The sequence below is a fragment of the Ranitomeya variabilis genome, chromosome 5 (assembly GCF_051348905.1).
Source record: "Ranitomeya variabilis isolate aRanVar5 chromosome 5, aRanVar5.hap1, whole genome shotgun sequence".
NCBI lineage: Eukaryota > Metazoa > Chordata > Amphibia > Anura > Dendrobatidae > Ranitomeya > Ranitomeya variabilis.
This window is the reverse complement of record NC_135236.1, coordinates 628,705,993-628,778,081: the sequence shown is the minus strand read 5'-3', so window position 1 is coordinate 628,778,081 and position 72,089 is coordinate 628,705,993. Positions and strand designations below refer to the sequence as shown.

Below are 72,089 nucleotides of genomic sequence, written 5' to 3'. Positions count from 1 at the left end.
GACTATACAATCAAAAGTGTCAGAGGCAATGGACAACCCCTATATGACACGAAGAAAAGCCATGTCCTTACTGGGATCATTATCCTCATGTATCCCAGCTGTACCGTGGGCACAATTTCATACCCGTCAGTTACAGTATGAAGTATTGTCGGCTCAGGGAAAAGAAGGACATCTGGAAAGTAAATTAACTCTTTCCAAGGATATCTTAGAATCTCTATCCTGGTGGCTCGATATGGAACACCTTTCAAAGGGCGTACCATGGATAATAGACCTTTCTAAAATAATTACCACCGACGCCAGCCCTATTGGGTGGGGTGCACATATGGAAGATAATCTGGCCCAAGATACTTGGGGGCTGGCAGAATTGACATATTCTTCCAATTGGAAGGAGTTAAAAGCGGTAGAATATGCCTTAAATCATTTTCTTCCGCAGATTCAAGGAGCACATGTAAGAGTTTACTCGGACAATTCCACCGCAGTGGCATATATGAACCGTCAAGGTGGTACACGATCAGGAAGTCTGATGACCATAGCAGCAGACATCTTCCAGCTAGCAGAGACTCATCTCGCATCCCTAACAGCCCTACACATCAGAGGGGCAGAGAACATCAGGGCAGACTACCTCAGTCGAAACGAGTTACGTTAAGGAGAATGGACCTTAAACAAATCCATATTCAAAATAACAGAATCATGGGGTACACCACAAATAGACCTGTTTGCCACAAGAGACAACCGGCAGGTAAAAAGGTTCGCTTCCCTGAACTTCATGGATCACCCAGATATGTTGGACTCTCTCCACCATCCTTGGAAGTTCAAACTGGCATACGCCTTTCCTCCGATGTCTCTGATTCCACTAGTGATCAGAAAAATCAGGAGGGAGCAAGCAAGAGTGATCCTCATTGCACCGTTCTGGCCGAAAAGACCATGGTTCTCCTGTCTCCAGACCATGTGTCTATGCGACCCATGGATTCTCCCATCAGACAAGGAGCTGCTGTTCCAAGGCCCCTTTTTCCACCCGCAAGTGAAAGGTCTTCACTTGACGGCGTGGAATTTGAGAGGCAACTATAAGTTCAAGAGGGTTCTCAGTAGAACTAGTAAACACCCTCTTATTGAGCAGAAAAAGATCTACCACCCTAATATATAGTAGGGTATGGAATAAATTTTTAGATTTTTACACAGTACCGTTCACTAAGCAAGTTCCAGTCACACCTATTCTAAAGTTCTTGCAAAAAGGCCGAGATTTAGGGTTATCTGTAAATACCTTAAGAGTTCAGGTCTCGGCATTAGGAGCCCTATATGGATGCAATATAGCAGCTAATAGGTGGATCTCCAGATTTATAAAATCTTGTGAACGTAGTAAACCGGTCCATATTCCCCGTCTACCTCCGTGGGATTTAAATCTAGTACTAGAGGCCTTAACCAGCTCCCCATTTGAGCCACTAGATTCCATACCTTTAAATGTCCTAACATATAAAGTAGCCCTAACCTCAGCTAGAAGGGTTAGTGACATCCAGGCCCTATCAGTAGACCCACCCTTCTTACTGATATTTCATGATCGGATAGTCCTAAAACCAGACCCCTCATAACTCCCTAAGGTAGCATCCACCTACCACAGATCACAAGAGATATTTCTCCCTTCCTTTTTTGATTCACCTGTAACTCCAGAACAACATAAGTTCCACACCTTAGATGTCAGAAGAGCCATCCTGACTTATATAGAAAGGTCTCAGACATGGAGGGAGAGTAGGGCTCTGTTTATCTCCTTTCAGGGCCGCAAGAAAGGACATGGGGTCACAAGAGCTACCATATCTCGATGGATCAGAGATGCTATCTTCTTGGCCTATACGTCAAAAGGCGAGATTCCTCCAGTGGGTATAAAAGCGCACTCAACACGAGCCATGGCTTCCTCCTGGGCGGAACAAGCAGATGTACCGATCCATTTAATATGTAAGGCCGCAACTTGGTCTACACCTTCTACCTTCTACAACCATTATAGACTTGATCTATCCACATCTTCTGATCTAACCTTTGGTAGAGCTGTTCTTAATACAGTAATCCCACCCAAATAATGACTCTCTGAAAATCTCTCATGTGGGGTGCTGTCGTGGCGAAGGGTAAAAAGCCGGATTACTTACCGGTAATGCTCTTTTAATGAGTCCACGACAGCACCCATTTACTACCCTCCCTAAAATTATGCACAGCTCTTTTATTTTAAGTTCACAAATAATGGTTGTATAGAGTTTAAGATATTTATATGGCTGAATAAGAATTAATACTAAAGCTTTTGCGGTTCCCTTTTTATACTCTGTAAACTAAACTGAGGAGGAGAGGGGACCGCCTCCTTTTATTCTGTAGGTTTCCTGTTCCTATGGGGCGGATCCCTCTCTCATGTGGGGTGCTGTCGTGGACTCATTAAAAGAGCATTACCGGTAAGTAATCCGGCTTTTTTTTTTTCCCTCCACTTTGGGGATGCACAACTTTATTTTGGTTTTCAGAGCTTATGTTATCCCCTTCACAACACTTGAAGTATATTTACGTCATGGAAGGGAAGGACATCCCGACCAACGAAGTGTGTGTATGTAGATCTATAATCAGTCATGTGATCACCATGAATAAATGCACGGTGATCACATGAAGGTGCAGATTCTGACATCAGGGCACCTGGACTCGGAGGGTGGCGGCATCCCCCACAACTATGATCACTGTGATTGGCTGTTCAATTCTGATTTGGACATTGGAATCGCCTGAAACCCTGATGTCCAGCCTACAGCGACGATGATCAGTTTACAGAGATGCTGTCTGACATCACAGTGACCGCCCTGCACTTTCAGACTCCAGCTTGGAGACAAGACCAGGCCAGTAACCACCAGTGCAGCAGCAACAGTGGGACACACACGGGAACAACCTCCATGTAAAGATATATACAGCAGTAACATGAAGATAGTATAAAAATGATATCTAGCTTAATATTACATAAGTATAGATAAGGTGCAAAGAAATGCATGTGGAGCATATAACAAAACGAAGTAAATATTAGAGTAGATCATAACATAAATATCTATACAAATCTCCACAGCGCACCCATAAAAAAGAGTGACGTAAGCTAAACAAACTAGCACAAGATATATAAATACTGCATAAGTATTAAATATAGGTATAGTTTATGAGGAAGAACCCGGGGACCCACCACACCCGACGCGCGTTTCGAAATGCTTCGCCCCCCTCTCTATGGCATCCGAGCAGCCCCCACTGTCCCACCACTGTGAAAGCGGATGGCACAAGGAGGCGGACGGTTCCTCTCCACCTCCTTAACAAAGGGATGATGGATTGAGGTTTATCCCTGCACCGTCCACACTGCAATACCTGACCTGCAGCAGCACAGTAGAGTGCGCACGCTACCTCGGTGCTGAAACCCAGTCATGGCGGCGGCTCCATGCCGGGATGCGCACCGATGGTGAGTGGATCCAGTCAGCGATGGGCCTCTGCAGCAGGATATTCATATGAAGACACGCAGCCTCAGCTTCCCTGTGGCCCACCTCTCTGAGGTAACACTCCAGCCGCCTGCAAAAATTTAGCCCCCGGCTTCGGCTGATGTGTAGGCCGCATTCCGGAAGCTGCGCCCGCGCTAAGGTGGCTCTGCCCACCTTTTCTGGCGCTTCTTCCCTGGCACGGGAGCGATCGCTTCCCTCAGAAATGCTGGTATTGCTCACGCCGGCTGCAGAAATTTAGGCCCCAGCTTGGGTCTATTCATGGAAGTCACGAGGCTCCGCCCACATCACGCCTGTGGCCCCGCCCCCAAATTGCCGCCTCTCACTCTCTGCAAGACTTTACCACCTCTGCAACTCCCGGTGGCCATCTTGGTCCACCCGGCCAGCAAACGGGCGATGGTTTTGTATTAAAGGGGCACAACGACTCTGCATCCGGGTAAGGAAGTACTGCTCTCTTCACCTGCATCTTCCCCCTGTACTTAACATGACCAGTATTTCCTGCCACATGACCAGCATTCCCTGGTCTTAAGGGCACATGACCAGCATTCCCTGGCCTTGAGGGCACATGACCAGCATTCCCTGGCCTTGAGGGCACATGACCAGCATTCCCTGGCCTTGAGGGCACATGACCAGCATTCCCTGGCCTTGAGGGCACATGACCAGCATTCCCTGGCCTTGAGGGCACATGACCAGCATTCCCTGGCCTTAAGGGCACATGACCAGCATTCCCTGGCCTTAAAGGCGCATGACCAGTATTCCCCGGTCTTAAAGGCGCATGACCTGTATTCCCCGGTCTTAAAGGTGCATGACCAGTATTCCCCGGTCTTAAAGGCGCATGACCAGTATTCCCTGGTCTTAAAGGCGCATGACCAGTATTCCCTGGTCTTAAAGGTGCATGACCAGTATTCCCCGGTCTTATAGGCGCATGACCAGTATTCCCCGGTCTTAAAGGCGTATGACTAGTATTCCTGGTCTTAAAGGTGCATGACCAGTATTCCCTGGTCTTAAAGGCGCATGACCAGTATTCCCTGGTCTTAAAGGCGCATGACCAGTATTCCCTGGTCTTAAAGGCACATGACCAGCATTCCCTGGTCTTAAGGGCACATGACCAGCATTCCCTGGCCTTAAGGGCGCATGACCAGTATTCCCCGGTCTTAAAGGTGCATGACCTGTATTCCCCGGTCTTAAAGGTGCATGACCAGTATTCCCCGGTCTTAAAGGTGCATGACCAGTATTACCCGGTCTTAAAGGTGCATGACCAGTATTCCCCGGTCTTAAAGGTGCATGACCAGTATTCCCCGGTCTTAAAGGCGCATGACCAGTATTCCCCGGTCTTATAGGCGCATGACCAGTATTCCCCGGTCTTAAAGGTGTATGACTAGTATTCCTGGTCTTAAAGGTGCATGACCAGTATTCCCCGGTCTTAAAGGTGCATGACCAGTATTCCCTGGTCTTAAAGGCACATGACCAGTATTCCCCGGTCTTAAAGGCGCATGACCAGTATTCCCCGGTCTTATAGGCGCATGACCAGTATTCCCCGGTCTTAAAGGTGCATGACCTGTATTCCCCGGTCTTAAAGGTGCATGACCAGTATTCCCCGGTCTTAAAGGTGCATGACCAGTATTACCCGGTCTTAAAGGTGCATGACCAGTATTCCCCGGTCTTAAAGGTGCATGACCAGTATTCCCCGGTCTTAAAGGCGCATGACCAGTATTCCCCGGTCTTATAGGCGCATGACCAGTATTCCCCGGTCTTAAAGGTGTATGACTAGTATTCCTGGTCTTAAAGGTGCATGACCAGTATTCCCCGGTCTTAAAGGTGCATGACCAGTATTCCCTGGTCTTAAAGGCACATGACCAGCATTCCCTGGTCTTAAGGGCACATGACCAGCATTCCCTGGCCTTAAGGGCGCATGACCAGTATTCCCCGGTCTTAAAGGTGCATGACCTGTATTCCCCGGTCTTAAAGGTGCATGACCAGTATTCCCCGGTCTTAAAGGTGCATGACCAGTATTACCCGGTCTTAAAGGCGCATGACCAGTATTCCCCGGTCTTAAAGGTGTATGACTAGTATTCCTGGTCTTAAAGGCGCATGACCAGTATTCCCCGGTCTTATAGGCGCATGACCAGTATTCCCCGGTCTTAAAGGCGTATGACTAGTATTCCTGGTCTTAAAGGTGCATGACCAGTATTCCCTGGTCTTAAAGGCGCATGACCAGTATTCCCTGGTCTTAAAGGCGCATGACCAGTATTCCCTGGTCTTAAAGGCACATGACCAGCATTCCCTGGTCTTAAGGGCACATGACCAGCATTCCCTGGCCTTAAGGGCGCATGACCAGTATTCCCCGGTCTTAAAGGTGCATGACCTGTATTCCCCGGTCTTAAAGGTGCATGACCAGTATTCCCCGGTCTTAAAGGTGCATGACCAGTATTACCCGGTCTTAAAGGTGCATGACCAGTATTCCCCGGTCTTAAAGGTGCATGACCAGTATTCCCCGGTCTTAAAGGCGCATGACCAGTATTCCCCGGTCTTATAGGCGCATGACCAGTATTCCCCGGTCTTAAAGGTGTATGACTAGTATTCCTGGTCTTAAAGGTGCATGACCAGTATTCCCTGGTCTTAAAGGTGCATGACCAGTATTCCCTGGTCTTAAAGGCACATGACCAGCATTCCCTGGTCTTAAGGGCACATGACCAGCATTCCCTGGCCTTAAGGGCGCATGACCAGTATTCCCCGGTCTTAAAGGTGCATGACCTGTATTCCCCGGTCTTAAAGGTGCATGACCTGTATTCCCCAGTCTTAAAGGTGCATGACCAGTATTACCCGGTCTTAAAGGTGCATGACCAGTATTCCCCGGTCTTAAAGGTGCATGACCAGTATTCCCCGGTCTTAAAGGCGCATGACCAGTATTCCCTGGTCTTAAAGGCGCATGACCAGTATTCCCCGGTCTTATAGGCGCATGACCAGTATTCCCCGGTCTTAAAGGTGTATGACTAGTATTCCTGGTCTTAAAGGTGCATGACCAGTATTCCCCGGTCTTAAAGGTGCATGACCAGTATTCCCTGGTCTTAAAGGTGCATGACCAGTATTCCCTGGTCTTAAAGGCGCATGACCAGTATTCCCTGGTCTTAAAGGCACATGACCAGCATTCCCTGGTCTTAAGGGCACATGACCAGCATTCCCTGGCCTTAAGGGCACATGACCAGCATTCCCTGGTCTTAAGGGCACATGACCAGTCCGAAGCCGGTCACCCTAAATGAGCTCAGGAGCCCTCCGCCGCCAATCCCAGCTTATCCCAGAGTACCTAGCTCCCTGAGTGGGTTTTTCTTCACTGCCGCAACCCATGGATTCTCTGACAAGAGATTGAATCCCTCTGTGAACCTTCTGTGTCTCGGAGTGCTCGCAGGACCAATATAGATGGTCTCTTTCCTTCAGGCTAGCAGGGGCCGCAAGTATTCTAGAAACGTACATGTTCCTAGAAAATGGAAGTTTCATTTCCTGATCCCTCACCAATGATTTGCTGAGAATGAGTCTCTGAATATGGATCGGATATTGCCTTGGTTCTGGACTCACCAGAAAAGGATGGATTTGCGTATTTATATCATTAACCAATCTCTGTAGATTGACGAGGACTTCTACTCTAGATCACGCAGTGTCCCTCATGAGGAAACTAAACTCCCTCGCAGAGTACCTGCCATTCCCCCTCACAGGGAGCGTCCGGATAAGCGATCCACTGGACAGAAACCTCTGCAAGCGCGGTATTCTTTTTCAGCCAATATGCAAACACGCGGGGTGTTCCTTCCACGTATTCCCACCTAAGACGTGAGATGCCATGCCTGGTCTGATTCTTAAGGGTGACGGGTCCTTTTAAAGGACACCGATCTCCCCACACCAGCAATAGACGAGCACATGGAGTGTCGCCTCCATGTATCCTCTTCTACAGCCAGGCCTAACGCCGGACAACCAGCCCTGTCCACCCAGGGACCTTAACTCTGCGGATGTACAGAAGCTTCTTTTTTTTTTTTTTTTTTTTTTGCATCCGAACACCCCCCTCTGCATCTTCACTGTTTAGCAGATGATGCAAGAAGGCGGACGATCCCTCTCCACTTCCCTGTTAAAAGGATGGTGGATGGTGGGCGGCGATAGTAAGAGACGGTTTTCCCTCCTGCATGCAGCCGTGCATTCTGCCACTTGGCATATTAACCGGGTAGAATCTACTGTGGTATACCTATCAGTATCCCTACCCAATGGGTCATCAATTAAAAATACAACCGACTTGTCAGATAGCAAATCTAGTTTGTTCCGTCTTGCGGCCTCCAGTTCAGCGCTCTACCCTCCCTTAGCCACAGCATGTGTTGCTAGAGCAATGGTCTCTTGGTCAGAGACCTTAACTATTTAGATTTCCTATAGACCCAACCAGCAGTGGATCTGTTGTCCAGGACAGTCTAGATCTAAAGGATCTTGGTTCCAAAATGGGGACCGAAAAGTAAGGCCGACCCTGAACCTCAAACTTCTACCAAGCTTGACAAGGTCCCCCTTTTTCGGATGGAGTTCCCCCGCTCAGCCATTACTTCAACGGAAAAAGGGGGAGTTTCTGGCATCCACCGACATTCGGGATGCTTACCTTCACATTCCTATGTTTTTCCCTCTTCAAAATTCTTTCGCTTTCCCTTTCGCGAACAGCATTTTCAAATCACGACCTTGTCCTTCGGCCTTGCTACCGCACCCAGAGTGTTCGCAAGGGTTATGGGGCTGTCATGTTCCTCTTGCACCCTAGAGGCGTGGTCGTCCTGCCCTATCTGGTCGATTTTCTAGCCGCTCCTTCAGCCCGGCGCTGAGTCGTCTATATCTCTTGCGATACCCTCTCTCTCCTGGGCTGGCAGCTAAACTTACACAAGTTTTTTACTCATTTCCAGCCCAGCAGATATCCTTTTTTGAGGATGATCCTGGAATCTTCCAGAAGTTTGGTGATTCTCCCTTGAGACAAGGCCGTGGCCCTTCAACAGGGAGCTCGCGCACTTGTTCACTCATCCCCTCATTCCATTCGATTTGCTAGGAGTGTTCTGAGGAAAATCGGTGACGACAATGGAAGTGGTTTCCTTCGCTCCTCTCGTTTTCTGCAGGTCAATCAGGCTTTCAGAGGGTAGTCTCTGAGCTCCTTCCTCATCCAGGGAAGATCCTTTCTCCCTGTTATTAGTGACTACCGATGCCAGTCCTCTCCACCTGATCATTGTTCTGGGGATCCGAACGGTACAGCTAGTTCTACAGCAGGTCCACTGCCTTCTGGCGGGTCACCCCATCCGATTCAATCGGACAATCCCACCTCTGTGCCATACGTCAATCATCTAGCAGGTACCCACGGTCAGGCGTCATGGCCGAGGTACCTCACATTCTCTGTTGGGCCACGACCTATCATTTGGTGATCTCGGCACTACACATCTCAGGTGTAGAACTCTGGGCGGCGTACGCCATCAGGGTCCCACCTCATGTGAGTGGGAACTTCACCCGGAAGTCTTCCATCAGATCCGTCTTCTCTGAAGCACTCCAGATGTAGGTCGGATGGCATCCAGACTGAACGCCAATGTACTCTAAGTTCATGGTTTGGCCTCCAGGTCCAAAAGCCATCGCAGTGCATGCTCTGGTTCTTCCATGGTACCAGTTTCCTTCACCCCTCTTCCACTACTTCCGAGATCTTTTCAGAAGCAGGAAGGGCCCCAGTGATCCTGGGAGATCCGCACTGACCATGTCAGGTTTTTTCTCATTTGCTGAACTAGTATTTTTCCGTCTTATTGCAACAAAACTGCAAATATGGACTTCCTCGCAGGGAGTCTTCACATGTGGTTCTTCCCTATCGCATACCGTTAGATCTTTGGGACCTTAATGATCCTGGGAGTCTTACAGTAGACTCCTTTTGATCCGGACAGACTTTACTATCAGGGAACATCGCCCTTTTTTCTCTGCGATCTCCTTATCCTGACAAGTCTTCGGAGCTAGCCGCTCTGTTCTTTCAGACCTTTTTCCCTTATTACCATCAAGGCAAGGTTGTCTACAGGCAATCCCCATCCCTTGTTACCAAGGTGGATTGTATTCCCACAGTTATGAGGGCATCGTTCTTCCTCATCTCTTTCGGCACCAGTCCACATAACGGAATGGGTTCCCCATATTCTGGATGTGGTGAGTGCTCTGAGTAGGTACGTCTCGAGGATGGCGTCCTTCTGAAGGTTGGACACTTTATTTGGGCTACCTTACTGTAAGAGGACTGCTTCCTGATGATTACAGGAAGGGTTTAGCCGTTTCATCGGCCATGTTAGCTTGGTGGATTTGTTACACCATCCAGGAATCCTTCTGTGTTAGATGTCAGCCTATCTCCCTGTCTATTGAGGTTTCTTGGATTCTAGGCGTCGGCACAGCACGACTGCAGGCTTGCGGGTTCGTCCAGTCTGCATACATTCTTGAAGCATTATAATTCCCAGACTTTCACAGATGTTAGTCTGGGCAGGCGGACTCTGCAGGCCACGGTGCCGCACTTGTAAGTAGCGGTTACACAGGGCCTGATCTGATGTTGCCCCCACCCAGGGACTGCTTTGGGACGTCCCACGGTCTGTGTCCTCCAATGAGGCGTTGGAGAAATAGGGATTTTTGTGTACTCACCGTAAAATCCTTTTCTCCGAGCCAATCATTGGGGGACACAGCTCCCACCCTATTATTAGCTTGTGCTTATTTTATAATTTGACATGCTATACTCTCATATATAATGTGACATGCTATATGCTCATATGTTGTTATTGATCTCCTACTGCTTGGGAATTTTTCCCACGCTCGAGTTCATGTGAGGACATCCAGCAGAGGGCGCATCACCGCGACTCAAGGTAACTACAGGACATTCCCCTGCACTCCATTCATTCTCCATATTTTTACAACCACGAGCACAGCTGCTTTAGCAGAGCTCCTGGGTGTAAAATGAATTAACCCCTGGGGTGGCTGGGGGCAGATGTTTTTAGCCAGGGGGGGGGCAATAACCATGGACCCTCTCTAGGCTATTAATATCTGCCCTCAGTCACTGGCTTTACCACTCTGGCGGAGAAAATTGCGCGGGAGCCCATGCCAATTTTTTCCGCGATTTAACCCTTTAATAGCTAGAGAGCACAAATTTTGCACATACACACTACTAACATTAGTAGTGTGGAATATGCAAAAAAAAGGGATATGAGATGGTTTACTGTATGTAAACCATGTCTCATATCATGTCGGGTTTGGGAAGGAGATAGCAAAAGCCGGCAATTGAATTACCGGCTTTTATGATATCTAGCGCTGTATGAAATATAAATATATATATATATGTGTCTCACTGATAGATAGATAGATATATATATATATATATATATATATATATATATATATATATATATATATATATATATACACACACACACACACACACACACACACACACACACACACACACACACACACACACACACATATATATATATATATAATTTGTTATATATATATACTGTATATACCTACTCTATGTGTGCACATTTATTCTACCCATTCTATTCTGTCAGTGATTTTACTGTACACCGCACTGAATTGCCGGCTTTTCTCTATAACACCGCTGCGTATTTCTCGCAAGTCACACGCATGGTCCATGTGTAATCCATATTCTTCTCGCCCCCATAGACTTTCATTGGCAATTTTTTTTTTGCGCAATACGGTGACAAACGCAGCATGCTGCGATTTTCTACGGCCGTACAAGACCTTATAATACGGATCAGTAAAATACGGCAGATAGGAGCAGGGCCATAGAGAATCATGGTACCGTATGCAATCCGTATTTTCTGCACCTCTCATACGTCCGTAAAACTCGCTAGTGTGACAACGGCCTTAGCCATCCCTGATATAACTGATGTCCCACTCCTCTTTTCTCCACCATGAACGGTACATGTGAGCAGCCACCAGACACAGAAATGCATATCTGTGACCAGATAGTTGTGGGACATAGGTTCTGCTCCACAGCATTTCTAGATCTGGACAAGTATATGTGATTATTGAATTCTTTTTAGGTGTTTTATGAAGCCATTAAGCTGTTAAACGCTTAATTGAATCATATATTAGGTTGTGAAGGAGGGACTTTTCATTAGAGGATATGACATCTCATGCAGGTAGCCTGCCCTTTGTCAGGATGAATATCTTTGCGGAAACATTCTCAGACATGCTAAAAGTGGTGATCAGTAGCATCACACTTAATGAAAGGGAAAAATGGAGCACTGAGAGCTGGAAAAAAGCTGTCATGTTGTCCTAAGAAAATATTCCTATTTCCACAGGGAGTATAAATAAAATATTACACAGCTTTCAACAGATTTTTGATGCACAAAGCACTGTACTATTTTCAAGTCACGTTAGCCCAAGTGTTGCATAGTAGTTTCTGAGCTAGATTTAGATTGCACTGTCTGATTGAGCATTAACTCTTCCATCCATTAGTTACTGCATTTTTAATCCAGAAGGTATGTAAGTGTCATATCCACTTTTTACATTAAAGAATTTGTCCACTACTCCTTCTCATATCCAATGCATGGCCACGATAAAATAATAAAGCCTATACTCACCTCCCATGCTAGCGCTGTCTCTCCAGGGGCTCCTGTGCTGGTGATGCGACACGTGACCTTGGCGCCCAATCAGCGTTGGTGTCACTGTCCGCGCCTCCTGTCGAATTGAACATAAAGAGGAAGTCAGAGTCCAGCTGCAGCCTGGACTTCCTCTTCATGTTCGATGTGTCCGAAGGTGGAGACAGTGACACCAGTGCTGATTGGGGGCCGGGCTCACATGTTACAACTAGCACACGTGAGTCCTGTGACCGCGAGTGCTGACACCGCTGGAACGACACAAATATTTAGATCAAGAAGTGGTTGTCCCCCTTTAATATTTTTTTCTTCAACAGAAAGTAATTTTGCAAATAGATTTTATGGAAAAGGTTCAACCATGTACAGTATACAGCTCTAATGCAGAACTGTGTGCACCAGAGTTGTGGAGCTGTTGTTGCACCGTTAAAAATGAGAACCAATGTAATCTAATCTTGCAGTCATGTGCATAAATGTAACCAATGCATCTTCCTGACTGTTTTACACATTTGTAGAGGCATCTGTAGAGGCCTCACCAACCACCCGAGCTGCTGCCACGTCACCAACCACCCGAGCTGCCGCCACGTCACCAACAACCCGAGCTGCCGCCCCACCAACAAGTCTCTCCCCTCTGTACCAGTCTGTCATTGTAAATTTGTTTACTGTTAACGATATCTATAACCCTGTATGTAACCCCTTTTCACATGTACAGCACCATGGAACTAATGGTGCTATATAAATAAATAATAATAATCTGTGGTCAGAGCACATTGCATGTGTGTTGCACTAAGTGGCCAGTTTAGTATGAGCACGTAATACATTTTTTTGCCCAGTGACGGATATACCATTGGTACAACCTGGGCAAGTGTAAAGAGGCCTAAGGCTGGGTTCACATTGCGTTAACAGCAGCCCGTTCAACACATACGTTAATGGGCTGCTGTTAACACAAGTGCCGGTATGGCTGCCCGCTAGCGCAGATAGAGCATCTGCTAGCTCTATCTGCGCTAGCAGTGACGGACCCGGAAACGCTGCAGCCCGCGTCTCGGGGTCCGTCACGCAATGACGGCACATCCCTAGCGCACGCCCATTGTGGGCATGTGCTAGCGATGCGTCCGACATTGCATTCAATGGCGGCGTTAACGGACTACGTTACACCGCGTTATGCCGCGGTGTAACGTAGTTCGTTTAACGGACGCGCAGAACGCAGTGTGAACCTAGCCTAAGAGGTAAGGGGGACACTTACCTCCAAAGCAGATGGAATTGTGTTTTATGATGAGCTATTGGACTTCAAAGGGCCCGCATTTTGTTCTTGCACAAGGGCCCAATTCTGTATGTGTCTGCTCCTGCTTGGGTCATGTTACTGATATGTTCTAATCTCCTGTGGCCATTTAATGCTACGTTCACATTAGCGGCGGGCGCCGCAGCGGCGCCGCATGTGTCATGCGCCCCTATATTTAACATGGGGGCGCATGGACATGCGTCGCACTTGCGTTTTGCGCCGCATGCGTCGCTGCGGCGCCCGCGTCCGGGCACACAGGACGCAGCAAGTTGCATTTTTGCTGCTTCCAAAATCAATTAAAAAAAGGACGCATGCGGCGCAAAACGCAGCGTTGTGCATGCGTTTTGCTGCGTTTTTGTTTGCGTTGTGCGCTGCGGCGCCCAACGCAAATGTGAACGTAGGGTCTGAGAGTTACAATATATAGTAAGGTTTCTCTCCCAAAATATAAAAATATTCATATTCATATATGCAATATTGTGCAAAAGTTTCAAGTAGGTGAGAAAAAATACTGCAAAGTAAGAAAAAATAAATTAAATTAAAAAATAGAATTAAATTAAATAAAAAAATAGAAGTGTTAATTTATATCAATTATTAAAATACAAAAGAAGAATTTATTTCAAATCAATATTTGGTGTGTTTGCCTTTTGCCTCCAAAACAGCATTGTTCCAAATATCTTAGAGAAGTAACCCCAGATCTTCTGTGGATGTCGCTTGTGCAAGTTCTTCTGTCTCTTCATGTACTCTCAGACAGACTCTGTAATGGTGAGATCAGGGCTTTGTGGGGGCTGTATCATCACTGGTGTACCGCCCATAGAGGCGGACCCCGGAGTTACTCGGGGGGGGGGGGGGACGACCCAGTGTCAGGGTTTTCCACTCAATGCGAACTTCAACCAGCAGTCATGTGTGGAGAGAGCAGTAGGAGGAGCATAATTGTGACAGACAGCTGAGAGAGGCAGCTAGTGCTGAGCTACAGGAAGGTGGGACTCCACCATCCAATCCCTGAGCCTGCGCTCCTGCAGTATTATCCCCAAGTGGGTGTTGGGCTTACAGCCCAACACTGTGCAGGGTAATTGGCATTTGCCAGAGACCACAAAGGTTGGCATATTCGACATTGGAACCCTGTGCTCTTCACGAATGAGAGCAGGTTCACACTGAGCACATGTAACAGACATGACAGAGTCTGGAGATGCTATGGAGAACGTTCTGCTGCCTGCAACATTCTCCAGCATGACCGGTTTGGCAGTGGGTCAGTAATGGTATGGGGAGGCATTTCTTTGGAGATCCACACACACCTCCATTTTCTAGCCAGAAGGTACCTTGACTGCCATTCGGTACCAGGATGAGATCTTCAGACCCATTGTGAGACCATATGCAGGTACACTGGGCCCTGGGTTCCTTCTGATGCATGACAGTGCTCGGCCTCATGTAGCTGAAATGTGTCAGCAGTTCCTGCATGATGACGGAATTAATGCTATGTACTGGCCTGCTCATTCCCTAGACCTGAATCCAATTGAGCCCATCTGGGACATCATGTAAAATTCCATACACCAATGCCACGTTGCAAAAAAGACTGTCCGGGTCGACCCGCCGAACGCAAGAAAATGCAACATGTTGCGTTTGGCGGGCATGTCAAAATGATAGACGCATTTGCATAAAACGCATGTTCCTGCGTACCCAATGTTAAAGATAGGTACGTCAGGACACATGCGGAAGTAGGCGGAGCTAAGGAAAGAAGTCTGCAGCACCACCCTGCGAACTCAAACGCTAATGTGAACTCGGCCTTAGTGAAACATGCCTCCCCTTCAGTACTTTGCCAGTGACTTTGTCACATACATGCAACCTCATTACCTGCTTATTCTATAAAGGCATTCCTCACTAACACCAGGTCACATATGTGCTACTGTTGGAACAGAGAAACTCGCAAAAATAATGACAAAGCATGTTGGTCTGGAAAGGAAAGGCGCCATGTATGGACACTATTTGCATATCTTCAGTTATTCTTTTTAGAAATAGAATATTATATGAATGCACAGTTATATGAAAAAGTTTGGGCACCCCTATTAATCTTAAGCTTAATGTTTTATAAAAATTGGTTTTTTTTGCAACAGCTAGTTCAGTTTCATATATCTAATAACTGTTGGACACAGAAATGTTTCTGCCTTGAAATGAGGTTTATTGTACTAACAGAAAATGTGCAATCTGCATTCAAACAAAATTTGACAGGTGCATAAGTATGGGCACCCTTATCATTCATTTTCTTGTTTTAAATACACCTACCTACTTTTTACTGACTTACTAAAGCACTTTTTTTTTGTTTTGTAACCTCATTGAGCTTTGAACTTCATAGCCAGGTGTATGCAATCATGAGAAAAGCTACTTAAAGTGGCCACTTGCAAGTTGTTCTCCTCTTTGAATCTCCTCTGAAGAGTGGCATCATGGGCTCCTCAAAACAACTGTCAAATGATCTGAAAACAAAGATTATTCAACATAGTTGTTCAGGGGAAGGATACAAAAAGCTGTCTCAGAGATTTAACCTGTCAATTTCCACTGTGAGGAACATAGTAAGGAAATGGAAGAACACAGGTACAGTTCTTGTTAAGGCCAGAAGTGGCAGGCCAAGAAAAACATCAGAAAGGCAGAGAAGAAGAATGGTGAGATCAGTCACGGACAATCCTCAGACCACCTCCAGAGAGCTGCAGCATCAACTTGCTGCAGATGGTGTCACTGTGCATTGGTCAACTATACAACGCACTTTGCACAAGGAGAAGCTGTATGGGAGAGTGATGCGAAAGAAGCCGTTTCTGCAAGCATGCCACAAACAGTCGGCTGAGGTATGCAAAAGCACGTTTGGAGAAGCCAATTTCTTTTTGGAAGAAGGTCCTGTGAAACCAAGATTGAGTTGTTTGGTCATACAAAAAGGTGTTATGCATGGCGGCAAAAAAACACAGCATTCCAAGAAAAACACTTGCTACCCACAGTAAAATTTGGTGGAGATTCCATCATGCTTTGGGGCTGTGTGGCCAATGCTGGCACCGGAAATCTTGTTAAAGTTGAGGGGCGCATGGATTCCTCTCAGTATCAGCAGATTCTTGACAAAAATGTTCATGAATCTGTGACAAAGTTGAAGTTACGCAAGGGATGGATCTTTCAGCAAGACAATGATCCAAAACACTGCTCCAAATCTACTCAGGCATTCATGCAGAGGAACAATTACACTGTTCTGGAATGGCCATCCCAGTCCCCAGACCTGAATATCATTGAACATCTGTGGGATCATTTGAAGAGGGCAGTCCATGCTCGGCGACCATCAAACTTAACTGAACTGGAATTGTTTTGTAAAGAGGAATGGTCAAAAATACCTTCATCCAGGATCCAGGAACTCATTAAAAGCTACAGTAAGCGCCTAGAGGCTGTTATTTTTGCAAAAGGAGGATCTACTAAATATTAATGTCACTTTTCTGGTGAGGTGCCCATACTTATGCACCTGTCAAATTTTGTTTGAATGCAGATTGCACATTTTCTGTTAGTACAATAAACCTCATTTCAAGGCCGAAACATTACTGTGTCCAACAGTTATTAGATATATGAAACTGAAATAGCTGTTGCAAAACAATTTTTATAAAACATTAAGCTTAAGATTAATAGGGGTGCCCAAACTTTTTCATATAACTGTATGTGTGTACACACTTTCATACATAAAAACAAATAAAAATAGCACCCCCTCTGTTGGGTGCAATACTCCTAACAAAACCAGCTTGTATCCTATAGTGTATACGCCAAAGAATCCAAGGAATAACAAAGAACACTGCAGGAGAAAAAAAAGCTCAATAGGGTCTTATCCGATGGAGATTTCAGATTGTACAATAGGATTGCACTCACCTATTTTTTGAAGAAATGTAGCATAAAGAACTCATGAGAGTTTTGACAGCTGCTGCAGATCTGCTAGGTCAGCCCGTGACCAAGTCAGAATATTCTATCAAGGAGTTTTGTGGATATTACCGGCGCTGCTGTAAAGACGACCGTCCAAGCGTGTTGTAGATAAAGATGATGGTTTTATTCTCAACGCGTTTCTAAGTCACTAGGACTTCATCCTCAGGAGATGCTTTTTCCTAAGAAAGAAGTCCTAGTGACTTTGAAACGCGTTGAGAATAAAACCATCATCTTTATCTACAACACGCTTGGACGTTTGTTATGATCCTAGTGGCAAGGATCGCAAGTATGACTAGCTAAGTAACTAAACCGACGACCAGCTCTGGGAAGTGGTATCTGGATTGACCGCAAACCTGAACCTATCCGCAAACAACTATAGGCAGCCGTGGAACGTTACCTGAAAATCCTAGACATCTCTTCACGGCCTGAGAAACTACCTATTCCTAGAGGGAAAGTAAAGTCCTTACTTGCCTCAGAGAAATGACCCCAAAGATATAGAAAAGCCCCGCACAAATATTAACGGTGAGTTAAGGGGAAAGCACAAACGCAGAGATGAAATAGATTTAGCAAATGAGGCCCGCTAACACTAGATAGCAGAAAATAGGAAGGGAGCTGTGCGGTCAATAGAAAACCCTAAGCAAAATATCCACGCAGAGATTGCTCGAGCCCCCGCACCAACTAACGGTGCGGGGGAAGCAACTCCGTACCCCAGAGCTTACCAGCAGCAGGAACTCACATATTAGCTAGCTGGACTAAACTCATCATACACTGAAATCATATTGCAGACTGATGAGCAAAAAATAATCAAACAGAAACTTAGCTTCTCCAGAAGAGACTGAAAACGAAGATAATCAGGGGAGAACAGAATAGCACTGAATACATCGACAGCCGGCAACAAGTGGAGGTGAAGCAGAGCTAAATAGGAAACTCCCTAGTGCATAACGAGGCAGCTGATTCAGCCACAGATCCGCAGGATAACAAACAAAGCCACCAGGGGGAGCCCAAAAACAAAACTCACACAATACCACCTGTGACCACAAGAGGGAGCCCGAAAACAGAGTTCACAACAGACGTTCATCTTTACAGCAGCGCCGGTGATATCCACAAAACTCCTTGATAGAAAAGAATCCAAGGAAGTAGGTGGTAAAAAGTGAGATTTATTTTCCCAAAATACATGCACTCATCAATATTGGTGGGCTCAGCCAATAGTTAGTGATGATGATGCTGGCGGAGATAACTTCCCCGACATCCATGTTAGATATTAGAATGCCGATTCTTTTGTTCTGGTAATGGCTTTTCTGTAGAGGACATAGGAGAGCAGAGCAAGTGCTCCTAAGTATGTGATAGTTGGAAGAGAGATAACTGTTGGCATCATTTATACAATAGCTCTCTGATGTATATGGGGGGCTTAATGTTCACAAAAGTCTTCTTGGCTTATGTTATCACTTTTGTATTAAGATGTTAACCTGACCACAAAAAGAGAGTCTTTTAAGGGGAACCTGTCACCCCCAAAATCGAGGGTGAGCTAAGCCCACCGGCATCAGGGGCTTATCTACAGCATTCTGTAATGCTGTAGATAAGCCCCCGATGTATCCTAAAAGATGAGAAAAAGAGGTTATATTATACTCACCTGGGTGGGCGGTCCGATCCGGTGGGCGTCGCGATCCGGTCCGGGGCCTCCCATCTTCATAGGATGACGTCCTCTTCTGGTCTTCACGCCGCGGCTCTGACGCAGGTGTACTTTGTCTGCCCTGTTGAAGGCAGAGCAAAGTACTGCAGTGCGCAGGCGCCGGGAAAGGGCAGAGAGGCCTGGCGCCTGCGTACTGCAGTACTTTGCTCTGCCCTCAATAGGGCAGACAAAGTACACCTGTGCCGTAGCTGCAGCATGACGACCAGAAGAGGACGTCATCCTATGAATTTGGGAGGCGCCAGACCAGACCGCGACACCCATCGGACCGGACCAGGACCGCCCCTGTGTGAGTATAATCTAACCTCTTTTTCTTTTAGGATACATCAGGGGCTTATCTACAGCATTCCAGAATGCTGTAGATAAGCCCCTGATGCTGGTGGGCTTAGCTCACCCTCGATTTTGGGGGTGACAGGTTCCCTTTAAGTGATAGACTTAATAATGGTAATAAGAGCAAATCAGAGCCATCAAAAATCATACTGCAATACAATAGTGTATCACGTGGCCCCCACCCAGACAATGTAGACACAGATGAATGCAATGGTGGAACAGGGAGCCATCGGCTGTGAGGATCCTTTTACGGTATGCGAGGGCCATCATACTGTGTGAGGGTATTATACAGTGAGTGGGGGAATTTTTGTTGGCATCATAGTTTACGGGGCCATGAAAAGGTCATTGAAGTGGGTGACTATACTAAGGGGCTTCCATAGGGCCAAAATTATTGTATAAATGTAGCAACATATGTCCCTCTCCCCGTCTTTAAAAGTTAGGTGTGCCTTTTTGTGATGGCACATTTGCACATACAGTTGTGCTCAAAAGTTTACATACCCCAGCCGAATTTTTGCTTTCCTGGCCTTTTTTCAGAGAATATGAATGATAACGCCAAAACTTTTTCTCAACTCATGATTAGTGGTTGGGTGAAGCCATTTATTGTCTAACTACTGTGTTTTCTCTTTTTAAATCATAATGACAACCCAAAACATCCAAATGACCCTAAGCAAAAGTTCACATACCCTGGTGATTTTGACATAACATGCACAGAAGTTGACACAAATGGGTTTGAATGGCTACTAAAGGTAACATCCTCACCTGTGACCTGTTTGCTTGTAGTCAGTGTGTGTGCATAAAAACTGAGTTTCTGGAATCCAGACAGACTCTTGCATCTTCCATCCAGCCACTGACGTTTCTGGATTGTGAGTCATGGGGAAAGCAAAAAAATTGTGAATGGATTTTTGGGAAAAGGTAGTGGAACTGTACAAAACAGGAAAGGGATACAAAAAGATATCCAAGGAATTGATAATGCCAGTCAGCAGCGTTCAAACTGTGATTACCAAATGGAAAATCAGGGGCTCTGTAAAAATATAACCACAGTCAGGTAGGCAAACAAACATTTTGCTCACAACTGCCAGGAATATTGTTTGGGATGCAAAGAAAAACCCAAAATAACAGCTGAAATACAGGACTCTGAAAACTAGTGGTGTGGCTGTTTCAAGATGCACAATAAGGAGGCACTGGAAGAAAAATGGGCTGCATGGTCGAGTCACCAGAAGAAAGCCATTACTGCGCAAATGCCACAAAGTGTCTCCCCTACAAAACAGCACATATACAAGCCTCATAACTTCTGGAACAAGGTAATTTGGAGTGATGAGACCAAAATTGAACTTTTTGGCCACAAAAATAAGTGTTAAATTTGGGGAGAGGTCAACAAGGCCTATGATGAAAGGAACACCATTCCTATGTAAAGCACGGAGGTGGATCGCTGATGTTTTGGTCATGTGTGAGCTACAAAGGCACAGGAAACTTGGTCAAAATTGAAGGAAAGATGAATGCAGCACGTTATCAGCAAATACTGGAGGCAAATTTGCAATCATCAGCCCGGAAACTGCGCATGGGACGTACTTTCCAACATGACAACGATCTAAAACACAAGGCTAAGTCCACCTGTCATCTCAGTCTCCTGACCTCAATATCATTGACCCACTCTGGGGAGATCTCCAGCACGCAGTTCATGCTAGACAACCCAGGAATTTACAGGAACTGGAGACTTTTTGCAGAGAAGAGTGGGCAGCTTTACCATCTGAGAAAATAAAGACCCTCATCCAAAACTACCACAAAAGACTTCAAGCTGTCATTGATGTTAGAGGGGGCAATACACAGTATTAAGAAATGGGGTATGTGAACTTTTCATCAGGGTAATGTGGATGTTTTGGGTTGTCCTTATGATTTAAAAAGAGAAAACACAGTAGTTTGACAATAAATGGTTTCACCCAACCACTAACCATGACTGGAGAAAACGTCTTGGTGTTATCATTCATATTCTCTGAAAAAAGGCCAAGAAAGCAAAAATTCTGCTAGGGTATGTAAAGTTTTGAGCACATGGGAGCACATGGATGGGGGGCCCAATTAGGACTTTTGTGATGGGGCCCAATGATTTCTATGTAAACCCCTGCATATATATCATCCCTTCCAGGACACATCAATTTGGAGCTAAACACCTCCCTGATGGTATAACAGGGTGGATACATATTTGCGCTCAAAACATCTAGTTAGTAAGAATGTGATAATATTAATAATAGTCAAAGTATTAATAGAAACTTGTCCCTATATCACAGGATTAAGAGAAAAAAATGCTAATTTAATAACATTTATACAATGAGGAATGAGGAGTCCCAATTAATCCACATGAAAATGAAATGGTATAATAGTGGTTATCAATGTGAGGTTCTTTGTCATAGAAGTGCCGAGTAAATATCAGTCAGTTAAATATTCAGCATGTCCCAGTCAGCAGTGGGATCATCCTTAAAGTCCCTAGTTAGTCACCCAGAGATAAACAGTGCCTTGTAGATCATGAGGAGGGGAGCCCCTGCCCCTCCGTGCAGTCATGAGCTCTCCCGTTCTTACAGTGGAGTGGCATTCTTCAATGAGATAACTGTTTCAGATGCAGGGAAAATCGATGGAAGCGCTGTCCCGGCCGGTGACAGCTACTCCTGCAGAAATCGTTATGGTAATCCATGATGAAGCTTCAGCGGTGGGCCAGTCACGCTACTCAGTCCCGTTGCACTGGTACTGGTGCAGGACCTGCGTGACGTCAGGAGGCATGTGACACCACCAAGCTGTAGTAGCTATGAGGTGCGGCAAGGACCAAAAAGCCTCCGACGCGTTTTGGAAACCTCGCCTTCAGGGGGAAAAAAAATATTTTTTATTAATATCTATTAAAAACTGATCTAGAGTAAAATGGATCTGTAGTATATGAGTATTTAAAATAGTTATGATTTAAAATAAAAAGCATACACTTATAAAAATTCAGTTTGTCCTTCTGGAAGTATTTTATGTTTCTTCAGAAAATAGGTGGCTGATTGGCAGCCTTTATCGTGTTCAATCACTGTGTAGAGTGAAGTAATATCCAGGGTACCGAGAATAAAATTATCCTGCCATTCTATGCCCTTAAGTAATTGTAGTATATCAGTAGTGTCTTTCAGATATGCCGGCAGTTGGGGGACCATTTTTGGGAGATAACAGTCTATGTATTTCGATAAGTTGGCTGCAAGACATTGAATACCGGAGACTATAGGTTGACTGGGTGGGTCCACCATATTTTTGTGAATTTTTGGCAAATAGTAAAAATGGAGCAGACCAACGCCTCCACCTTGTCTATTCTCCGATATGTGAAAAATGTAGCCCCCCATTCAAGAGAGCAGCAGCGGCGGCGGGGTCAGACTGCTGGATCCAGGTTTCAGGGAGAATCAGAAGGTTAAGAGGATTGGAAAGAAAGAAGTTGTGGATGTAGGGGAGTTTGTTACACACCAAGTTCCAGAGAGAACATTTAAAGGAGCCACCTGCGGCTTTTAACCACTGACAGCGGGATTTAACATGTACCGCCCGTAAGCGGATCATTCATCCAATTCATCCCACTCATTGATGTACCTGTCACATGATTGCGGGGGGTGCCTACTGATTGTCATGACCACCAAGGGTGATGAAGTGTGAAGTGTTCACCTGGTTAACTGAGAAATTTCCAACTTTCACCATTTAAATTCTGGCCATGAATAAATTACATTTTCAGATTCATTATTGAAATTTAGGTTTATAAGAGTGACGCCTGAAGCGTCTGTGTTACCTCTTGTGTCACCCTCTCCCATAGTCTGCAATGCTGTGGACACAGGAAATTCCTTTTAACAGGTTCCCAGCAATAATCTGGACAATTAAAGTGATTAATTTGCGTTCAGCAGGAAATTACTTGTCATTTATGAAGACAATAACCAGCAGTATCATCACTAACCTCACTCCTGGGTCATCCCTGTCTGCAATATTTTATAAATCAAAGTGGTGCCATTATTTATTCAAGGTGATTTCAGTATAAAATCTGTTGTTATTCAAGTCACATAGATAAGTTTCTGACTCTTACACAAGTCTGCATTGCATTCCTCGTTGCCAGCTTGCACCAATTATTGGAAGACTTATTTTATGCCAAAAAATTTGTACGTTAAAGGGGTTGTAAAGTTTTAGCATAAAAGTCTGACCCTTGATCCAAAGCATGTGACGGCTGGCGGTGACAAATAAACTGTGCATTATAAATATTAGTACTGCTGGAAAAAACAGCCTTTAACCAAATATTAAATTTCAAACAATTAAGCGTAAGATGCCTTAGGATGATAGAAGATGGTTTATTTTTAGTAGAGAGGGTATTCAGCATGAAGACCAAGTTTTGTTTCTCAGAGCGAAACTTAATGCGTCTGTTAGAGAGATGTACGCCCCAAAAATGGATAGCTAAAAAGATGGAGAAAAGATCCAAAAATTATGGATTCTTAGTAAATTTGTTAACCACCCATGACTCGGGCCACGACTCAAAGGCCCAGTTGGAAGCAAAGGCTAGGCCCATACCTAAATGTTCATCCGTAAAAATTGACAAATCCAGCTCTTCGGAAGACATAAAAGGAGTTTGCCATAAATTTTTTCCATTAAAATCTAACAGGAATTTCAGCCAAATCCTCAAATCATCCTTAACCTCACAGTTTAAATGAAGATGAGCGTGAGGAGAAGAGTGACCGGATGTAAGTTCATAAAGACGCTTAGAGAAAGCACGACCCATAGGGAGGCACTTATCAAAAAATAATTTATTATTAAAATTAAAACCGAGGGAATTGAACCCATCTGGATTCACTGGTAAAAGTCTAAAGGCTGATTTTATGTCTGATTTTGCCATTAAAGCGTTATGACCAAATTTCCGCAGGATTTCAATAGCCTCATCGAAGGAAGAATATTTGACTGAGCAAAGACCTGTGTCAACCTCGTCATTTAACAAAGCTTCTTTCGGATATGATAAGTGGTGTATCAAACAAAAGGAGCCTTGCTCTTTTTTAGGTACTACCCCGAGGGGGGAGATCCTAAAATTTAAAAAGGGGGGGGGGGGGATCGAAGGGGCCAGCTGCCCTACCCGCCTCCAATTCCTTAAAGATTTTTTCTTTCACAATTAAGGGGAATTCGGCAGCAGACGGTAAATTCTGAACTAATGTGCAACCAATGCCCTTAAATTGTGGAACAAAAAATCCATAATAAAAACCATGAAAAATCAACGAGCTAATCTCCTGATCTGGGAAGACCTCTAGCCATGGAACCATGTTTTGTAATCTCACCGGAGTCGGGGCCCTTTGGAATAGATTCCTTAGAAGGCCCTTGTTGACCAGATTGAAATTGCTTCTTGTAGCATTTTGACATGGGGTGGTTGCTTCCGCAAAAAGAGCATTCGTGCCGAAAGCGGCAATTAAGAGCCCACTTGCAGTTATTTTCCTTAAACGCAAAATATATTCCCTTTTTTGCAGGAGCAGCCACACCTTGCCTGGACCTAGAGAATTTTTGAGGCAACATTAAATTAATCCATAACCCTATATCCTTCTTGCCCCAAGATAAATTGGGGTGCATGGCTAGTTTCTGTCTGAAAGATTCATCATATATCAGCCAGGCCATACCCCCAAAATTCCTGTAGGCTTCTAGAATAGAATCTAAGTGTTGAAAGAGGCCTGAACACACGTTAGGGAATTTCTCGCCTAAAACTGCAGTATAAATAGAAAAGGCTTGGAGCCAAGTATTAAATGATCTAACGTGGGAATTCTTCCTTTTTTCCTCAGGCTCATCTCTCCTTTCGTATTTATGCTGCTGATCTTTGACACATGGCAATAATGAAAAAAAGTCAACGTATTCCCTTTTCCATATTTGCTCTTTTACTGCAGAGCCAAGATGAAATCCTAAAGGGGATACTTCGCATGTAAGGGACTCCTTCAAAAATACCTCAGGTAAACCCGGTTTTAATATAAAATTCCCCTTGTCTGCATCACTAAGTGAAGCAGGTGTGTTAAGGATTGGAGAAGGAGTACCCTTGGATAAACATTCAATAACAATTTCCCTAACCATAGACTTTAAATCGTTAGAGGGGACAGACGGGGGCACATTTAAAATCTCACCCCTATCCGGCTGGATGTCGTCTTGGTCCGTGTGAGCAACAGCACTCAAGCCCATATTAGCGGGCGAATGCTGTTGAAAGGCAAATCCATGTCTTCTTCTGAGTCGGGTGATGTGGATCTCCATGCCGCCGCTGCAGCGTGGGCGGCGCTCGTTCTCCTTGTCGTCGATCTCTTCGGCGGTTGTGGCTCTGGCGCCAGAGATCCCTGGGCCGTCTCACCTCTTTTATGGGTGCAAAGGCTAGATGGGTCCCTGCTGTCCAATCAAAATGCCGAAAAAAAAAAGCGGGAAGAACATAGAAGAACATCCAGCATAAACCAGTTATAACCTGCTCGTGCCTTGCACAGCTAACTTGTTGAAAACTTATTAATCCTTTCACTGTGGTACACTAAAAAACCGTATATAAACAATGTTATTGGGGGCTGTGTTATCATGCGACCCCCTTAAGATTAACTTGGGAGGGCGTTCATTCCCATCCTGCGTACATCACTCCTCTGCCTCTCTATATACATTCCCATCCTGCAGTACATCACTCCTCAGCCTCTCTATACACATTCCCATCCTGCAGTATGTCACTCCTCAGCCTCTCTATATACCTTCCCATCCTGCAAAAACTCCTGAGAGTTTCTCTCATCACACACAGTTGTGTGGTCACGGCCAAGGTCACTGCTGCAACACACTGCATTGCAATACTTACCAAATGCACTTCAGACCCGAGTCGGGGCGTTGTCCCAGCCATCCCACATCGCTTTGGCCACCTCATTCCATAGTCGCCGGATCGTCATGTCGTCCGAGTGCTGCGGAACCCGGGTGTCCCACAACGGGACTTGCTCATGGACCAGGGAGATAAGGAGGTCATTTTCAATGAGGTCCTCATCCCGTTCTGGAACCTAAAAAATAAATAAAGACATTAATGTTGGATACATTAACCCCTTCATGACCCAGCCTATTTTGGCCTTAATGACCTTGCCGTTTTTTGAAATTCTGACCAGTGTCCCTTTATGAGGTAATAACTCAGGAACGCTTCAACGGATCCTAGCGATTCTGAGATTGTTTTTTCGTGACATATTGGGCTTCATGTTAGTGGTAAATTTAGGTCGATAATTTCTGAGTTTATTTGTGAAAAAAAACGGAAATTTGGCAAAAAATTTGAAAATTTCGCAATTTTCACATTTTGAATTTTTATTCTGTTAAACCAGAGAGTTATGTGACACAAAATAGTTAATAAATAACGTTTCCCACATGTCTACTTTACATCAGCACAATTTTGGAAACAATTTTTTTTTTTGCTAGGAAGTTATAAGGGTTAAAATTTGACCAGTGATTTCTCATTTTTACAACAAAATTTACAAAACCATTTTTTTTAGGGACCACCTCACATTTGAAGTCATTTTGAGGGTTCTATATGGCTGAAAATACCCAAAAGTGACACCATTCTAAAAACTGCACCCCTCAAGGTGCTCAAAACCACATTCAAGAAGTTTATTAACCCTTCAGGTGTTTCACAGCAGCAGAAGCAACATGGAAGTAAAAAATGAACATTTAACTTTTTAGTCACAAAAATGATCTTTTAGCAACAATTTTTTTATTTTCCCAGCGGTAAAAGGAGAAACTGGACCACGGACGTTGTTGTCCAATTTGTCCTGAGTACGCTGATACCTCATATGTGGGTGTAAACCACTGTTTGGGCGCACGGCAGGGCTCGGAAGGGAAGGAGCGCCATTTGACTTTTTGAATGAAAAATTGGCTCCAATCTTCAGCGGACACCATGTCACGTTTGGAGAGCCCCCGTGTGCCTAAACATTGGAGCTCCCCCACAAGTGACCCCATTTTGGAAACTAGACCCCCCAAGGAACTTATGTAGAAGCATAGTGAGCACTTTAAACCCCCAGGTGCTTCACAAATTGATCCGTAAAAATGAAAAAGTACTTTTTTTTCACAAAAAAATTATTTTAGCCTCAATTTTTTCATTTTCACATGGGCAACAGGATAAAATGGATCCTAAATTTTGTTGGGCAATTTCTCCTGAGTATGCCGATACCTCATATGTGGGGGTAAACCACTGTTTGGGTGCACGGCAAGGCTCGGAAGGGAAGGAGCGCCATTTGACTTTTTGAATGAAAAATTATCTCCATCGTTAGCGGACACCATGTCGCGTTTGGAAAGCCCCTGTGTGCCTAAACATTGGAGCTCCTCCACAAGTGACCCCATTTTGGAAACTAGACCCCCCAAGGAACTCATCTAGAGGCATAGTGAGCACTTTAAACCCCCAGGTGCTTCACAAATTGATCCGCAAAAATGAAAAAGTACTTTTTTTTCACACAAAATTTCTTTTAGCCTCAATTCTTTCATTTTCACATGGGCAACAGGATAAAATGGATCCTAAAATTTGTTGGGCAATTTCTCCTGAGTATGCCGATACCTCATATGTGGGGGTAAACCACTGTTTGGGTGCACGGCAAGGCTCGGAAGGGGAGGCGTGCCATTTGACTTTTTGAATGGAAAATTAGCTCCAATCGTTAGCGGACACCATGTCGCGTTTGGAGAGCCCCTGTGTGCCTAAACATTGGAGCTCCCCTACAAGTGACCCCATTTTGGAAACTAGACCCCCGAAGGAACTTATCTAGATGTGTGGTGAGCACTTTCAACCCCTAAGTGCTTCACAAGTTTATAACGCAGAGCCGTGAAAATAAAAAATAATTGTTCTTTCCTCAAAAATTATGTTTTAGCAAGTAATTTTTTATTTTTGCAAGGGTAACAGGAGAAATTGGACCCCAACAGTTGTTGCCCAGTTTGTCCTGAGTACGCTGGTACCCCAAATGTGGGGGTAAACCACTGTTTGGGCGCACGTCGGGGCTTGGAAGGGCGGGAGCACCATTTGACTTTTTGAACGCAAGATTGGCTGGAATCAATGGTGGCGCCATGTTGCGTTTGGAGACCCCTGATGTGCCTAAACAGTGGAAACCCCTCAATTCTAACTTCAACACTAACCCCAACACACCCCTAATCCTAATCCCAACTGTAGCCATAACCCTAATCACAACCCTAACCCCAACACACCCCTAACCACAACCCTAACCGCAACACACCCGTAACCCTAATTCCAACCCTAATCCTAACCCTAATCCCAACCGTAACCCTAATCCCAACCCTAACCACAACTGTAACCCCAACACACCCCTAACCCTATCCGTAACCCTAACCACAAGCCTAATCTTAACCCTATTTCAAACCCTAGCCCTAATTCCAACCCTAACTCTAATTTCAACCCTAACCCTAAGGCTATGTGCCCACGTTGCGGATTCGTGTGAGATTTTTCCGCACGATTTTTGAAAAATCTGCAGGTAAAAGGCACTGTGTTTTACCTGCGGATTTACAGCAGATTTCCAGTGTTTTTTTGTGCGGATTTCACCTGCGGATTCCTATTGAGGAACAGGTGTAAAACGCTGCGGAATCCGCACAAAGAATTGACATGCTGCGGAAAATACAACGCAGCGCTTCTGCACGGAATTTTCCGCACCATGGGCACAGCGGATTTGGTTTTCCTTAGGTGTACATGGTACTGTAAACCTGATGGAAAACTGCTTCGAATTCGCAGTGGCCAATCCGCTGCGGATCCGCGGCGGATCCGCGGCCAATCCGCGGCCAATCCGCTGCGGATCCGCTGTCGATCCGCTGCGGATCCGCGGCCGATCCGCTGCGGATCCGCTGCCGATCCGCTGCGGATCCGCTGCGGATCCGCGGCCGATCCGCTGCGGATCCGCGGCCGATCCGCTGCGGATCCGCGGCCCATCCGCTGCGGATCCGCTGCGGATCCGCGGCCGATCCGCTGCGGATCCGCGGCCGATCCGCTGCGGACCCGCGGCCGATCCACTGCGGATCCGCGGCCGATCCGCTCTGTGTGCACATGCCATAACCCTACCCCTAACCCTACCCGTAACCCTACCCCTAACCCTACCCCTAGTTCTAACCCTAACCCTAGTGGGAAAAAAAAAAAAAATTTCTTTATTTTATTATTGTCCCTATGGGGGTGATAAGGGGGGGGGGGGTATTTATTATTTTTTTTATTTTGATCGCTGTGGTAGAACCTACCACAGCGATCAAAATGTACTTGTAAGGAATCTGCCGACTGGCAGATTCGGCGGGCGCACTGAGCATGCGCCCGCCATTTTGGAAGATGGCGGCGCCCAGCGAGGAGACGGCCGGACACCGGAAGGATCGGTAAGTATGAAGGGGTGGTGGGGGGGTGGATCGGAGCACAGGGGGGGGGGATCGGAGCACAGGGGGGGTGGATATGAGCAAGGAGGGAGCGGACAGGAGGACGGGGGAGCCGGCAGGCGGACGGAGGGGACTGGACCCCATAACGGAGGACTGGGGGGGCGATCGGTGGGTGTGGGGGGGGGTCACTTTAGTATTTCCAGCCATGGCCGATGATATTGCAGCATCGGCCATGGCTGGATTGTAATATTTCACCAGTTTTTTAGGTGAAATATTACAAATCGCTCTGATTGGCAGTTTCACTTTCAACAGCCAATCAGAGCGATCGTAGCCACGGGGGGGTGAAGCCACCCCCCCTGGGCTGAAGTACCACTCCCCCTCTCCCTGCAGATCGGGTAAAATAGGAGTTAACCCCTTCACCCGATCTGCAGGGACGCGATCATTCCATGACGCCACATAGGCGTCATGGGTCGGATTGGCACGGGTTTTCATGACGCCTACGTGGCGTCATAGGTCGGGAAGGGGTTAACATAAGGAAAACAAAGAAAACAGAGACAGAAAACTGGCATGAATATTGAAAGTCAAGAAACAAAAGGAGTCAAGAAGAAAAAGGTAAAGAAAGAGGAAAGTAAAGAAATGAACATCCAATAGTAAAGTGAGGATACAATAAACAGTCAGCCACGTATACGTACACGCTGCCGCCTTGCCACCCGACCGTGATCCCGCTGCTCCTGCTCGGCCTCTGCCGCAGTGGAAGAAGTGTTCTAAAAAAAGGAAAAAAATTTGTCATATGTAGATGTGACAGTGAATACTTACCAATCTGAGGAGGTGAGTACTCACTTCACTGACATGTTCGGCTTGTGCAGGCCCAGGCCGTTGCTCCTCCTCAGAAGATGACATTCTGATGCACGCAGAAAGAAAGAAATGGCAGAAATTAGGACATATAGAGACAGAAAATAGAAAATAAAGACATTGGCTAGGATATACTTACATTGAGTGTAGATTCCTTCCTGTGTCTGGTCTGCTGCGTCTGCTCTTGTTCCCAGTCTGCTGAGTAGTGACCTGCAAATGCCCACTCCCTCCCTTTATCAGGTTGTATGTGGGGGGTGGCTTATCAGTGTCTAGACATGTTTTCCTGTGGTGCAACGCATGCGTTCACATAGACAGCAATGCGGTTTTTGCCGCATTCCTTCTGCTAGCAACCGCATACGTTTCTAGGCGGCAAATTGACGCCTCTAAAATTACTACATGTAGCTTTACTGCGCCAAACCGCAGACGCCAAACGACGCATGCGTCGTCAAATGCGGCAAAACGCAACCGATCGCAGACACATGCGTCCCTTATGTTAAATATAGAAATACACGACGCATGCGGATAATTGCGGAAGAAACACTGCGGACACAACCGCAAATGTGAAACCAGCCTAAGAGGCTTGTTTTCCGATGCATACAGCGCACATACTACAGATTCTGTTCCAGCTTCAGATTTAAGGGTACAGCGCCACTAAACCACACTATCTGGGTGACCCTAAACAATTTCTAGCCTAGTAACAGTTTTGTGCCGCCTGTTGGTTGGGTAGCTTTGCAGAGCTGTACCGGGTACCTTGCAAACATCACCTGTGGTCACATCACAGTCTGTAAGATGCGCTGGGCCTGTTACGCATTGTGATGTGGTCTCAGGTGATTTAAAGGAAAAAGGGCTATGTGGCTCTAAAAAATTGCTTCAGGAGAGTCCCCACCCCCCGTCCCTTGGCTCAGCCTCCTTCGGCTTAGAGTGGACCTTTTTTTACAATCTTTATAAATTTTTATGCCTTGCAAACTTGCAAATTTATATTAGGTATAAAAACACAGGATAGAAAAAGGATATGAGATCTCAAAGTTTCCAGAACCATTTACTGATAAGGTCGTAATAAATATTATAACTAGTAGCAGAAAATTATTTTGATGTGTAAGCAATAGAAAGTGGTATATAGCAGATGCTAACAGGATGCGTGTCCAGTCCCTGAACCCACATCTACTATGACCTTCTCTTTCTCTGGATAAAAGCCAGCTTTGTAATTTCATGAGTGTAACCGCAGCCGGCGTCCTCATGCCAGACAGAACCCGTATAATGCAATAAAATCAGTAACTTGAGATATGGCTATGACTTGTTCATGGCTATGAAATGAACATGTGCTGCTTTCCGGAATGGCCGACTGGATCAGTTGACATGGCTTTTATGCAACGTCAGAGCATCATTGATATACTAGAGCTTATAGCGCATCATATGGGAGAGTCTTCTGCTCTAGACACCCTTCTAATAGACAGAGGGATAAGTCCTCAATACTGTATATATTATTGAAAAAAACCTCTAAGGTACACCTTTGTACACAGTACCAATTATTATACTTTTACTGAAAATTGCTGGTTAGTTTAGATAAATGCTCCACTGTTATACCCACAATATACGTTAAAAAAGAGGAATGCAGTTTTCTGGTCAAAGCCAATTTTAGTTGATTGACACCTGATGTATGAGCAGTGCTAGCTGTCTTTAGCTAGATATAAACCTAGACAAAGTGGGTGTGCCGACCCCAAAGAGACAGTGACTAGACCCTCCCTACTGAAATACCACCTAAATGTCTATTGAGTTCAGTGCCCACCAGGTTTATAACTTTAGTTTTCTATCCTTGTAAAAGCAGCAATTTGAACAGAGAGATGTTCTCCAGCCTAGTAGAATCCTAAGGGTACTGTAAAGGGCTTCTTTGGGTATGGAAAAAATATTTCAGAAAGAAAACTCCATTATGAATAATTGCCAAATAACTGTAATTATTAAAAATGAGAAATCTGTCATAGAATATTAATAGGACAGAGGCCTGTGAGCATCTGCAGTAAGAATCTCTGCATCTCCCTTTATATGTAGGAAGATGTGCTCCAAGTGGATATTCTGAATTAATACTGAAGATAACAGGAGTGCTGCGATAAGAAGGACTGGGGACTGAGGTAAGAAGAGACTGCACATACTGCTGTCCACCATGATATTATGATCTAATACTAGAGATACCAGGGGTGCTGAGATCAGAAGAAGACGCTCACACTGCTGTCTACCCTATCTGATCTAATACTGGAGATAGCAGGAGTACTGAGATTAGAAGAGGCTGCTCACACTGCTGTCCACCCTGTCTTTTTTAGCTAATACTGGATATGCCAGGATTCCTGATATAAGAAGAGGCAGCTCACTCTGCTGTACATCCTATCTGATCTACTATTGAAGTTACTAAAGGTGCTAAGGTAAGAAGAGGCTAATTACACTGTTGGCCAACTTGTCTTTTTGATCTAACAATGGATCTAGCAGATATACTGAGGTGGAAAAGGCAGCTCATACTGCTGTACACTCTGTCTTTCTGATCTAATACTAGAGATACCAAGGGTCCTAAGGATAAGAGGCTGCTCACACTGATGTCCACACAGTCCTTCTTATCTAATACTGGTGACACCAGGGTTGCCAAGGTAAGAAGATGCTGCTCACACTGCTGTACACCCCATCTTTCTAATTGACTTATCAGAAGTGTTGAGGTAAGAATAGGCTCTTCACACTGCTGTCCTCCCTGTCTTTCTGATCTGATATTAAAGATACTAAGAGATATTAGGTAGGTAAAAAGAGGCCTCTCACACTGCTGTCCATTTTGTTTGTTTGATCAATACTGCAGATATCAGGTGTGCTGAGGTAAGAAGAGGATGCTCACACTTCTATCGAACCTGTGTTTCCAGATTTATTGAAAAGGTTTCAGTACTACTGTGGCAAGAAGAAGCTGCTCACTCTGTTGTCCTTCTTTCTGGAAAAGATTCCAGGGTTTCAGATGTAAGAAGCAGCTGCTCACACTGTTGCCCATGCTGTCTTTTTTTTTATCTAATACTTGAGATACCAGGGTTGCTGAAATATGATGAGTGTACTGAAGGACTGCTCAGAGGTAAGAAGAAGCTGGTCACACTGCTCTCCACCTTGTCTTTCTTATCCAATACTGGAGATAAAAGGCGTGCTAAGGGAAGAAGAGGTTCTAACACTGCTGTCCACCCTGTCTTTCAGATCTATTTCTGGAGATACCAGGAGTGCTGAAGTAAAAAGAGGCTACTCGTATTGATGTCCACCTTGTCATTCTTATGCAATACTGTAGATAAGAGGCATACTGAAGTAAGAAGATGCTGCTCAAGCTGCTGTCCACCTTGCATTTCTTATTCAATATGGGAAATAAGAGGTGTGCAGATGTAAGAATAGGATGTTCACACTGCTGTCTATCTAATCTAAAACTAAAGGTACCAGGAGTTCTGAGGTATGAAGAGGCTGCTCACACTGCTATCCACCCTTTCTATCTGATCTAATACTGAATTTACCAGGAGTGCTCATGTAAGAAGAGGCTGCTCACACTGCTGTCCACCCTTCTTATCTGATCTAATACTGAAGATACAAGGAGTGCAGAGGTAAGAAGAGCCTGCTCACACTGCTGTCCACACTGTCATTCTGATCTAGTAAGGAGATACCAGAGGTGCTCATGTAAGAAGAGGTTGCTCACACTGCTGTCCACCTTTCTTATCTGATCTAATACTGAAGACACAAGGAGTGCAGAGGTAAGAAGAGTCTGCTCTCAATGTTGTCCACACTGTCATTCTGATCTAGTAAGGAGATACCAGAGGTGCTGAGGTAATAAAAGGTTGCTCACACTGCTGTCCACCCTTTTTATCTGATCTAATATTAAAGATACAAGGAGTGCAGAGGTAAGAAGAGTCTGCTCAGATGTTGTCCACACTGTCATTCTGATCTAGTAAGGAAATACCAGAAGTGCTGAGGTAATATAAGGCTGCTCACACTGTTGTCCTTCCTGTTTTTGTGACAAGCTGAGTGGCATACTTGTCAGTATGGAGTATAGGAGCAAAGTTTCCTGCTGCACATTTTCACAGGCATCTGTCCTATTAATAGTGTATGGAGAGGGGCGAAGAATTCTACTGCACATGGTCACAAGCATTTCTCCTATTCCAGGGCAGGTTTCTATCAGTGATTACAGGAGAAAAAGAAAGAAAACACTATGATTAAGAGCCACATTGGCCTGAAATGCATAGTAAAGTACCGTAAACCTTTTTCTTAATGGTGCCCATGTATTTTTAATGCCTAATAAATAATGGACTTTACCACATACGGATGCTGCATCCTCTACTTTTTCAACCATTAATTACCTTTGAAGACCAAGCAAGTGTGATTTGGTAAATTTGGCAATCAAAAGCTATTAGTAATGTCTTAATAATATTTCCATTCTTTATTTTTCTCTATTTCCAAAACCCCTATAAAGAAGCACTCTCACTAACTTGTTTGTGCAGTAAATGTGTGCATGCATGTAATGTAGTGTGGGCGTATTAAAGAAGACAAAGAGGTCATGCAATGACTAAGAACCGCAAACGCCTCTGCCCAAGTACAGGTATATAACTCCATATGGGGGATTGTGACTTCTCATGTTGGACATTACCTTTTTAATGATTTTTCAATAAAATATGCTTTTATGGGACACGTGGAGCTGGATACCTGGATACAGTTTTCCTTATCGAAAGAGGAGATCCGGTACAACCATCCATCGATAAGAGAGGACTTTATTGTGAAACCACTAAAAAACTCAGGATACAAAATCACAAGTGATATCCTGACGCGTTTCTGGTGCATACACGCTCCCTTAGTCATAGGATGATAATTTTTCCTTTTTTCTTGTGAGTTTATGAATATACTCATCTTCCGCCGCTTTCTCCAGTGTCCAGCCTCGTTCTTCTCTGCATCTCTGTGATGTCACGGCAATTTTGACAATCTGGCTCATTCTATGCGCTATGTATGATCTGGATGTCCCTGATACAATGAAAGCCAATGGAGCCTCATTCTGACGCTCCATAGACTTTTATTGTAAAAGCCACTTCCGGGGTCACGCAGAGCGAAGCATAACCGTGCCAGTCTATGGAGCGGTGACATCACAGAGAAGCCGAGAAGAATGGCGCTGGACACCGGAGAGAGCTGCGGTAGGTGAGCATATTAATACACACACTACACTACATGCATCTACATACACATTTACTAAATAAAAAAGTTAGTAGGGGTGCTTCTCTAACAAACAAGAAAATGCTGACAGGATGCCTTTAAACTTATCTAACAATTTAAGTACATAATGTTTTACTACTATATATAATGTCCTTCATTGGACAGGATGAAGTTTAAGCTTCGTCTGCACATTTTCTTCTCCTCAATCACTTGTTAATTTGTGAGTGTTCTCATACTGATAGGATGTGACTATGCAATAAATATGATTACTCAGTATAATCTGCAGACAAGACCTTGCTTGTTTCATGTTGCAGTAATCACTTGACTTGTCAATGCCATTTTAATTGTTACTTTATACCCTGTTACATAGTTGATCATCCTGTTCGGTGTACGTCGTCAGAGACAAAAAAACGAATGAAGTTCACAAGTTTATTAAAAACAATACGTAAATGTTATTGTTGAAAAGTGTAATTGCAATACAAGCTGTCAAACAGCTTCTTCAAAAATCTAAAAAAAATTGGCATCCATGAAAAAAAACAAAAATCCATCTCATGTTGTAAATCTAAAATTGCTTGGTCTTCAGAGAGTTAAAGTCAGCTCAGTCTGCAATGTTCTATATGGACTTGTGGCTTATTATAGGATATAATATACATTATGTGTCTATTGCAGTGTCTAGACACACTTGAGTGGTAATTGTGATGAGGGGTATGGTTTGTTCCCATTACTGTACCGCATCTCTAAAGAAAACAGCTACATAAAATAATTTTATATCATTGTACGTTGCTGTAGTATATGTTGGTTCGTACAAGAAGAAGACTAGATGTTTAGCTATTACAGACTAGCTGTCAATGTTCTGTTAAAATTAGTGATTGGCATACGTATGGTTCCTCGCAACACATCATTTTCAGTATTACATGGTATGAAAAAGTTAAATGTGTAGTAAAATTAATTTTCTTACTTTTATATTATTGATGGAACCCACCGTCTGTTTCCAACGTTTATATTTATTTATAGTAGTAAATCACTTCAAAATGATAAATTCATAAGATTGTCTCTAGTCCTATACGCCGCCATTTATATGAGCTGTACCTTGGATCATAATTTTCTAAATGGGTTTTCATCTTGCATACATTTAGTTCTACCCACTTATTATGTTTGATCATTGTGTTAATTTATTTTCATGTTCATTATGTCATTTACACTTTGCTATTGAGCTGTCTTATTTGGAATAAAACAATGTACTTAATACTATAATGGTGTTCTCTGATATTTCATAATGATAAATGATGCCTCCTTTGTTGGCTTGTTCAGCTCCACCCATAATAGGCCCAACCTCACACAAACACCTATACAACAAATGGTCACTAGATGGCAGCAAAGGCTAAGAATTAGCAAATAGAACATTAAATAGTAGTACAACTAGAATAATAATAACTTTACTTCTGTTGCGCCAACATATTCCGCAGCACTTTACAATTCAGCAGAGACATGTACAGACAATAAAGACAATATAACGTAACTCATAGTTCAACAGTTACAGTAGGAGTGAGGGTCCTGTTCCCAAGCTTGCAGTCTATAAGGAAATAGGGTGACACAATAGGTAGAACATACTTGTTATGTACGGTCCAGCCATCATTATAAGTAATAAGAGTATTCATATAAATAAAAAAAAAACTTACTGGTACTTCCAATCAGAAAAAGACAAGTGTGAACAGGTGCAAGCTCAAAGAACCACTCTATATAACTAATAAATTAAATTTGCACCATGAAACACTAAGATATGTAAACATTGAATATACTGCTGTAGAAAACATGTTAAAAAATGAAAGTGCTTAGCACTCAAAATGGCTAATTTGTGTGAGCCCAACAGCCATCTACAAGGTGTACCCCTTTGTTGAGACCCTAAACCTAATTTGCTGGTTTTCATGTAAAGCTGTATGGTCCGCTCATCAGCCAGTATTTATCTAAGTGGAGTTACCCTGTGCTATTGGGTGAAAGGAGGATGTGGAGACAGATGAATAGGAGGGAGCAGATTATGATTAACATTTAGAAGGAGGGAAGAGGGGTAAAGTTAAGGTGACAGACCTGTCCAAAGAGGTGTGTTTTTAAAGCACGCTTAAAAACATGGGAGCTAGGTATTATTAGGATTGTCTGGGGTAGTGCATTTCAGAACAATTGCGCAGCATGAGAGAAGTCTTGGAGACGGAGGTGCAAGGTTTGGATTTTGGAGGCTGTCAGCCTAAAATCAGTTGCAGAACGGAGGGCATGTGTTGTGAATTCTGTTCTCGAACTCCCTCCTGTGGTCATGAATGGTACTTCGGCGAGTTCGGCCCATGGACTTCCTCTGGTGGCTGTGAGTGGAGCTGCTGGTTCTGAGGTTCCTTCCTCAGCTGACCTCGTTTGGTCCCAGGCTGGCTGCTCTATTTAACTCCACTCAGATCGTTACTTGATGCCAGCTGTCAATGTTCTAGTACTGGTTCAGATCTCTCTTGGATCTTTCTGATGACCTGTCTACTCCAGCAAAGCTAAGTCCCTGCTAGTTTATTTGCTTATCTTTGTTTTCTTGTCCAGCTTGCTATCATGATATTGCCTTACTAGCTGGAAGCTCTGGGAGGCAGAGTGGCACCTCCGCACCGTGAGTCGGTGCGGGGGTCTTTTTGCACACTCTGCGTGGCTTTTTGTAGTGTTTTGTGCTGACCGCAAAGATACCTTTTCTATCCTCAGTCTGTTTAGTGAAGTCAGGCCTCCTTTGCTGAAACCTGTTTCATTCTTATGTTTGTGACTTTCATCTTAACTCACAGTCAATATTTGTGGGGGGCTGCCTTTTCCTTTGGGGAAATTTCTCTGAGTCAAGTTAGGCTTTATTTCCTATCTTTATATCTTTAGGGGTAGTTAGCTCTTAGGCTGTGAAGAGGCGTCTAGGCAGAGTTAGGTACGCTCCACGGCTATTTCTAGTGTTTGTGTGATAGGATTAGGCTTGTGGTCAGCAGAGCTCCCACTTCCCAGAGCTCGTCCTGTGTGATAGTTTAACCATCAGGTCATTCCGGGTGCTCCTAACCACCAGGTCCATAACAGGCATGGTGTTGTGAATTCCGCTCTTGGGCTCCCTCCGGTGGTTGTAAGTGGCACTTTTGTGGGTTCTGCTCTTGGGCTCCCTCCGGTGGATTTAAGTGGAACTGCTGCTCCTTGGATTTAGCAGTCAGCAGCTGCTTCCACTGATCGTTTATTCTGGCTCGGCTATTTATCCTGGCTCTATCCTTCAGCCATTGCCAGTTGTCATTGGTTCCTGGTTGGATTCACATCTCTGCTTGGATTTCCCTGATATTCTGACCAGTTCAGCAAAAATAAGTCCTTGCTTTGTTCTTTTGCAGTCCACTTGTTGTGGACTTAATCTTTCTGCACTTTCTATGTTTTTTCTAGTCCAGCTTGTCACTATGGATTTATTCAGTTAAGCTGGAAGCTCTGGGAAGCAGATTTACCCTCCACACCTTTAGTCAGGTGTGGAGATTTTTGTAAACTCTGTGGTGGATTTTTCTAGTTCTTAATACTGACCGCACAGTATTCTGTCCTGTTCTATCTATCTAGCTAGACTGGCCTCCTTTGCTACACCCTGTTTTCATTCTGCGTATGTCATTTCCCTCTCCACTCACAGTCAATATTTGTGGGGGGCTGTCCTATCCTTTGGGGATTTTCTCTGAGGCAAGATAGCTTTCCTGTTTTCTATCTTTAGGGGCAGTTAGTCCTCCGGCTGTGGCGAGATGTCTAGGGAGTGACAGGAACATCCCACGGCTACTTCTAGTGTTGTGTTAAGCTCAGGAACTGCGGTCAGTACAGGTACCACCTCCTCCAGAGCACGTCCCATGTTGCTCCTAAACCACCAGTTCATAACAGCATGGGTTGGATGATAGACAGAAATGAGGGATGAGATATAGAGTGTCGCAGAACTGTGGAGAGCTTTGTGGGTGACAGAGATAAGTTTCTATTGTACTCAGTAGCGAATGAATAACCAGTGTAATGACTGGCATAAGATGGAGGCATCGGTGAAGTGGCTGTACAGAAATACGAACTGCATTCCGGACAGATTGGAGAGCAGAAAGTTTGGCTAGACAGAGACTGATAAATAGAGAGTTGCAGCAGTCCAGATGAGAATGAATAAGAGCGACAGAAAGTATTTTTGCAGTTTCAAAGGTGTAAGAGGTCAGATTCTGGAGATGTTTTTAAGATGCAGGTAACATAAATGAGTGAATGATTGGAGATAGGCAATAAAGGAAAGTTCTGTGTCAAATATAACCCCAAGGCAGCTGGCGTGCTGATTGGAAGTTATGGTGGAACCACCCAAGGCAACTGCAATATCAGGTACAGGTAGGTTAATAGAGAATGGAAACACAAGGAGTTCAGTTTTGGAGATTGAGTTGCAGATAGACTGAGAACATTATCTTAGAGATAGCAAACAATTATTGGTATTTTGTATTAACATGGAGACGAGGTGTATAATTGCATGTCATCATAGAGCTGTTACTGGAAATCAAATCTTGTGATGGTTTGTCCAATGGGGCAGTATATAGGGAGAAGAAGAGGGGGCCCAGGACTGAGCCTTGACTATCCCCGATAGTAAGGGGAAGAGGAGAGGAGTAAAAGCTAGCAAAAAATACAGTGAAGGAGCGGTCAGAGAGGTGGGAGGAGAACCAGGAGAGAACAATGTTCTTGAGCCCGATAGAGCGGAGCAGAGTGAGGAGGAGCTGATGATTCACAGTATCGAATGCTGCAGAGAGATGCAGGAGAATCAGCAGGGAGTAATGACCATTAGATTTAGCTGTTAGTAGCTCACTAGAGACTTTAGTGAGGGCAGTTTCAGTAGAGTGTAAGGCGCAGAAACCACATTGTAAATTGTCAAGAAGAGAGTGATCTGAGAGATAGTGAATTAGCCGGGAGTGAACCAAGTGTTCCAGTTTAGAGATGTGTAGTTAGCAGTATAGTTATGATCGTAGGGATTTTTTATTTTAAGGAAAAGGGGTTATCACAAGGTGTTTGAATGAAAAGGGAAAGATACTGGAAGAAAAAGAGAGGATAAATATTTTAGTTAGGTAGGTAGTGACAGTAGGGGGAGAGAGAATGGCGGAGATGTGAGGGAATAGGGTCACTAGTGCAATTCATAGGGCGAGAAGAAGCAAGGAGCCTGGCCACTTCTATGACAAGCTCAAAGATAGAACGTGAGCTGGAGATGCGGGAGGAAAGTGGATCCAAGCTCTGAGGGAATTGTGTAAAAATGTCCTGGCAGATGTGGTTGATTTTTTGTACGAAATAAGTGGCTAGATTGTCAGCACTGAGGTTGGTAACCGGGTCCTGAACTTTAGGGCTCAGGATGGAGTGGAAAGTTTTGAAATCTTATTTTACATTTTTTGCTATTAAGGTAATGAGGGTGGTAAAGTAGACTTGTTTGACGAGATGTGGGGCAGAGTTATAAGTTTTGAGCAGTATCTGTAGCAGTCTCTGAAGAGGCAATTTGCATATTAAATTTCACAAAGGAGCATTGCACGGCGAATAAGCCTCCTTACCTGGACAAGGCAGAGTTGGTATGTCACTCTCCACAAGGAGAAACCTTACCCCTTAGACTTCAACAACCAAAGGAAAAAGAAGCAGCATAAAGTCCAGATAAATATGTAAACAAACTTTATTAACAATTTATTACAGGTTTAAAATGAGCAGAGGGAAGTGGTCCCCGTGCTGTACTCAGCACGCACCTACAGAAACAGGGGGTATGTGCCTGTAGTATATATATGCCCACATTATAGCCAAGGCTAGTATAGCAGAAAATTAAGGTGACTGTGCATAGGATTCAAAGAAGCCTGCATTGGACACACAGGTCCATAAGATTAGCTGACAAGCATATTTCATACTAAGTGTATAATACTATACATACCAGGTAATGTGGAAACAAGTCACGGCGTGGATTGGCACTTCACCCCTGTATCCCCCGACGCACGTTTCGGCTATCGCCTTTCTCAAGGGGTTTCCCTTAGACTTCAGTACAGAGCCTCTCACCTAGCCAAATCAATTCTCATGCTTCGCACTGACGAGGGCCAACAGTCCAAAACACCGTGTCTGCGAATTGAGATACTTATTTGGCTTTTATTCTAAGTCATATTGCAAGACTCATTAAAGGGTTGATCGTGACTTGTAGGATCGCTACTTCCAACAGGTGGCGCTATAGAGTTCAAGTCCTCTTTTTCTCTGAAGAGACAATTTGCATATTACATTTCCCAGAGGAGCATTGAATAGTGAATAAGCCTCCTTACCTTGACAACCCAGAGTTGGTATGTCACTCTCCACAAGGAGAAACCATACCCCTTAAACCTCAGTCCAGAGCCTCTCACCTAGCCAAATCAGTTCTCATGCTTCACAGTGACGAGGGCCAACAGCCCGAAACACCGTGTCTGGGAATTGAGATACTGATGTGTCTGGGAATTGAGATACTGATTTGGCTTTTATCCTAAGTCATATTGCAAGACTCGTTAAAGGGTTGATTGTGATTTGTAGGATCACTTCTTCCAACAGGTGGCGCTATAGAATTCAAGTCCTCTTTTTCTCTGAAGAGCCAATTTGCATATTAAGTTTTGAGTGTGAACTTATAGTGGATAAAGTCTTCTGAAAGTGATTTTTGCCATAGATGTTCCTTGAGCATTGCAGGAGAAAACATGGTTTTAGCATGTTCCAGGGTTGCCGCTGTCTGTATTGGGTATTTCTGCATGTAGGTGGTACTGCTTCATCCAGGGCACTCTGCAATGTATTATTATAATGTGACAATGCTGAGTCTTGAAGGAGAGGGAGGAAACGGGAGGTAAAGAGGACTGTATATTGATCATAAACTGCTGGGTGTTGATGGCATGTAGATTTCTGTATATGTGATAAGTGGGGGTGTCCGGGGTGTGGAGACAGTTCAGAGAAGGAAAGAAAGTTGTGGTCAGAGAGCTGGAGAGAGGAGTTGATAAAGTCATGCACTAAGCAGAGTCGGGAGAAGACTTGGTCCAGAGCATTCCCATCTTCATATGTAGGAGAGTTAGAAAGTTGTGAAAGGCTGGAGGAGGAGGTTAGAGAAAGAAGATGAGTGGCAGAATGGGATAGCGGATCATCAATGGGGATGTTAAGGTCCCCTACTATGAGAGTGGGAATGTCACAGGAGAGAAAGTGTGGAAGCCAGGTGGCAAAGTGATCCAGAAACTGACGGGAGGGACCCGGTGGGCGATACACAACCATCACTCGCATGGAGAAGGGTTCGAAGAGTCTAACCATGTGGTCTTCAAAGGAAGGAAACATAAGTGAGTGTACCGAGGGATAACCAGGAAAGCACATTGTGATGAAAGGTGCAGACCAACACCTCCATCTCATTTGTTATCAGGTCTATGGGTATGTGACAATTGTAGCCCACGAAAGCAGCAACGGCGGAGGTGTCAGATTGCTGGATCCAGGTTCAGTCTCGTTTATTTTGTGGTATATTGTATATATATAATGTATTGGAATTCCTGTAGCTCAGTATAGAGTACATACAGGATAGTCATCAAAATACATTTTACATAGATAAAATATCTTGTGACCCATTACTAAAAGAGCATAAATAGGAATAATGGTCGCCACCTACAAATTAGAGCAAAGTCAGCCAAAGTCAATGAATTTGGCAGAACTGGCTGGCTATCCTATAAGTATGGGGCCTCCAAACTCTCCCAATAAAAATCATGGTGCAGAAAACGAAGAATCAACATGTTAAAATTCAGTGCTCAATTCTTTTGCTCTCAAACCTTTGTAAAGGGACTGACATATTGCCCACGTTCCCCCTTGAATAACATGTGTATTGTTGCCAAAGTATTTTGATGCGCAAGTTTCTCGCATTGCAATCACAAGTGTGACCCCGGCCTTAGAATCTGACTATAAGCATGACCATCTGTAGTCAGGATCTACTAGTTTTAACCACATTATTTTCCTGATGATCAGTGATTGGTTGCAGTGGTCAATGGCGTAGACGACATGTCATTCCTTCAACGAAGTAAACAAAAACAGATGGGGAACACCGAGAGTGACTTAATGGGAGTTTCTTTTTCTTTTACGTTACATTGCTTGTCTTTGACCAAATAATTTACTGTGGAGGAAACGAGTATTTGATCCCTTGCTGATTTTGTAAGTCTGCCCACTGACAAAGACATGAACAGTCTATAATTTTAAGGGTAGGGTAATTTTAACATTGAGAGATAGAATATCAAAAAAATAAAATCCAGAAAATCACATTGTTTAAATTCTATACATTTATTTGCATTTTGCAGTGAGAAATAAATATTTGATCCCCTACCAACCATCAAGAGTTCTGGCTTCTACAGACCAGTTGTACGATCCTAATCAACTTGTTACATGCATTAATGACAGCTGTCTTACATAGTCACCTTTATAAAAGACTCCTGTCCACAGACTCAATAAATCAGTCAGACTCTAACCTCTACAATATGAGCAAGACCAAAGAGCTTTATAAGGATGTCAGAGACAAGATCAGAGACCTGCACAAACCTGGAATGGGCTACAAAACCATAAGTAAGAAGCTGGGTGAGAACGAGAAAACTGTTGGTGCAATAGTAAGAAAATGGAAGAAATACAAAATGACTGTCAATCGACATCGTTCTGGGGCACCATGCAAAATCTCACTTCATGGGGTATCCTTGATCATGAGGAAGGTGAGAAATCAGTCTAAAGCTACACGGGGGAACTAATTAATGATCTCAAGACAGCTGGGACCACAGTCACCAAGAAAACCATTGGTAACAAATTACGCTGTAAAGGTTTAAAATCCTGCAGTGCCCGCAAGGTCCCCATGCTCAAGAAGGCACATGTACAGGCCCATCTGAAGTTTGCCAATGAACACCTGGATGATTCTGCGAGTAATTGGGAGAATGTGCTGTGGTCAGGTGAGACAAAAATTGAGCTCTTTGGCATTAACTCAATTCACTGTGTTTGGAAAAATGCTGCCTATGACCCAAAGAACACTGTCCCCACAGTCAAGCATGGAGGTGAAAACATTATGTTTTGGTGGTGCTTCTCTGCTAAAGGCACAGGACTACTTCACCACATCAATGGGAGAATGGATGTAGCCATGTATCTTAAAATCCTGAGTGACAACCTCCTTGCCTCCGCCAGGACAATATAAATGGTTCGTGGCTGGGTCTTCCAGCAAGACAATGACCCAAAATATACAGCCAAGGCAACAAAGGAGTGGCTCAAAAAGAAGCACATTGAGGTCATGGAGTGGCCTAGCTAGTCTCCAGACCTTAATCCCATAGAAAACTTATGGATGGAGATGAAGCTCTGAGTTGCCAAGCGACAGCCTCAAAATCTTAATGATTTAGAGATGATCTGCAAAGAGGAGTGGACCAAAATTCCTTCTGACATGTGCGCAAACCTCATCATCAACTACAAAAAACGTCTGACTGCTGTGCTTGCCAACAAGGGTTTTGCCACCAAGTATTAAGACTTGTTTGCCAGAGGCATCAAATACTTATTTCTCACGGCAAAATGCAAATAAATGTATATAATTTATACAATGTGATTTTCTGGATTTTATTTTTGATATTCTATCTCTCAATGTTAAAATTAACCTACGCTTAAAATTATAGACTGTTTATGTCTTTGTCAGTGGGCAAATATACAAAATCAGCAAGGGATCAAGTACTTATTTCCCCCACTGTATGTATGTATCTATCTATCTATCTATCTATCTATCTATCTATCTATCTATCTATCTATCTATCTATCTATCTGTCTATCTATCATCTATCTTCAGTTGGCCTACTGAAATGTATGTTGTTCAGTAAATGCTCAACACTTGGTCAGGGCTCCTTTTGCATCAATTACTGCATCAATGCAGCATAGCATGGAGACGATTAGCCTGTGGCACTGCTGAGGTGTTGTGGAAGCCCAGATTGCTTTGATAGCAGCCTTCAATTCATCTGCATTGTTGGGTCTGGTGTCTCTAATCTTCCTCTTGACAATACTCCATAGATTCTCTATGGGGTTAAGGTCAGGCGAGTTTGCTGGCCAATCAAGCACAGTGATACTGTTGTTTTTAAACCAGGTATTGGCACTTTTCACAGTGTGAACAGGTGCCAAGTCCTGCTGGAGAAAGAAACTTCCATCTCCAAAAAGCTTGTCGGCAGACGGAAGCATGAAGTGCTATAAAATTTCCTGGTAGATGGCTGCGCTGACTTTGAACTCTTGATATAACACAGTGGACCTACACCAGCAGATGACATGGCTCCCCAAACCATCACTGATTGTGGAAACTTCACACTAGACCTCAAGCAGCTTGGATTGTGTGCCTCTCCACTCTTCCTCCAGACTCTGGGACCTTGATTTCCAAATAAAATGCAAAAATGTACTTTCATCTGATAACACCTTGGACCACTGAGCAACAGTCCAGTTCTTTTTCTCCTTGGCCCATGTAAGACGCTTCCGGTGTTGTCTATTGGTCATGAGTGGCTTGACACAAGGAATGTGACACTTGTAGCCCATGTCCTGGATATATCTGTGTGTGGTGGCTCTTGAAGCAATGACTCCAGCAGCAGTGCATTCCTTATGAATCTCCCCACATTTTTGAATGGCCTTTTCTTAACAATCCTTTCAAGGTTGCTTTTATTCCGGTTGCTTGTGCACCTTTTTCTACCACACTTTTTCCTTCTACTCAACTTTCCATTAATATGCTTGGATACAGCACTCTGTGATCAGCCAGCTTCTTTAGCAATGTCCTTTTCTAGCTTACCCTCCTTGTGGAGTGTGTCAATGACTGCCTTCTGGACATCTGTCAAGTCAGCAGTCTTCGCCATGATTGTGGAGCCTAGTGAAACAGATTAAGGGACCTTTTTAAACGCTTAAGAAGCCTTTGCAGGTGTTTTTAGTTAATTATTCTAATTTACTGAGATAATGACTTTTGGGTTTTCATCGGCTGTAACAGAACAACAACATTAACAGAAATATACACTGGAAACAGATCACTCTGTTTGTAAAGAGTCTATATAATATACGAGTTTCACGTTTTGTATTGAAGAATTGAAATAAATTAACTTTTTGATGATATTGTAATTTAGTGAGAAGCACCTGTATCTATCTATCTATCTATCTATCTATCTATCTATCTATCTATCTATCTATCTATCTATCTATCTATCTATCTATCTAAATTTAGATAAAGCTCTTTGAGATAAAAAAATGAACTTTTTGTCCTATTTGTTTCATTTAAAGGTCAATCTTCATGAATAGGAGCCCTCACCCCTTCTGGTGAATACAGCCCTTCTAGACCAGGATGAGGTAATGTTCCAGCGCACAAGTGATTCTCTGCAAGGAATGACAATGAGTGTGACTTGTTTTTCCTGACTCTTCAGCAGGCCTTCTCTGTATTTTGGGAGAGTGAGTCTTTATGTTCTTTTTGGAGTCCTTCCAGGATGGTTACAATGTGATAACAAACAGCTTTTCCTTCTAGGACATAGGGGAATATTTACTGTGTAACATTTTCTTGGAAGACGAGAGTCGCCCAAGTGATGATAAAACGTCTGGATCATTTCAGTGACTCTGGTCACAACCTCGGCACGTGGAAAGAGTTTTGGCAGAAGTTGAGGGTTTGATGGGAACCGTATGTTGGAAACATGTTTGTTAGGTATTGTGCAATATTACACTCAGCTGGAGGTAATGGCGGCGTTGCGGGTTCCCAGCAAGCCCCAGCTCTGTGTCCTGGAGTAAAAACACTTATCTATACACTATATCTAATTTACCAAGAGTACGAGAGAAATTACAGTGCTTGGCTCCAGTCCCTGAGCGCTACATTTATTACTTTATACCCTTTGGCATCAACAATAAAACCATTACATACAATATAAGTTATCAAAGGTGAGGTAGGAAATATAAATACATTGTAATGTAATATATTAGTAAGCTAGGACGTGACATCAGATATCACTGAAAAGCAAACTAATTCAAATGTATCCTGTATTAAACCCTCTAAAAATAAAGGGTTACAAGGTCCACAGTGCAGACGTATTGAGGTAACAGAAATAAGCCAAAAGCTAAATGCCGCTGATTATAGCAATCTGCACACTGGTGAAGCAATGGCTGGGGGACCACCACGGTGCAGGAAGACTACTGTACACAAGATGAGGTGCAAACAACAAAGGGTAGATTTATTGGAAGGCAAGGAATGATGTAATAATTATAGGGGATAACTCAGGAGACTCTTTGCAGGGAACAAGACAACTACAGGACACAGTTTTATAAGTGGTAAAGTCAATATTATCACACGGTGATTCAAACAGGTGCAGAGTAGTGTTGAGCGATACCTTCCGATACTTGAAAGTATCGGTATCGGATAGTATCGGCCGATACCCGAAAAATATCGGATATCGCCGATACTGATACCCGATACCAATACAAGTCAATGGGACACAAGTATCGGAAGGTATCCTGGATGGTTCCCAGGGTCTGAAGGAGAGGAAACTCTCCTTCAGGCCCTGGGATCCATATTCATGTAAAAAATAAAGAATTAAAATAAAAAATATGGATATACTCACCCGTCCGGAGGCCCAATGAGGAGTTTAGGACCTGCGATGACGTCGCGGCCTGTGATTGGTCGCGTGAGCGGTCACATGAGCGGCACGCGACCAATCACAAGCCGCGACGTCATCGAAGGTCCTAAACTGCTCATTCTTAGGAACGGAGGCTGCCGGTTACATTCGGTAAGGTCCAGGGGCCTCCGGACGGGTGAGTATATCCATATTTTTTATTTTAATTCTTTATTTTTTACATGAATATGGATCCCAGGGCCTGAAGGAGAGTCTCCTCTCCTCCAGACCCTGGGAACCATACACTGGGAACTTCCGATTCCGATTTCCGATACCACAAAAATATCGGAACTCGGTATCGGAATTCCGGTACCGCAAGTAGCGGCCGATACCCGATACTTACGGTATCGGAATGCTCAACACTAGTGCAGAGAGAAACTCAAGTCCACAACACTTGGTGTAAATATTAAACGCAGCTTAGCAGTCTATAGGGAACTTCAGAGGAAAATGCAATCACACAGAAAGTCTATGAAGCACAATTATTCTTGAGGACACTTGACACGAATAAGTCCTTGCTTAGTCCAAAACACAGATAGATATGCTTATAAGGCAGTTCAAATCATATCTTAGCTCAACCAGGGAGGCCTGGGTAAAAGTCTCAGGTTAATGCAAAGCAGCAGCAGCTTACATGTCCAGCAAATGCAGATGGAAGTAAACACGAGCAGCAGATGAAGGAGGATTACTGGAAACTGGTGAATGCAGCAGGAACACAGAGCAGAGTAGCAGGATAACCACACAGGTTCACAGGAGCAGGCATACAGCCAGGGAGTAATCAGAGTCAGGAGCTGGATGCAAGGCAGAATACTCTAGCACAGACTGAGGGCTGGGGTGGAGTTTTATAGCAGGAAGACATAGTGCACATGAGACCAAAGACGCCATCTTGGAAAAGGGCAGTAATGCATAAGAGGTAAAAAAAATATTCAGAGTCCTGACAAATGAAGTGGATGAGGAAGATGCGAACAAGGGTATGCAATGGCAAAAGATAATTTACAAGCGTTATATTCTTTAGCTTGTCCGTAAAATAGCACGGTGCTCCAACTGTTATAGACTCAACATATGTTACACAAGTAAATGCAAACAATAAACAAAGAATTATGCTACTCTACGTATAACCTCCCTGGCCTTTACGAAGCAGGCCACACGGCTGCCGTGTTCTGACTATTGAAGCCTACACTAGGCCCTGACATGTGCACAAAACAGGAACAAACTCACGATGATGTTGGGGACTCAGATCCAGTCCCGGGGGGCCCCCAGCAGTCTAGTATGGTGGTGCGCACGGCTCTCTGCCAGCTCCGGGAAACATGGTCTTCTCCTTGCTTCTGGGTCCTGGAGGTGCTCCTGGAAACTGTAAACCCCTTTCTCGGTATCTTCGTGGCTCCTCGAACTAACACAGTCACCCTCGCTGCACCAGGAAAAGTCTGTCAAATCTCACAATTCCACTCCGTTACAGGCTGTGGGTCCCCTCTTGCAGCTATATCAGGACACAGTTCTCGTCTCTTGCAGCCTCAGCTCACACACACAGTTCAGGCTCCACCCCTGCCATCTGCACAGTCCAGTTCATTATTCAGTCTATTGCAGGGGAGGAGAAGAACATTCCATCACAACAGACAAGGGTGTGCAGTCTCTTAAAGTAACAGTGTGTTCCTTACTGTTCATAACAGCACCACCCTCCTAATTGCCTCCCTTCTTAATGATGGTCGTCCTCGGCCATCACAGCATCAAGGTCAAAGTGTAATGAAGGAACGTGCAATACGGAAACAGCACCTATAGAGGGGGCAACAAAGTTGTAAAAACAGACAGAGCACACTGTTCTACATATCGGACTGGTGGAACCCCTGCATTAGACCTCTGGGATCTCCGAAGCTCTTGGCCATCAGGCAAGGCTTGACTATCTTCCAGAGGAACACTTGCTGCAGGAGTCATCGTGGGCTCTTGTCTGGTCTCGTCCTCATGTGGCGGTAATGGTACATCCATGGGCTTACCATCTCTGTGCGGCTGAGGACCCCCTATGGTGTCAGGGACGGTCCACCACTCATCATCAATTTCACCATCAGGCATGACAGATTCAGGAAGTGGAGTAGCGCCTTCAGGCGGCAATGGTGTAGAACAGGCCTCAGACTGGCAGGGCCGCAGCATATTTCTGTGAAGCACTCTGGGGCGGATGCCCCACTCTCAATCTGCACCTTGTAGACAGGGCCATTAGCATACACTCGCTTCATTACTCTGTAAGGCTATACTTCCCATCTCTCGCTTAGTTTTCCCTTGGGATGTTTCTCTCTGACTAATACTCAGTCTCCGAGTTGGAGCGGTAACTTGTGAGTCGGTTTGCGGCCCATATGTTCTTTTTCTTGCAGCTGCTGACCCGCCAACCGCCATATTGTGATCGTTGCCGATGCTCTTTCACCCATGAGGTGACAGTTTGCTCCATCAGATCCTCTGACTGTTCCAAATTGAGATCAATGATCTCTCATCCAGCTCTTCCAAACAGCAGTAGATAGGGGGTATAACCCGTGGTGGAGTGGACCCAATTGTTGTAGGTCCAGACCAACTCTGGCAGGTAGTCTGGCCAACACGCCTTCTTATCCTCTTCCAACTTTCTCAGCATTTGAAGTAAGGTTCGGTTGAAGGATTCACATGCTCCGTTACCTTGAGGGTGGTAAGGGGTGGTCCTGGACCGCTCGATGCCATACATAAGATACAGTTCTTCCATCACCTTGCCTTGGAAACATGTGCCTTGGTAGGAGTGGATGCGCTTTGGGGACCTATACACCCGGATGAAGTCTTGACAGATGGCTCGCGCTGCCGATTCGGCAGTCTGATCTCTAGTCGGGGTGACTACTGCGAACTTAGAGAAATGATCGGTCATCACCAAACAGTACTGTAGCCCCCCGGCCGAGTGTCCCACAAGAAGATAGTCAATCATCAAGACTTCTAGCGGTTCCTTAGTTTGTATGGTCTGGATGGATGCCCTCTGTTCGGTAATCTTAATGAGGTCATATACTCGACATTGCCAGCAAACCTCTTCCACCACAGACTCCAAATGGTGGCAATACACATACCGCTGTAACCATTGGTAGGTCTTCGTGGGGCCAAAGTGAGCTCCAAATTTGTGGGCTTCTTTAGCTACTTCTTGAGCCATTCTTCCTGGGATGACCACCTGCCACCTTACTTCCATATCTTTTGGCTGTTGTCTCTTACGATATAACACTGACTCTCGCACCTCCAGTCTATCCCACTGGTGTAACACACTCTTCATTTCAGAGTCCAGATCATCTCTTTCTTGTTTGCCAGGCTTCCGCTTCTGAGTTACCCACCATTTCATCTGTCTCAGCCCTTCGTCTTCATCCTGAACATGTCCCCATTCCTCATTGGCTCTCCCCAGGGACCGGGGTAATGCGCAGGCCTCCCTTCCCGACTGGGCCGCAACCACTGGGGGCTTAAACTTACGAAAGTCTGGGGTTTCCTCCTCTTCGAGTTGCTCATCGAGATCCCCCGCTGGAGTCTCCATAGTCACTCTTGACAGCCCATCAGCATTTGTGTTTTCGGTAGCAGAGCGATAACGGATGGTAAAGTCAAATTTGGCAAGCCACACACCGTTGTTCTAAGGCCCCCAATTTAGCATTCTCAAGGTGGACCAGGGGATTATTGTCTGTTCGAACTTGAATCTTAGTACCTGTCAGGAAGCCCGAAAACCTCTCTGTCATGGCCCACACCAGGGCCAGGAGCTCTAACCGGAAGGAGCTGTAATTGTGAGTGTTTCTTGCGCTGTCTCGCAGGGACCTGCTGGCATACCCAATGACTCTCTCTTGTCCATCCTGTATCTGAGAAAGTACTGTACCGAGTCCATGAAGGCTACCATCTGTGTACAACAGGAACGGTTGATCGAAATCTGCATAGGCCAAAATCGGGGCTGAGGTGAGGGCATTCTTTATAGCCTGGAAGGCCTCGTCTTACCTCTGGACCCAAGGGATATACTGGGTCTTCGGCACTCCAGCGGTCCCCCTTAGCAGCTCATTGAGAGGACCCACCACCTTCGTGAAGTCTTTAACAAACCGCCGGTAGTACCCAGCGAGCCCCAGAAAGGCCTGGAGTTCTCTCACTGTTCGAGGGACTGGACACTTCTGGATAGCATCCACTTTTTCTGGCGAGGGTAGAACTCCATCTTGTGACACTATGTGGCCCAGGTTCTCGATCTCTCTCTTGAAGAAGTGGCACTTCTTTGGTTTCACCTTCAGGTTATGAGCCCGCAGTCTTCCGAGTACCTGTCCAAGCTGGGCAAGGTGTTCTTCGAATGAGGCCGAAAACACAATGATGTCATCCAGATAGATCAGGGTTGCCTCAAAATTTAAGTCTCCCAAACACTTTTCCATCAGTCGTTGAAACGTGCCCGGAGCATTGGAGAGCCCGAAGGGCATCCGGTTAAACGCAAACAGCCCCATAGGGAGGATGAAGGTGGTTTTCTCTTTGTCTTTCTCTGCCACGGCTACTTGCCAGTATCCGCTTGCTAGATCCAAGGTGGAGAAGCATTAGCTTTCTCCAATGCTGTCAAGGATTCCTAGATGCGGGGCAACGGATACGAGTCTCAAACAGTGCAGGCATTGAGTTTCCTGTAATCTACACAGAACCAGATGGTCCCATCCTTTTTCTTGACAAGCACCACCGGGGCTGCCCAAGGGCTCTGACTACTCTGCACCACTCCTGAATCCAGCATCTGTCTCAGTAATGTTTTCACCTTCTGATACTTCTTGGGCGGGATCTGCCGGTATCGTTCTCAAATCGGACGAGCTTTCCCGGTCGGTATCTCATGTGTGATGGCTTCAGTACAGCCTAAATCCTCGGCATGACAGGCGAATGCGGCCTGATTTTCCCACAGCATAGTTTCTATTGCTTGCACACGCTCAGGGCCCAGAGCCTTCACATCCACTTCCATTTGATCAAGGATGACCCGTCCACTCCGGGGATGGCGTCTCTTCGTCCCCCACAGCCACAGCTAGGGTCCACACCATACCTTCTTTCGGCAATAAAGACATCTCCTTCTGACTCACCACTTCACCTTTATGTAGGTACACCAGGGCCAGATCTGTCCCTCGCGGCAATGTGACCTTGGTGGGGCCCACATTCAAAGCTCTTATGGGGACGTGTCCTCGCTGGACCACAGCTATCGTACGAGCTATCATGACTTCTTGTTCCACTCCTCCACCTACCACAGGCTGAACAATCACTTCCAACCTGTCAAGGTTGCGATGAGTCCCCACTGGAAGGTATACTATAGTTTCTCGCTCGGGAGGCAGTATTACAGGTTTTTTACCAGGATCCCTGATGACCCCTACTGTCTGATAAGATGGCACACTCTTCTGCGTCCCACAGACTTGGATCAGTCAATGAAGGACTTCTTGCGTAGGCTTGTGTAGTAGCCTTCTTCCAATATCCAGGTCCCCGTTTGGTAAACATAATCTGATCAAGTTCACGTAGGATATTCATTCCCAGTACTACAGGCACATCTTCTTTGATAGGCTCAGGGACCAACAGGATCCCTTTTCTCCCCACTTCTTGCCCACAGATTCGAATTTTTATCCACACGACCCCTGTGACCGGGATCGGTTGTTGGTTGGCAGCAAACAACCGAATCAATGTCTCTTTTTCTGGCTTGGCCAGGGCCTGGAAATGCTGCCTGAAATACGCTTCTGGCATCGTTGTCACTTGTGACCCGGTATCTATCAGGCAATCCACTAGAACTCCCTCGAATTCAGCACGTAGGATAGGACACCCAGCAATCAAGTGTTCGTTATGATATGGAGTGGCCTCTCTCCTTGCCTCCCCCGCAGAATGCCGCACTACTGCGGGGGTTGGTAGTTTCCGCTGGCCTTGAGTATAGTTCCGACAGTCTCTGGCAAGGTGCCCCCGTCCTCCACATTCCCAGCATTGGATGCCTCCTCCTCGCCGGGGGGCACCTCGAGCCTGTCCCCGTGCCTCCAATGCCTGACAGGAGGGGGCTTGCTCCCACTGATTCCGTATCGGTCGGCCCGAAGAATGGTTGCATGAATACGGTGGGTCAGACTGTTGTAGATCCCCCACTCTTCGCTCCATCTGGGTCAGTTTCTCTTGCACGTTGACAAGGGACCGCTGCAAGTCTTGCACCACCTGGACCAGCACCTCCTGATGGTTTGGGTCCCTTCTGGTATTGGCGCCCTGGACATGCATCACCCCAGATGCGTAGCTCTCTTCTTTACTTTGGGCCACTGTTTCCGCCAGGATTTGACGAAACGTAAGAGCTGGATTTGCCCAGATCCATTCTGACAGTGCTCGCCTCAAGGATGTGCTGTGCAGTCCCAGAATGAATTGCTTCTGGAGTATCCGGTCTTTAGAGCCCATGCCGCCAAATCCATCCGCCTCCTTTCTATGCACCTCTGCTAACACTTCTTGCAGTGCTGTTGCATACTGAGAAATTCCTTCTTCTTCCCGCTGCAGCCTAGAGAAAAATTTGGCGCGAAGGTGTCCTGCGCTAGCAGTCTCGCCGTAGTGCTCTCCAGGAACTTCACTAGCTCCTTCAGGGTACTGCGGGTGAGTTATGGTTGTAGGCAGATGTTCCTATGGGCTTCTCCCTCTAGGGCAGTTAAAGCAATGTCCGCTTCAAGGTCTGGGTTGATGTTATAAATCTTCAGGGTGCTTTGCAGCCGGGGCATCCAGTCAGACAGTGGCATATTATTGCCATCAAACCTTGGTAGCACACTAAATATGGTGCCCATAGGGAATGTCCTTGCAGGGGTTCCACCAATGCCCACAGCATCTCCATTAAAAAACATTAAAACATTAGCATTCCCGTCGTTGCTGTCTGCTGCCTCCATCTTGGTGACAGTACCCTGCTCGCAGCGCCACTTGAAGCGATGGCCGGGGGACCACCACGGTGCAGGAAGACTACTGTACACAAGATGAGGTGCAAACAACAAAGGGTAGATTTATTGGAAGGCAAGGAATGAAGTGGATGAAGAAGATGCAAACAGGGGTATGCAATGGCAAAAGATAATTTACAAGAATTATATTCTTTAGCTTGTCTGTAAAATAGCACGGTGCTCCAATTGTTACAGACTCAACATATGTTAAACAAGTAAATGCAAACAATAAACAAACAGAATGTTATCATATAGAGAAAGACTGGCCTATATATATGACACTTCCAGCAAACCAGGTAAATCCAAGAAACAAAAATGGAAGCCAAAGTCATGAGTACAAATAGCAAAAACCTTTATTAACTAATTTTTTAAAAACAACATCTCTCTTCTTTTATAAATATATTGACAATGGAGACAACACATGCAGATAAACTGCCGTATGCAGGCTAGGTACAACAAACCAATAATAAATTTTCTATAAAGCGGGGTAACACATTTCCATAAGCACATTAGTATATTGACTTGTAAATGCCCCTGCTATTTTAAGTAAACAGTCTTTGGTATAAATCAATGTACACAGGGCTAGTCTCATAATAAGCACAACAAAATATCATATGCTTATATATTTACAAAGTGCATAGTTCTTTTACGGTTACTGCTGGCAAGATAATGAGAGTTGTTCACAGCAGCATAACCTAAACCCATTGCTGGCCATAGAGTAGATTCACATTTTGCTATTGCATTGCCAGTTCAATTAGGCCATGCCCCATATTAAATGCATAAATAAAGATTGGGTGTGATACTTAACCTGCACGTGCAGTCCTAGGCCCCAACGCACGTTTCGCGTTAGCTTCGTCCAGGGGACAATCCGATGACAGCGGGAGATCCAGCGACGAAAGAAAGTTTCAAACGATCTGCTACGACGTACGATTCTCAGCGGGGTCCCTGATCGCAGTAGCGTGTCAGACACAGCGAGATCATAAGTATATCGCTGGAACGTCACGGATCGTGCCGTCGTAGCAACCAAAGTGCCACTGTGAGACGGTACCCTAAGGGCCATAGAAAAAATTATCTTATCAAATATACTAAGAAACAGATACAGATAAAAGTGAAAAAAAAGCAAAAACATGTTTAAAGGGAACTTGTCAGCTCAGAAATCACTATCTACAAAAATGGGGTTAATCTATGCATCTATGCTTTACTATTCTTCTTGGCCACCGGCTGCAGAGAGAAAAAGATGTATTTCCTCCCTGGAGCTGCTTGCTATCAGTAATAGGGTAATGCAGGGAGTGGCTACAGTCATCTCTCACAGCACCACTGCTGTGCACCGATGCTGTCAATCAAAGTGCGGTGTCGTGCTTGCAGCTGACGATCACTATATTCTAACCACACACTGGCACTTTGAGAGATCGATGTGCACAAATGTGCTGCAGAGCTGGCTGTCAATCAAGGTTCAGGGGCATGCTTACAATATAGTGAGCGGCAGCTGCTGCAAACACAACACTGCACTTTGATAGTACCTGTGCACACCAACCTGTCAATCAAATTGCCGGGCATTCTCACAGTATAGTGAGCAGTGCTGTGAGCAGTGACTGTTGCCACTCCCTGCACCATGACTTAAAGGGGTTGTCCGGTCTTAAGTTATAAGTCAGCAGTCACTATATATGACTCATATTGCATACACTGTACACTATGAGGACCCTCCGATGCTAGAACCGGTGCGTTGGTCATGTGATAGCAAGTATGCAATTTGCATACTTTTAGCCACACTCTGACTAGACTGTATCCGGCCTCGCCTTTGCACTTGCATTGAATGAGGCCAGATACAGTCTAGTCGGCATGCGACTGCTTGTATGCAAATCACATACTTGCGGTTAGCTGACCGCTGATCCTGGTGCCAGAGAATTCTCACAGTGCACATGATTTGAGGATTCGCAAGTCTGCAGCTTGTAGCTTAGGCTCATGGGAGGAAATAAGTTAATTTTCACCTGATAAATGCACTTTTAGAAAGGCTTCAGTAAGATTAATCCTACATCTGCAGGTAAATCATGTTTTACAAGTTGATTGGTTCCCTTTAAAGGGATAATGCCATGATAAGCTTCATTGCTCCTTCAGACCTGAAGAATAATATACCAGGGAACCTTGAATTATAAGTGATACTCAAAACTATGAAGAGAACCTACTGGGAGCTTTAAGGTCACCAAACTAATGACACTATTGGGTAACAAGCTTGCACATAATTTTATGCCCATCGCTGAACAACTTTGTAGCTTCATCTAAATGAGACTTTGAGTGCACGGAGTTGGAGCCTCCATTCTCGATATTATGGAAGTGCGTTTGGCCAATGTATTGATTGGCTTACATGTTAAATAAGTGCAATTTGTCTGTTGAAATGTTGCCTTTGGGGGAAAATTAGGAACCTAAGTGGGCAGGTGCTTTGTGAGGAGCCCAGATGATTTGGCAGTATGGGGACCTGACTTGTGAATGGTGATAATGTGGCGCCCCAGGGTCCTGGTCGTCACAGTGGTATTACTTTCCTCTCGGGGAGAGTGATGCTACGTTTGGAGGCAAGGAAGGATAACTGCATCCAGTTACCACAAACATGCAACACTTCACACTCCAGGCCACCAGGGGCAGCTTTTGCTCCTATTTATTAGGTCACTTCCCACATATATATAACTGGTAGTCTGTAGGGAAAGTCAGTCAGTTCCAGACAGAAGTTGGTTGCTGACTGAGCTCAGCTCAGCTAGTTCCAGAAAGCCTTCTGAGGAGGACAGAGGGTCCACGGAGCTGTGCATGCCCTAAGAGCTGCAGCTCCCAGAAAGAGACATTGAAGGTCAAATGGCTTGCAGTGAGCGTGCAGGAGAGGAAGCACAGGAGAGGATACCAGAAGGGGACCACCTCCGAGCAGGCTGCCTCCTTCTGAGGTGCAGAAACACCGGTAGCCGGAACACCGAGGTTGTAAGGACCTCTACGCCTTACATCAAAGACCAGCAGGACAGCTAATTGCACGTTACCTGTCCGCACCTACTCCCAGGAGGCATGGTGACACCCATAGAGCCGGGTCATCTCAGAGATCCTATAAACAGGCTCAAGTCACCAGTCATACGGGTTTTGTCCTATCCTATCCGGGGGACAGAGAGAGAGATAACATCTGTGAGGACCTTATGTGAAGCCATAGGCAGTAAGGGACTACACCACTACAGTGCAAAGGAAGGCTTTTATTCTCCACCTGGACAAGGGGACTCTGGACTTGCCTCCAAACCGTCCGGACCCTGCCTGCCCTGTGGTCTGGTGCCCTGGACTGCGGATGCTGAAACCTTCAGTAAAGGTAAAGAGACTGCAACCTTGTGTCCTCGTTCTTCACTGCGCTGCTCACCATTCACCATCTGTACACCGGGAAGCCCTGGGGATATGCAGCGCCCCAGGGTCCTGGTTGTTGCAGTAATGTCATTTTCCTGTAGGGGGAGTGATGCTACGTTTGGAGGCAATAAAGGAGATCTCTTTACCAGATGTCACAAACACAACACATTTCATACTCCAGTCCACCAGGGGGAGCTATGCTCCTATTTATTAGGGCACTCTTCACGCTTAGGTAAAACTGGTGGCCTGGAGAGGAAGTTAGTCAGTTGCTGGCTGAGCTTCGCTCAGGTAGTTGGTCCCTGACAGGGGTTGGATCCTGTCAGAGGCTGAGACAGAGGGTCACGGAGCTGCGCCTGCCCTAAGTGCGGCAGTTCCTAAGAAAGGACACGAAAAGAGAATTGTATTGTAGAGAGTGAGAATAAGTCATAGCAAAGGAGTGGATACCAGAAGGAGTTCTGCCCTGCACAGGCTGCCTCCTTCTGAGGCGCAGGATCCCGGTAGCCGGAACACCGAGGGACCAACAGTCCTTTATGCCTTGCTCCAGAGACCGTCAGGACAGCTAATTGCAAGTTACTGATCCACCCCTATACCCAGGAGGCAAGGTGGCACTCACGAGAGGCCGGGGCATGATAGAGTCCCTGTAAAAAGCCTCAAGCCACCAGTCATACGGGTTTGTCCTATCCATCTGGGGGACAGAGAGAGAGAGAGATAACATCTACAACATCTGTGAGGACCTTATGAGACGCTTAGCAGTAAGGTACTACAACACCAAGGTGCTAGAGGAAGGCTACTGATTTCCACCTGATAAGGGGACTCTGGATTTGCCTCCAAGCCGGCCGGACTCTGCCTGCCCTGTGATCTGGTGCTCTGGACTGTGGATGCTGAAGCCTTCAGTAAAAGGTAAAGAGACTGCAACCTTGTGTCCTTGTTCTTCACTGCGCCTCACACCATCCACCATCTACACACTGGGAAGCCCTGGGGATATACTTCACCTGTGGGAAGGTATACCATTTAGCTGCCATAACATCACCCCAGCAGACCCCTCAAAGCAACGTCGGTCACCCTGACTGAATACCACAGGTGGCGTCAGGAACATTCCCTTTAAAGACATTTCCCTTTTACACGGACGTCCCAGGGCCACGGACCGGGTCAGTCACCATGACATCCCCCTGTGAACCGAAGGACCCGGTACCAAGTACCCCTTGCCCACGGGGGCGCTCCAGATACACTTCACCTGTGGGAAGGCATACCATTTAGCTGCCATAACATCACCCCAGCGGACCCCTTAAAGCAGCGTCAGTCACACTGACCGAATACCACAGGTGGCGTCACGAACATAGACTTTTCCCCTTTAAAGACCTTTCCCTTTTATACGGACATCCCAGGGCCACGGACTGGGTCAGCCACCGTGACATCCCCCTGTGAACCGCAGGACCCGGTACCGAGTAACCCCTTGCCCTGACAGGGTGCTCCAATAATCTCTACAATGCTGCAAAATATGTTGACTCTTTGTAAGAAATAAGAAATAAATAAAGTTGTGCTCCAATATTTTGCAGCACGCTTATGCAATATTATGTCCTATATCATGTAATTATAGATTTTTAGGCAGAAACCAACATCCACGTTTGTTTAACTCAGGAAGCCCAGCACCTCTTCGTGATGCTATGGAGAACCACAAGTTGCAGATCTTAGTGATATTTATACAGATATAACAGGTCAGGAAAAACTGCTGCAGGGAACTACTATATTGAGGTGCTCAAACAGCAGTGCCTTCAATTGTTAATAACAAGTTCAGCTCTGCTACCTCTCTATATCAGGGTGCTAATTAATCTCAGGGAGAACTGTGGGGAGATCTCTGATAGATATATAATTTAACCTGAAGACATATGGTTATGTAACACCACTGCATAATTTTGTCGTTCTTTAGTCATCATGACTCACAGCTATTAATATATTTCTACTTTCTCCAATTAGTCATCTTCTCTTCACAGATAGGGAATGAGAGCTTAACAGATTATTGATTGTTAAAAGGAAAATATTAGTTTAGTGGTGGCTTCTGCATAATATTATTTTATTATTTTCATTATGTGTAATTATCAAGTCTTACTATGCGCCATGCCGAGGATTAACCTTACAATGTAAGGTGCCCTTGCAAGATCTTCTTTGGGAATCCTATGAAATGGCATGATTATGTTAGCGTACAAATAATCATATCATATATTGCAAAGTGATACAGTACCTATAACACCTTACACTTGGCAAAATAATAATAATGTACAGTGCTACTGTAAGAGGAAGCAGTGATACCTCTGAAGAGCCCTTGCAGGATGTGACCATAGGGAGGAAAAACTGCTATCTGCTGGCCACGCGCAATCAGGTGGAACCAAATTGTATCAGAAGAATTGCAGAGGGAATGGCTTTGTGTGCTGGACCTGGTCAGGTGACTCGCAGGACAGTGTTCCGGGATATAACAGCCCTGCGCGCCAAACCGCAGGCAGATTTGATGCCACGAGAGAGAGAGAAGAGCAGACGCGGACCAGGGATGGTGCTGAGGCCAGCATGACAGGTCTCAGTGGGAAGTCTGTGCTGGTCACCGACTGACAAGATTCAGACTACGTCCGGGAACATCCAGAGTTTCGACTGCATTGGTCAAGATCAGAACCTTTGCCCTGCGCCGGTAAAGACCCAGAGACCAGATGTCGACTGTCAAGAGCCGAGCCCCAGTCCTCTCCGCTCCAGGCCCAACAAACGTTCACCAACGGTCAAGCAGTGAAAATCCATGAAGGAGACAATGACTAGAGAGGCACGCTTGTGTTTGCAGAGGAACAGCACGAGTGAGCAGAGCTCTCACTTCCAGTTTTGACATACGGTACCAGGGTCGGCTGGGGTGAGGACAACAGGTTTTGGAGGGGGCGAGTTAGCGCCTGAGGGGCTCAGAGCGCTTTAATAGACTTTGTTAAAAAGACTTGCGGACTAGCAAAAAAAACCAGTGACCCACGCTAGGGCCAGAGTTAAAGAGAGAACCTATGTGGTAACTCCCCGGAATAGGCGTACCACCTTCGTTAAAAGTACATTAGTATTATATAGTGAAGAACTTTCATTGCTATTTCACTCATATTATTATGTGGTTTATTGTTGATTTTCTTTGTTATTATCACCAACTGTTTAGAATTACTGTAAATTACTATTGTATTTAAACAGAATTATATTGTTCACTGATTGCTCCTACCTTGCATTAGTCGGCAGGATGCAATAGAAATAGCAGACCAGTCGGTGACTGAACCCTGATGGGTTATGCTTAGCAATCTTCCCAAGTTCGCTGAGAGCAGCATGTCACTGTGGGATTGGGTAGAGAGACTGAAGAGAATCCTGCTCATCTACCCCCTGATCCCCTCTGTTCAGGCTGAGTTAGCATTCCTGAACCTTCAGGTGGAGGCCAGGTAACGATTATATACTGCCCACCTAGGTTACCGTGACACCAAGGATAAAGTGATAAAAAATCTTAGAGAAAATGCAAGGTGACACTACAGATCTAGGGAATCTCCGCATGCGGTTGTTTCAGTGGGCCCAAGGAGAAGGTGAGACAGTAGCCCAGTATGTTAATGCATTGCAGGAAGTGGACCCTTAGCCTTAAAAGGTGATATGTGCCTCAATCCAGATTTGGACTTTCTTGAGGTCGGGGCTGAAGCTGTCGAGACAGGCATGATCTGCAGCGATGAGGTGGCCACCCCTGAGTCAATCCACACTGAGCCTGACTAGGTCCGTGAGATACTTTAAGAAATATGGGATATCTGAGGTGAGCTGTGTAGTATCAAGGGGACCCTTGTTGGCATTCCCCCTCCTGTCCTAACAGCCCAATGTGAAAGGAGGCCAGAGCAAGAAAGCCATTTCTTCCGAGCCCTCCCCGCCATGCTGTGTACACAGCCTATCAGTGGAACGCGAGCCGGAGTGTTGGACTTGTGGTGGAAGAGACTGTCAAGAGACTGTCAAAGTCGAGAAGGGAGAAGAAAGGGGCGCCCGTTAAACTGAAGCACCCCACTGTCGGTGATCATACCTTGTGGTTTCAAGCCTTGGAGGGAGAAGGAAACTCATAGGATATTGTCTCTGAGAGACCCACTACCTTTCAACATTCAGTTGATCCAGTGAGGAGAGCATCAGTAGAAAGCATTTCAGGCCTTGAAAGTGGCTTTCACAGAAGCACCAGTCCTAGCTTATGCTGACTTCATCCTACATACTGATGGGAGCCTGCGTGGACTCGGAGATGTTGTTAGGATTGGCGGAACGCACCAAATAATAATTAGAGAGGATATTAGGTGCGTTCGCAGTCCGGAGTCCACCGTGCAGAAAAGACACCTGCTTCTCGGTAATGACGGACTATATGGCAGTATAATGTGAATACACACACGGGTTAGCTTCACCTGGTATGAAGGAAGCGAACCCTGTTGCGTCACAGGGCCACGGGACTGCACAAAGAGCGCAAGCAAAGAGTCACAGAACTCTGTCCCAAGACTCAGGGTGTCAGAGATTAATCAGAACTAAGAATTTACTGTACAAGAGTGCGTGCAGCGGTGCTCTGGCGGACGCCACTAACCACCCAAACTTGGGCCAGGAAAGCGCACTATTAGCGCACGGCGCCACACTGGTGTTCACTGCTAACAGACGCAGTATCGTGCGCTAGATGTGCGGGATAGCACTGTCAGGCTCTAGGTAGCTTCCACCATTCGCGAGCAGTCAACAACTCTAGGGATGGGAATGATTCGGAGCTTTCATCCATTGACAGGCATAGATCCACACACACACATTAGCAAGTTTACACTAGCGCATGGCTGAGCAGCCATGCGAACCTTTTATAGTAGTAGCGCTTTGGGACCTTCCTGATGGTGTAATAGGAGCCGCAACAGTACCTGAGAATGTGACCCCCGACCTCCAATGGGAGGTCGTCCTGTGGGCATGCTCAGTATGAGAAAAGCAGGATTTAGTCCTTGAAAGGCCTGCTCGCTGCTGATCAGTGCTGGCTACAAAGGCAGAGCCTGGAAAGGCAGCAGTAACCAAGCACACAGTATCAGCTTGAGCCAGACGCTGGGATCGACGTCTCCGCTGAGCAGGTTCCACTGCGGATGGAGGATAATGGGAGACCGCAGTGGACATGGTTCGAGATTCCCCCTGTGCAGCGGCAGGAACTTGACATCTAACAGATGTATTGTCTCAGATTCAAGATGGAAAAGAGAGGGTGATAGCCTGCGCGAGTCATTCACTCCATGGCTCTGAATGGAACCCAGACAACTACAGTTCTTTCAAGTTGGCATTACTATGGGCTGTGACAGAGAAGTTCGCAGAATACTTGTCTGGGTCTGAAGTCCTAAAGCACACTTATAACAACCCTCTGGCTCACTTGGAGAATGCAAAGTTGGGAGCTCTGGAGCAGAGCTGGGTGGCGCGAATGGCCAAATATCAGTATAAAATCGCCTACAGAAGGGGGGGTCGAAGACAGTCATGCAGCTGCATTCTCTAGGGTGACACACGAGAAGCATGGTCTCAACCAAGATGAGGAGCTAGAGGCTGAAGAAGTTCCCGAGTTTTGAGATTCTGTCAGGACGTTGCCAGCTATGCAGGAACAGGTACAGCAATGCCCTGGGAAAATGTATTAGGGCAGCCTCGTGATGAGTGGGTACGGATTCAACAGGAAGACGGAGAGCTCGCACATATACGACAGTGGGTGGCTCTTAAACAACTGCCTCACCGGAGTGAGAGGGAGACCCTGTCTCCCGGGACATTGCAAATTCTTCGGCAATGGGAGAGACTGCAATTGGAGAACGGACTGTTGTATCGGAATATCCAATTACAAGGGGCCTTGTCCGTCACTGGCAAGTGGTGATTCCCGAGACGCTGTTGCATAAAATGGCCACGGAGGCACATGAGAGAGGAGCTCACTTTGGCCAGGAGAAGACCTTTCAGTGGCTACAGAAACTGGTTTACCACCCTTTGCTGAAGTCAGTAGTAGAAGAAGTGTGCCGGCTCTGTTGGAGCTGTGAGTTGGCCAAACCTCCAAAACAGTGAGCCCCTACACAAACGACTGTGACCTTGGCACCTTTAGAAGTGTTGATGATCAACTACATGACTATAGGCCCCACTCATCAAGGGTATGAGTATTGCTTGGTAATGACAGATCATTTCACCAAATTTGCCATTGTTACCTCAACTCGGGACCAAACAGCAGAATCCGCAGCACATGCCATCTGCAAGAACTTCATCCAAGTTTTCAGATGTCCAAAGAGAATCCATTCAGACCATAATGCCTGTTTTCTGGGACGGAGTAATGGAGGAACGGTATCGCTTATATCAAATTGGGAAGTCTCGGACGACGCCCTACCATCCTCAAGGCAATGGAGCGTGCAAGTGGTTCAATCGGACTCTCATCCAGATGTTGAGAACACTAGAGGAGGACCGCAAAATGCAGTTGCCAGAATTCATAGCAGAGTTGGTGTGGGTCTATAACAACCAAGTAGATCGCACCACAGGGTACACTCGCTACACCCTACTCTTTGGCAGGCCGGAAAAAGAGATTACAGAGCTGGACGTGGACCCAGAGAAGGACTACCCACAGACGGGGGTGTCCACCTGGGCACAAGAATATCGCCATCGACTGCAGATGTTACATCATCTGGTGCGGACCAGGTTTCAAGAGCTGGAACATCCGGAGGTAGCCCCTCTTCGAGGGACAGTTCTGCAGGCCAGAGATCGGGTGTTAGTACGAGACAAACGTCCTAGAGACAAACTAGAGTACCGATGGGAGAAAACACCGTATCGTGTGAAGCGACGAGTCAGCTCAGAAGGGCCCGTCTATGAAGTTCAACATGAAGGAGAAGATGCCCGTACTCGTGTCGAGCACCGAAACATGCTACGTACCAAGTAAGCCCAGAAGAAGAGCAGATATCTGAGGCTCCTGAGATTCCTGTAAAGGCTGTTTTACCAAAACCGGGTGCATCCCTGCCCCATCAGTCCAACCGGACTCAACTACCCAACTTGATTCAACGGCTACTGCTAGTTTACGATGTTCTGATCTTTCGATTTCAGGAAAGGCTCCTAACTGATATGAGCAAGACCATTTTGTTTGGCAACAAATCATTCAAGGAATAGGAGAATGTCAACGCATCCTAGAGGAACTCTCGCCCTTGGAGTGGCGAGAACAAAGAGAGGGGGAATGTAAGGAGAAGGACCGGACCAGGCATACCTTTTCCTTTGCAGATCTGGAACTGTTGGGGCTGTCACCCAAGTTGCACGGGGGAAAGCTTAATACTCCTGACCAACCTTTGCACTCAGTGTTAGGGGGCATGGCTATACTAAAGAAGCTGCAGCATGTGGGAAGCGGGGCAGACTTGGCGGGAATGTGCAGTGTGCAGGAGGACATAGTCAAGGCTCCGACCTGTGTGCAATGGGATGGAGCAGGCCCAAGCCTAAAGGACCTCAGATCCTCAACTAGAGACTGCTGACAGAGACCAGCGAAGTATACGCTGACACCGGAGACGTGTGTGTGTGTGACAAAGTCCTCTGTCAGGACTTTGATGCGTGCGTGCTGAGACAAGAAAGCCGGGTGACCCGTTGTGAACTGTATCCTGATACACCCGCTTGCATCTGCCGAGTAACATCATACTCTGGCAGTGTTAGAGACTGTGATGGTACCTCTACTCCGTCTTCTGGACCCAGGACCCCCGTCAGGACAACGAGGATTTACAGCCGCCGCCAGGACCTGGAACATCATCTTCCTCAGGACAACGGTGGATGAACCCCTTGTGCGCCATAGCCTTGGTGCCACCGCTTGAATTCAGGATTCCAGATTCTGACATCATCGGACTGATAAGTGTAACATTACTGAACTTGCCCTTTAAATTGCCAGCACCTGTTTTATTCCAAGTTAGCAATTACTGCTCAGACCAGTTTTATCCCCTAATCGCATAGCACTCGGACCAGTATTCCTCTATGGGGCAGCTCCCATCATCGTTTTTTTCCTCGGCCGTTTTAAACGTGCGAGTGAAATCGCAGAATGCTGCAATTGTCACCGAAACTTGGCCGAGTCTCGGCTCACTCGCACCCATATAAGCCTATAGGTGTGAGACAACGCACATCACTCGGATATCATCCGAGTGATGTGCGTTATATGCTGACCCCGACAATGGAGGAGTTGGAGAAATTAGTTTCTCCACCTCCTCCGCAGCTGTGCTCCGATCCGCTTTGTGCGAGATGCTCGGAGCACAGACGCATGACACTCGGCTCCCGCTCGCAGCAGAGCAGGAGCCGAGGGTCATTAGCACATCGCATCCTATGCTCTCGCATCCGATGCAATACGCTAGTGTGACTCCAGCCTTAAAATAAACGTTAACCAACCCTTGCTCTGCCTCCGGTCCATTACTGCATGGCAACAACCTGCTCACAAAGCAATTACATTTTTTAAGGAAATAGATTGTTATTGAAAATTAGTAAACATACAGAACAAACCCTAATCACATAACAACTCTGCATTATATCTAAATAACACTGCTATACAATATACACTAAGATTCATGGTGGCCACAAACCTTAATTGTCAGGCTATCTGCAGCACCTCCTAGGTTTTACAGATTTTGCATTAGTTCCCAGAGCAATTACTTTAAAATTAGGACTGTGGGATGTAAGATTCAATAAAGTACGTTGTCCACAAAATTAAATCTGCATAAGAGTACTGTTAGGGCTGGCGGAACGCACTGAGTATATTTACATATTATTATTGGTGCGTTCGCAGCCCGGGGTCCACCGTGCAGGAGACCAACCTGCTGCTAGCAAATGGTGGCACAATATGGCGGTAGAAGCGAACTCTGTTACTTCACAGAGTCGAACAGAAGGGAAAACACTGTGCCCTGTTAGCGTCACAGGGGAACACAGCTGCCTAACAGAGCAAAAGCAATCAGTGGTCAGGGAGTAGCAAGCACACAAACACCTCCTCTCCGGTGGAGCCGGAATTCTAATGGCTTTACGCCAGCCCTGAATTCACCATACAAACTCCTCACCGGAGGTGCCGGTATTCTAGTGGCTTATTTCAGCCGGACCCTGACCACAAGCAGACAAGACCACTAAGTAGCTAAAGCTCATAACATAAGCTGATACTAGCGCATGGCCATGCAGCTATGTGAACCTTTTATAGCTGCAGCAACTTCAGGACCTTCCTAGAGGACCAATGGGAGCTGCTACAGTACCTGAGCAACTTCAGGACCTTTCTAAAGGACCAATGGGAGCTGCCACAGTACCTGAGCATGTGACCCCCGACCTCCAATGAGCGGTCTTACCCCGGGCATGCTCAGAAGGGGAAAAAGCAGAACTTAGTCCCAGAGACGTTTGCTTGCCGCTGACCAGTACTGGCTACTATGGCTGAGCCTGGAAAGTAACCATCCGCACAGTATCAGGCTGAGCCAGACGCTGGACCGACGTCTCCGCTGAGCAGGCTCCACTGCAGCTGGAGAAGAATGGGAGACCACAGCAGAGATGGTTTGAGATTCCCCCTGTGCAGAGGCGGGAACTCGACCCCTAACAAGTACTCTTCAGACATATTAAATGCATGTCTGAACATGACTCTACCATTCTGCCTTTTCCGGTAAACTAATACTCAGCAAATCAGGTCAACTATAGTACATCACATACTGTATGATCTGCTGGAGTTCAGCACTTATCTGATACACTTTTACTATGAGAATCAGTCATTTTATGAGCAGAAGTGATTGTGAAGCAGGATAATGCTGATATAATAAAACACCTTCCTTGCAGGTGCCAGCTTGCTTTAGCATATAAAAAATTCCAAAAAGTCGCAGCTTGTTCATGAATCTACCTGGAACTGACAGTGATTTCTATTTCTTTCCTATTGCTTTTCCTTTTTTTTACTATCTGTAATCTGACATATAGCTTGTGGCTCACTGCTAGTGTTGGTACGCACCTGTCTCGGATTCATGCTTTGCTTTCCTCACTCTGGTCTGCTAGACTCTGTTGTGCTCCATGTCAGGCTTTACATCTGCCTGGACCTATGTAAGGCTCACCAAGACACACACCTTTGTCTTAAGGTACCTTCACACGAAGCGACGCTGCAGCGATAGCGACAACGATGCCGATCGCTGCAGCGTCGCTGTTTGGTCGCTGGAGAGCTGTCACACAGACCGCTCTCCAGCGACCAACGATGCCGAGGTCCCCGGGTAACCAGGGTAAACATCGGGTTGCTAAGCGCAGGGCCGCACTTAGTAACCCGATGTTTACCCTGGTTACCAGCGTAAAATGTAGAAAAATCAAACAGTACATACTTACATGCGTCCCCCGGCGTCCGCTTCCTGCACTGTGTGAGCGCCGGCAGTAGCAGGGCACAGCGGTGAGGTCACCGCTGTGCTGTGCTTTCACTTTCACTTTGCGGCGCTCAGTCAGTGTGGGAAGTGGACGCCGGGGGACGCATGTAAGTATGTACTGTTTGGTTTTTTTACATTTTACGCTGGTAACCAGGGTAAACATCGGGTTACTAAGCGCGGCCCTGCGCTTAGTAACCCGATGTTTACCCTGGTTACCAGTGTAAAATATCGCTGGTATCGTTGCTTTTGCTGTCAAACACAACGATACACGGCGATCGGACGACCAAATAAAGTTCTGAACTTTATTCAGCGACCAGCGACGTCACAGCAGGATCCTGATCGCTGCTGCGTGTCAAACTATAAACCTGTAAACGATATCGCTAGCCAGGATGCTGCAACGTCACGGATCGCTAGCGATATCGTTACAAAGTCGTTTCGTGTGAAGGTACCTTAAGTATTAAGACTTCAGTGTTTTTATGACCTTGATTTTCACTATTTACTTTTACCTGCTCTGCTGTTGTTTGCAGTCTCCTGGACATCTCCCGCCAGCCTGTAGTTTCCAGCATCCCAGTTGCCTGTCTGTGGTCTTCTGGACATCATCCACCTACCTGTGGTTTTCAGCAATCGCAGCTCTCTGTCCAAGGGTTCCTGGATTTCTCTCGCTTGCCTGCAGTTTCCAGTATCCAAGCTATCTGTGTTCTGTGTGCCTCACCCATTTACTGTACCGACGCCCGGTGCCCGTGTGCCCACTCGGACCATGGGCTTAGAGGATCCAACTCACCTGAGGAGCCTGTGTTTTGCCTCCTATGTTCCAGGTCCCCAGTCTGAGCCCTAGCCGGAAAAATTTTAATACCGGTAATATTCTAAAAATTAATGAAATAAATAATAAAATAAAAAAACGATATTATCTTGCAAAGTTTCAGGCGACTTCACCTAATGAATGTACACAGGTATCTACAGACATTTGTGTCTAGTTTGTCATGAGTAGAAAAAGCTACACTAGATATAACTACTAGCATTGATCCTGGCATTTACCCAATTTTGTTAAGTATTTATCCATTGTCTCTAAATGTGTATATACTTTCTCATCTTTAGCGGTCATATAGGTGATGTGTTCAATAGCCAAGAGAGAAGCCACATGTGTAACCTCTGCAGATGTACAATGGCCCAAAATGTCATGGCAGGCTATTGTCTATTTGATTGTATGAAAGGACTAAACTGCTAAAGTAGCAATACAAAATTATCTGGATTATCATTTACAATGTACAGTAAATCTCCTTTAATCTAACATCAATAGGACCAGGTAAATTCTAGTAATGAAAAGTTTTCATTGTGCTGGTTTTTGGGATAATGAATAATCAAGAAAGACAGCGAGCATAAAAATGTTAACATTTAACAATACTCATTTATTGTTTATTTATTTATTTAAATATTGTTTGTTTGTCTTTACATTGTTTTCATTGGTACTTGCTCTTCTTGGTCTTGTGAAACTATGAGGTTTTTGGATTTTCGGATGTTGGACTGTGTGGTAATTTTATACTTTCTGTTATTAATATAGATTGTATAATATGTTGCTTTGGCTTCTACACTGTTTATTGGTGCCGTTGATGTGCAGGAAAACAGGATATTCCTCTAGTTTGTGAGTAATACATCCAGCTCCACCATGAATGAAAACCGGATTTTCCACACTGCGGGCAGCGGAGTTCACTAATTTTAGCTGTTTCCTCTTCCCTCCTTTACATTTTCCTTCACCCTCTTACTCATTGTCTGTTTGGACTCTCTTCTTCTGCCCTTTTCCATTTACAAGTCATGAAATTAAATCTTTGTTTTTCACTTGCGGAAAGGAAGTGGTAACAATGCGCTGATCTCAGCAGCATCTGACAGACCATCTATATACAGGAAGGTTATGTTCCTAGCTACTGTATAGGGTGATTCAGGACTTCAGGCATTACAGGTCATGGATGCCATCATTTTTTTAATAAATTCACCTTTTATTTCTAAATGTTCAGAAATATCAAGGACTAGCTGAAGAGCCCAAATAATGTTCATATAGTAACCTCGGGCACACATTCAGTAGAGAAGTCAGGCTGCAATTGAAAAAAGGTTTATTTCATCAAATTCAAATCCGGGATTTCACAGCCAAGAATAAACAAAAGAGAATTTTTGTAGCAGAAGCGAACATCCCAACATTTCGGCTTAGTTAGCCTTTATCAAGGGTGCATTCTACATAGTTGAAGACACGAGCATGCGGCTTTTCCCAGGCGATCAGATGAACAGATTTTTGGCAGTTCCAATTCTTGAACAGGCCACGTAAAGTTGACCATGAGAAAAGCATGGAGATTGCAAATCAATCCCTACTACTTTCAAGGACTGTCCCTGAGCCTTGTTAATGGATATTGCACATGCCAGTCAAAGTGGAAACTGGAGGCATTTAAAATCAAAAGGCAAATCAGATGGAATGAGAGGAATTCTGGGAATGAAAAGGTCCTCTCTTTTGGCACATCCTGTTGCTGAGCTATGTATCTAATCCTATCCTGTGTGATACCATCTGCTGAGATGTGTATCTAATTCTGTCCTGTGTGATACTGTCTGCTGAGCTGTGTACTTAATCTTATCCTGTGTGATACTGTCTCCTGAACGGTGTATCTAATCCTATCTTGTGTGTTACTGTCTGCTGAGCCGTGTATCTAATCCTATCCTGTGTGATACTGTCTGCTGAGCTGTGTATCTAATCCTGTCCTGTGTGTTACTGTCTGTTGAGTCGTGTATCTAATCCTATCCTGTGTGATACTGTCTGCTGAGCCGTGTATCTAATCCTATCCTGTGTGATACTATGTGCTGAGCCATGTATCTAATCCTGTCCTGTGTGACACTGTCTGCTGAGCCATGTATCTAATCTTATCCTGTGTTACTGACTGATGAGCTGTGTATCTAATCCTATCCTGTGTGATACTGGGCTGTGTATCTAATCCTATCCTGTGTGATACTGTCTGCTGAGTCGTGTATCTAATCCTATCCTGTGTGATACTGTATGCTGAGCCGTGTATCTAATCCTATCCTGTGTGATACTGTATGCTGAGCCGTGTATCTAATCATATCCTGTGTGATACTGT

At 45.3% G+C, this 72,089-nt stretch overlaps 1 long non-coding RNA gene across 2 annotated transcripts; it reads left to right on the top strand.

Annotated features, from left to right (window-relative positions):
• The first annotated feature begins 35,654 nt into the window (after nt 1-35,654).
• Nucleotides 35,655-69,785, top strand: LOC143773898 (uncharacterized). 2 transcript variants are annotated; one of them, XR_013215436.1, is made up of 3 exons: nt 35,655-35,708; nt 46,999-47,064; nt 69,504-69,785. It is a non-coding gene; the product is annotated as an uncharacterized LOC143773898 (long non-coding RNA). The 2 variants fall into 2 exon arrangements; XR_013215437.1 differs by having other exon boundaries at nt 35,682-35,712.
• Nucleotides 69,786-72,089: the final 2,304 nt, after the last annotated feature.